This window comes from Nicotiana tomentosiformis, chromosome 4 (assembly GCF_000390325.3).
Source record: "Nicotiana tomentosiformis chromosome 4, ASM39032v3, whole genome shotgun sequence".
NCBI classification, from domain to species: Eukaryota; Viridiplantae; Streptophyta; class Magnoliopsida; order Solanales; family Solanaceae; genus Nicotiana; species Nicotiana tomentosiformis.
In genome coordinates, this window is record NC_090815.1 from 4,464,823 (window position 1) to 4,525,770 (window position 60,948).

Consider the following 60,948-nt stretch of genomic DNA (forward strand, 5'->3'; position numbering starts at 1 on the left):
GATTCCGGAAGAGTCGTGATGGTATAGATCATGACTTGAGGGTTGTATTTCCTGAGATTTGGGAATTCAGTTGTGTGTTGCATTGGTTATTCTGAAATAAGTTAGGTGATAGTTTTCTAGCCAATGAAGTGTTCATTCTACTAGTAGTTCAGGGGTTATGATGAATTCTTGTACTCTCGTATAGCGGCATAATGGGTGCAGTGCGCGGTGCGGGAATTGGAAGTTGAGGATCAATGTTGTGGTTCAGTGTTGATCAGATTGATTTATGACTCGTGTGCGCAATTTGAAGTCATTCCGGATTGATTTGATATGTTTACAAGATATAGAATTTGGAAATTTGAAAATTTATAAGTTTGATTCGAGGTGTGATTCATGATTTGATGTTGTTTGACGTGGTTTAAGGCTTCGACTAAGTTCGTATTGCATTTTGGGACGTGTTGGTATATTTGGTTAAGATCCCAAGGGCCTCGGGTGGATTCCGGATGGTTGACGGATTGTCTGGAAATTTTTGTAAGAGCTGGTTTGGGCAGCCACTGGTGTCATCGCATCTGCGATGAAATTGATCGCAGATGTGAAAGCGAATAAGCGAAGCAGCGTTCGTAGAAGCGAATTTTGGAAGGACTGGCAGTGGCTGCAGGTGCGAAGATTTTCTAGCATCTGCGTGACCACAAAAGTGGCCCAGTGGTCGCAGAAGCGGTAGGGAGTGAGGCAGGCTGGAGATGCAGGTGCGAGGTTTGTGTCGTACCTGCGAGACCGCAGAAGCGGATTCTTGGTCGCAGGTGTGACTCCGAAGAAGCGGAGTCTTGTCCGCAGATGCGACGGTAGGGGGCTGAAGGGGGGCCACAAAAGCGGTATTTTGGCCTCACCTGCGGAACCGCGGAAGCGGTCAAGGTACGAGAGGTCGCTGGGCAGTGTGTTCTTTTAAGAACGGGATTTGGCCCATTTGCTTCCATTTTCACTTGGTTGGGGGGATTTTGGAGAGTTTCAAGGGGGGATTTTCATAAAACAATATAAGGTACGTGACTCCCACCTATTACAAGTTAAACACATGGTTTGTATACAGATTTAAACATGAAAATTTGTAGAAACTTGGGATTTTGGTAGAAAACCTAGAATTTGATATTTTTGGATTTTGACCATGAAATTAGACATGGAATTTGGAATAAGTTATACATTTTAGTTCGTGGTGTTATGGGTAAAATTTATCTCCGAATATTTTCGAAATCTAGGCACATGGACCCGAGTGTTGATTTTATTGACTTTTGAGCGGAGTTGAAAATTTTTATAAATTGTTAAATGGTAAGCATTGGAGTATATTTTGATTGAATTACACGTGGTTTGACTAGTTTCGAGGCATTGGGCTTTGAGTTGGGATATTAGAGAGGCGTTGGAGCCGGTTATGGAACTTCAGAGCGAGGTAAGTCTCATGTCTAACCCTGTGAGGGGGAAACTACCCCCTATGTGATAATTATTTTTATGTGCAACTAGTTGTGGGTGCTACGTACGTACGAGGTGACGAGAGTCCGTACGTAGCTATAGCATGTTTATGTCCGGGTAGACTTAGGATCTTATTATGTAATATTTTAATAATTTAAACTCATTTTGCTGGCTTAATTAATTGAAGATATAATTTTAATTGATTACAAATAAATATATATACACTAGGCCAAGCCTTAACACTTTGAGTTGTGGGCGAGTTATTTGAGAAATGGTAATGATTATCTTTATCTTATGCATGTGTGATGTATTGTAAACGCGTGTCTCGTAGTTTAGTAACTTCCTTTTTTTTCTTGTAGAGCGGGACGAATGCCTCGGCGGTATATAATACATTTGTGGTTCGTACCGCTCGACCCTCGGCAGTGTACACATTATTCTAGATCGGGTCGAATAACCTTGGCAGAATCGTGTGTTATATCGCTAGTAGTCCAAATATTTACGAGCTAATCTTTCCATTGATACCGGACATTTTATATAGTATTCCTTATTTATTTGATATCGACCCTTGGCATGTTCTGAGCCGTTAAGGTAGAATACAATATTTAGAAATTTATACTTTGAAAGAAGGAATTTGAAGATTATGTAACTTACAGAATAACCCCATCATTTTTGTATGCCTCATATCTATTTATGTTTTATTATATTGCTTTATTGGACCTTTAGTAAGTGTCGATATCGACCCCTCGTCACTACTTCTCCGAGGTTGGACTAGATACTTACTAGGTATACGTTGATTTACGTACTCATGCTGCACTTCTGCACTAAATGTGCAGGATCTGACAGGTTCATTTGATGATCACCTTGGCACGTAGGCGCACCTTTTAAGGAGACTTTACGTGAGCTGCATTCCATGCTACGTATCGCAGTCTACCGAGTCTCCATTGTATTATTTATTTTATTCTATCTTATTACATTTGCGACAGACGTTGTATTATTATTGTACTCCTTTGAAATTGCTCATGCACTTGTGACACCGAATTTTGGAAATTTCTACTGGTTATTCGTTATTGTAGATCACGTAATTATAATCATTTTACCCCAGTAAATTCCATTTTATGCTATTTAAGTAATGGATATTATGATCTCAAAAGTAATTAAATGAGTAAATACATTGATAAATCAACGTTGGCATGCCTGACGGCAGCGTTAGGCGCCATCACGACCTATAGTGGATTTTGGGTCATGACATAAACCTTGGTGCCTTGAACATCATTCTCTGGTTGGAGTATCTTTGCAGGCTTATCATCACATCAATGAGCTTTTCATGCATGAGAATAATTCTCAAATTTCTATGCCAGTCATCAAAGTTTGGTCCTACCAACTTGTTGGTCTCAAGTATTTCACGTAGTGATTTAACAAACATATTGAGAAATCTAAAATATATAAAATAAAAAGTCTATAATATAAGAACATATTAACATATATCATAAAGACATGGACTTTTATCTAAATAATATTTTCACTAATTATTTTAAACTATTTACCCTCATTATAGTTTAAGAAATCATTATTTATGTTAGTAGAGTAAAACAGTCCTTTAACAATATGTATAAGCCCCTTGGAAGTCAAGTCGTTTCTCACATATATTTTAAATGTAGATACTCTTACCAATTGTATCCCCATATAATTTTCTTAAATATCTCTATGTCAAATAGTCCCCGTGTAGTCAGATTAATTAATATCTCATGAACTAATAACAATGAAAATAACAGTAGAATCTAATAACTTATTATAGATTACTGTCATATCTAATATAAAATTTTAAATTTAAGTTACGAACTATCTCAATAGTTTAACTTATATGTATACATATTTTATTCACAATAAAATATATCAATTCATGTGCATTAAAATAATTTTACTATTGCACAAGACACATGTATTATGTTTTGAACTCTTCAAATATATTCTTAAACTTTTAGACACAATAAACCACGGCTCTGATACCACTGAAGGATTGCATATAGATGTTCGTAACACGCAGCGGAAGACAACAACAATCTTAGGCAGAACTTTTCATGTGTAAAATTTATTCACATGTCAAAGATCGGATCTAAGACGTACCCGGTGAAGAGAGTCTCGTTTCAAAAATTTCTTCGATAGAGCGAAGACCCTATATGTATCCACACCGATACCGATCCTTGCTATCAACTCTTTGATCAATGAAGCCCGTGAACAAATTGAACAAAATATTGTGTTGAAACTTTTCTCAAAAATCTCAACTCAACGGTAGAAGAACAAGAAATACTTTTCTTGTAATTATATTTTTTCTCTTGGCTTTGCATTGCACTCTCCCTTTCACAAAGTGGGTTTTCTTCTCAAGATTTAATGATGCTGCAACTCTTTCTCCATCACCCTTTATATATCACCACCTATAAACCTTTTTCCTATTTGGTTGAGATAATGATTTACTTAGGATAAAAGTTTATTCCAAAAATAAACTTTAATGGAATTTTCAATGGACAGTTCGAAATCCAATCCAATGGGTCTCGTGACTGCCAATCTTCATGGACTTTCCAAAAAATCCAATTCCAATTTGGATTATAAAATCCTTATTAGTATTTTAATATAGAAAAATCAAATCCCATTCTCAATGGGTTAAATTAGCCGTTCGTCCTTTCTTGGACTTTATAAGTTAATTCAATTCAAAATTGAATTTAACAAATAATTTACTATTAATATTTTATATACATACTTTACATAAGTAAATATTAGTTATATATAGCACATATATATTTCAATCAAGAGATGTAATCTAATTATTTATTCCAAATAAAAAACTTCTATTCGTTCACAATATTAATTATATCCTCTATGCTAGCAAAGAATATAATAATATTTTATTTGGACTAATAACTAAATTTATAACGACCCGACCAGTCGTTTTGCGTTCTACAACCCTGTTCCCCTAAATAAGACTACATGTATGTGTTTTTACTGTTTGCGAGGATGGTTAGTTCGGGATTTGAAAGGGTTTGGGTGAAAATCAGAGCACATGGTTCCTTAAGGTTGGCAAAAGGGCTAGGTTCGACTTTGGTCAACATTTTTAGTAAACGACCTCGGAATCGGGATTTGACGGTCCCAATAGGTTTATATGGTTATTTCGAACTTGGGCGTATGTTCGAATAGGGTTTTGGATGGCCCGGGAGTGTTTCGGCGCTTAATATCGAAAGTTAGCACATTGAAGGTTTTAGAGTTCTTTAAATTTGGTTTGAAATAGGATTTGGTGTTATGGAGGTCCAATTGGGATTCCGAGCTTGTGAATAGTTCCGTATGGTAATTTAAGACTTGCACGCGAAATTTGGTGTCATTCCGAGTAGTCTAAGTATGTTTTGGCGTGTTCGGAGTAAGTTGGAAGAACTTGAAGTTCCTAAGTTGATTCAATTTGCTTTGGAGTGTGATTCTTAGTTTCGATGTTGTTTTCTGCATTTTGATGGTGAGAGCGAGTTCGTTTTATGATTTCGTACATGTTGGTATGTTTGGACAGGGCCTCGGGGGGCCGGATGCCATTCGGACGAGGCGCGGGAGTCATTTTTGACTTGGTTGATCAACCGAAGCTCTCAGCTTTTGGTGTGATCGCACCTGCGGAGGGCCAGCCGCAGGTGAGAGCTCGCATAAGCGAGCCTACAACCACAGAAGCAGCTCGATGTGGGTTGCACAATGACCACAAAAGCGGGGCAGGTACCGTACCTATGGAGGCACATGTGCGAAGAAGGCCATCGCAGAAGCGAATGGGGTCGCAGGTGCGATGCACGCACTGTAGAAGCGAGCCGTTGGTTGCAGAAGCGAGGGAGCTAGCTGAGGGGAGGACCGCATCTGCGAGGCCCTTTCCGCAGATGCAGCTATTGGGCCGTAGAAGCAAATATCGCTGGAGGCATAATGGTTATTTAATGCGGGACTTAGGCTATTTCGCTCATTTTTATTCATCTCGTGGGCGATTTTGGAGCTCTTGGAAGGGGGTTTTCATCTACCACTTTGAGGTAAGTAAATTCTACATAATGTGGGTTAAATACATAGATTATGGGTAGATTTAACATGTAAAATTTGTGAAATCATGGGTTTAGATGAAAAACTTAGGTTTTGATAAAAATGGGATTTAACCACGAAAATGGTTATGGAATTTAGTGAAAATTATTTATTTGAGTTCGTGAGGTTATGAGTAACAACTTTCTTCAAAACAATTCCGGTATGCGGGCACGTGGGCCCGGGAGTGAATTTTAGAAATTCTTCAATTGGGGTTGGATAATCACTTTAATAGTTAGGATATGAACTTTTGAACGTGTATTGATTATTTTATATAACATTTGACTAGTTTCGAGTCGTTTGCCACCGAGTTGAGGGTATAAAGCACATTTGTGGACCGGAAAGTAAGCTTTGAGACGAGGTAAGTCTCTTTTCTAACCTTGTAAGAGGGAATTAATCCAATATATGTGAATTGAATTAATATGTGCTTCTATTTGTGGGGGCTACGTACGCACGAGGTGATGAGAGTCCGTGCGTAGCTACTAATTATGCTTATGTCCGGGTAATTTAGGACCCAAATCAGGTTCATAATATTAATTATATCCTTTTTGCTAGCAAAGAACATAATAATATTTCATTTGAACTAATAACTAATTTATTTGATTAATTAAATTCTATAATTTAATTATCAAATAATAACGTAATTAATCCTTTAGCAAAGATCAGAACACTCGTTAGTGTGCGACTCCATAGGTCTAGCAACACTCCTTAACGATCGGATAAAATGAAGTATACAATTTACCCTCAAGAACCAGTAGAAGAATAAAGTAGTATTTTCTTCTATCCTTATAGCTCAGAGTCACCCTAGGATATGATTCAACTGTCAAATCCTAATAGGCGACCAACTATGCGTTCATGTCAAATATAATCGACCATTGAATGACCTAAGAAACTCTTTTCTTATTTCATTCAATTGCCTTGGCCAAGGTCTTAGTTTGGTCGTTTATAATTCATGACAACATGGAGCTTAAACTCATTACCAAGAGTTTATGGATTCCATCATGATCAATAACTAATTCTACAAGTATTTAATCGTACTCAATATCATTTCAACTATCGCCCTAAGGCCATAGGTATCTAGTATCAAAGCACAATAAATAACTTGTCAATTACAATGATAATCTCAGGTCAAATGAAACTCTTACATCACATTCTTCAAGGGAATATCCATTGACATTTTATATCCTATTTGATATCGAGGTCGGATTTTGATTCCGGAAACTAGAGTAGGTTTGTAATATCATTTGTGACTTGTGTGAAAAATTTAGGGTCAATCAGATGTGTTTTGATAGGATTTGGTTGTTTGTAGAAGTTTACCTTCTTCTCGAACCTCAACAAACCCTTCATGGGTGAAACCTTGAGAAGAACCTTCTCCCCAACCATGTAAGTAACATCACGGACCTTTTTGTCGGCATAACTCTTCTGTCTAGACTGCACCGTGCGAAGGCTCCTGAATCAATTTAACCTTGTCTAAAGCATCCTGAACCAAGTTAGTACCCAATAGCCTAGACTCAGTAGGCTCAAACCAACCCACCAGAGATATACACCGTCTCCCATACAAAGCCTCATACGGAGCCATATAAATGCTCGACCGGTAACTGTTATTGTAGGCAAACTCCACGAGTGGAAGAAACTGCTCACATTAACCCCCAAAATCAATGACACAAGCGCGTAGCCTGTCCTCCAATATCTGAATAGTATGCTCGGACTGTCCGTCCGTCTGAGGGTGAAACCTGGGTGCCCAACTTTCGTTGCACGGCTCTCCAAAATTGTGATGTTAACTGCATGTCCCGATCTGAAATGATGGACACTGGCACACCGTGAAGGCGAACAATCTCTCGGATGTAAATCTCAGCCAACCGCTCCAAGGAATAGGTAGTACCAATTGGAATGAAGTACGCGGACTTGGTCAGCCGATCCACAATCACCCAAATAGCATCGAACTTCCTCGAAGTCTGTGGGAGCCCAACTACAAAATCCATGGTGATCCGTTCCCATTTCTACTCTAGAATCTCTATCCTCTAAAGCAATCCACCTGGTCTCTGATGCTCATACTTTGGCCGCTGCTAGTTGAGGCACCGAGCTACAAACCCCACTATATCCTTTTTCATTCTTCTCCACCAATAATGATGCCTCAAGTCCTGATACATCTTCGCAGCACCTGGATGAATAGAATACCGTGAACTATAGGCCTCCTCAAGAATCAACTCACGTAGCCCATCCACATTAGGCACACAAATCTGACCCTGCATTCTCAATACTCCATTATCCCCAATAGTAGCATCTCTGGCATTACCATGCTGAACTATGTCCTTAAGGACAAGCAAATAGGGATCATCATACCGGCGCTCTCTAATGTGGTCATATAAGGAAGACTGAGAAACCACACAAGCTAGAACCCGACTGGGCTCCGAAACATTTAATCTCACAAACTGGTTGGCCAAGGCCTAAACATCAACTGCAAGAGGCCTCTCACCTACAAGAATGAATGCAAGGTTACCCATACTCACCGCATTTCTACTCAAGGTATCGGCCACCACATTGGCCTTCCCGTGATGATACAAAATAGTGATATCATAGTCCTTTAGCAGATCCAACCATCTCCGTTCCCTCAAATTTAGATCCTTCTATTTGAACAAGTGCTGGAGACTCCGATGATCTGTAAACACCTCACAAGACACACCGTAGAGATAATGCCTCCAAATCTTCAATGCATGAACGATGGCAGCCAACTCCAAATCATGAACATGTTAGTTCTTCTCATGGGGCTTCAACTGACGTGAAGCATAAGCAATCTCTCTACCCTCCTGCATCAAAACACATCCAATACCGATACGAGAAGCATCACAATACACTGTATAAGAACCAGAAGTTGAAGGTAGAACTAGAACTGGAGTTGTGGTCAAGGAAGTCTTGAGCTTCTGAAAGCTCACTTCACACTCATCCGACCCTTTGAAAATAGCACCCTTCTGGGTCAATTTGGTCAAAGACGATGGAATGGACGAGAATCCCTCCACGAAGTGACGATAATAGCTGACCAAGCCGAGAAAGCTCTGAATCTCCATAGTTGAGGATGGTCTGGGCCAACTCTGAGCTGCCTCTATCTTTTTTGGATCCACCTGAATCCCCTTACTGGACACCAGGAATGCCACCGAGCTAAGCCAAAACTCACATTTGGAGAACTTGGCCTAAGGCTTCTCCTCCCTCGACTGCTGAAACACAATCCTCAAATGTTGGGAATGCTCCTCCTGGCTACGGGAGTACACCAGGATGTCATCAATGAACACTATGACAAACGAGTCAAGATAAGGCTGAAATACACTGTTCATCAAATGCATGAAAGTTGTTGGTGCTTGGTCAGCCCAAAAGACATCACGAGGAACTCATAATGACCATAATAGGTCCTGGATGTTGTCTTTAGAATATCCGAGTCCCGAATCTTCAACTGGTGATACCCAGACCTCAAGTCTATCTTAGAGAACACCCTCGCTCCCTGAAGCTGGTCAAAGAGATCATCAATGAGCGGCAAAGGATACTTGTTCTTGATTATAACATTGTTCAACTGCATGTAATCAATGCACATCCGCATAGTACCATCCTTCTTTTTCACAAACAGGACCGGTGCACCCAAAGGCGACACAATAGGACTAATAAATCCCTTATTAAGAAGTTCCTGAAGTTGCTCCTTTAAATACTTCAACTCAACCGGTGCCATACGATACAGTGGAATATAAATGGGTTGAGTGCCCGGCACCAAGTCAATACCAAAGTCAATATCCCTGCCGGGCAGCATGCCGAGTAGGTCTGCAGGAAACGCATCCGAAAAATCTCGCACCACCAGAATAGAATCAATAGTAGGAGTATCAGCACCAACATCCCTCACAAAGTCCAAATAAGATAAACAACCCTTCCCAATCATCTGGTGGGCCTTCAAATATGAAATCACTCTGCTAGGAATGTAGTCCAGAGAACCTCTCCACTAAATCCTTGGCAATCCCGACATTGCCAATGTCATGGTCTTAGTGTGACAATTCAGAATAGTATGACATGGAGACAACCAATCCATACCCAAGATCATGTCGAAGTCCATCATACTAAGAAATAAGAGATCGACTCTCATCTCCAATCCCCCAATAGTCACTACACACGATTGATATACACGGTCCATAAAAATAGTGTCGCCCAGTGGCATAGATACATGAACAGATGAAACTAAGGACTCACGGGGAATATCCTAAAAATGAGCAAAATACGATGATACATACGAATAAGTGGAACCAGGGTCTAATAATACAGAGGCATCTCTGTGGCATACTGAGTCAATACCTATGATCACTGCATCTGAAGCAACAACATTCGGCCTCATAGGAATAGCATAGAATCAGGCCTGGCCTCCGCCTGATCGACCTCCCCCTCTCGGGTGACCCCAAGTTGATTAAGCCCCACCCCAAGATGGCTGGGGCAGGTGGCGAAGTAACTGGTGCGGAAGTCGTAGTGTGACTCCTCTACTGCACTGGACCTCCCTGACGACAAGGGAACTTTCTCCACATGTGCCCAAACTCTCCACAATCAAAGAAAATCCCTGGTGCTGATGGTTGTAGGGACTGAATCGGGCCCGAGAACCAGAATAACTACTAAAAGCACCCGGTGCAGATGAACCCTGAACTAAAGGAGCACAGGACAAACTCTGAGCTGGAAGGGCACTTAGAGATGATTGACCCTGATGAGAACTGTACGAACCATGGCTGGATGATGCACCATGGTGAACTGGACGAGCCATCTGAGCGTGCCTATAAGGACGACCCCTGCTGTGGTTGAACTGACCTCCAGAAGGAACACCGTTGAAACCACCCGATTCACGACGCCTCTTGGCCTCCCTCTATCTATGCTCCTGGCTGTGGTTCATCTCTATCTGTCGAGCAATGTCAACCACCTCGTCAAAAGTAGAACCAGATACCCTCCCCCGAGTCATAAACAACCGCAATTGATAACTGCTTAAATTTTTTACGCAGATCCTCCCTACAAAACTGCTGCACTAACTTCTCCAAAAAGAGAACGGATAACTCCTTCCATGTAAGTGGTGTTGCACTGACCGGCCTGCACCTCTCATAAGCCTCCCACCATCTGAAGGCAGCCCCAGTGAACTAAAACGTAGTGAACAAGACCCTGCTGGTCTCCAAAATACCAGTCGTGCGAAGCATCCGCAGGCACTTATTCGCTAAATGATGGAGCCTGAAGCCTCCCAAATCTCTCAAGTCTCCTCTGCTCATCTTCAGCAATAACGGGGACCACCTGGGCCTGAGCAGCTGCAACTGACTGGGCTGGTAGTAGACATGGTGTCTAGAATCCCTGGATTACCTACTTTGGAGTACAGGCGGCGGGGGTATGAGTACCTCCCCCAGTCTAAGAAGTGGCTGGTGCGGCCTGAGCCGAAACCACCTGAGCAAAGCCCGTGCAAACAGTCAATATCTGGGCCAAGGCCTCTTGAAGGCCTGGAATCACAATGGGCATAGTTGGTGCCTGAACTGGCCTCACTGGCTCCACTACTTTCGGGACCTTCTCCAGATCTGGAGCAGCTTGTGGGGTTGAAGGTGCTGCTCTAACTGTTGTACGAGTTGCACTTTTGCCTCTACCGTGGCCCCTTCCATGACCTCAGCCTCTCGTGGCCCTAATTGGTGGTATTGGTGGATGTCCATCCTGTACAGTAGCACGTGTCCTCATCATCTGTGATAGAATAGAATATAGAAGTTTAGTTACCGGAATCAACAAATCCGCGAGATAAGAAAAGAAGAATGTGAAATTTGCCAAGTGTTCGGCACCCTCTCGAAGATAAGTACAGACGTCTTTGTACCGATCCGCAAGACTCTACTAAACCTTCTCATGACTCGTGAGACCTATGTAACCTAGGCTCTTATACCAACTTGTCATGATCCAACACCCTAACCTGTCGTGATGGAGCCTATCGTGGTACTACGCAAGCCATCATTATGAAATAATCCCAACACTTTTAACAGAAAATGAATTAAAGCAGTTTAAATAACAAAAAATCTCATAAATAGGGATAGAAACCCAAAACTCAACGTGAAATTCCCAACTATCGGGGTGTCACATAGTACATGATCTTCTATACATCATAAGACTAGAAAACACGGTCTATAATAGTCTGAAACTAAATACAATAAGCAAGAAGATAGGGAAGGAAATACAAGGTCTGTGAAGCGCCATGCAGCTACCTTGGAATATCCAAAAGATCAACTGTGCGAAGAAATCAGCACCCACTATGTCCGGGAACACCTGGATCTGCACACGAAGTGCAGGGTGTAGCGTGAGTACAACCAACTCAGTAAGTAACAATACTAAATAAAGAACTGAAAGTAGTGACGAGCTTCACATCTAAGTTCAATTATAGTAATTCCAACATAAGAAGGTAGGCATCCTTTCAAGTTCGATAATTAAGGCCAAAACAGTAATTTCATGTCAAGTTCAACTGAAACAGAAGATAATATCTCTCAAATATTTCCCAAAACAGTGATATATGACAACTGAAGTACAACAATAATGAAATCAATGCATCCTCTTAGAGCAACAGTCACTCAGTCCTCCCATTTACCCCAACCTCACAATCACTCTTTCCTCATAGTCACGCATTCCTCTGAATCAATCAGCACTCGGCACTCGTACTCAATAGGTATCTGCACTCACTAAGGGTGTGTACAGACTTCAAAGGGGCTCCTTCAGCCCAAACGCTATAACAAGCCAATCATGGCATATAACAATGAAATATGCTGCGGCGTGCAGCCCGATCCCATAAATATCCTCACAATCAGGCCCTCAGCCGCACTCGGTCATCAACTTCTCCAGTCTCTCAGGCTCTCAAAAATAATGATAAGTAGCCCAAACAACAATGATATAATGCATCAATAATGAACAATAGAGACTGAGATGTCATATGCAAGTAAAAATTATGACTGAGTACAAGACATCAATGTAGTAGATAATTCAATATGTACACGCCATTTGTGGGTCCCTACAGTATCAACATATGGTCTAAACATAATATCTTAGAACATTTGCAGTTCGATTTCTCTAATACGTGGGAAATGTATGGATAACAATATATTATTCAACTACACAGTTTCATGGAATTGACCGAGTCATGATTCCTACGGTGCACACCCATACGCCCGTCACCTAGAATAAGCGTCACCTCAAAACCAATCACATGACACATAATCTGGGGTTTCATACCCTCAGGACCAAATTTAGAACTGTTACTTACCTCAATCCAAGCAAATCTCTACTCCAACATACCATTGCCTCGCGAAACGGCCTCTAAATACCTGGAAGCTAGCCAAAAATAATTCGATATAACCAATACGAGCTAAAGGAATCATCTCCATAAGAAAATGCTCAATTATTAATCAAAAGTCTAGAAATCGACCCCCGGGCCCATGTCTCAAAATTTTATAAAAGTTACAAAACCCGAAATCCCATTCATCCACGAGTCCAACATACCAAATTTATTAAAATCCGACACTAAATCATCACCCAAATCCCCAAATCAAACCATCCAAATCACTAGCCTCAAACTCCAAATTTACACCTTAAATACACACCAACTAGGTGGGAACATCAGTTGGGATGCAAGATTATTGATCAAAAATGACCACAAGAGACTTACCTCAAGAATCCCCTCGAAATCCCTCTCAAGACTCGCCCAAACCGTGCTAGAAATGTTTGAAATGAAGCCAAAATTGCAAACCCTTATTTTAATAATCTTCCCAGCACTTCCACTTCTGCGGGAACTTAACTGCTTCCGCGGCGTAGCAGAAGCGACATCACACACGCATTTGCGGCTCTTTTCGCTCCTGCGTTCCCTCACTTCGCTTCTGCGGACCCGCGTATGCGAGCAACCAAGCCTCTTTTGCGGTCACGAAAAGCTGCAAGCTCGCACCTGTGATTAACGCCCTGTAGATGTGGTTACATCAGCAAAGGCCAACTTCAGCAATCTCACAACTCCAACTTTTTGATCCGTTAACCATTTGGAATCAACCTGAGGCCACCGGGACCTCAACCAAACATACCAACAAGTCTTAAAATCCCATACGAACTTAGTCGAGCCCTCAAGTCACATCAAAAAACATCAAACACACGAATCGCACCTCAATTCAAGCCTATTGAAGTGTTAAGGTTCGAGAAAAGGGCAAGTTGAGCCCTCGGTATATTGGGTCATTTGAGGTACTTCAGAGGATTGGGGAGGTGGCTTACAAGCTTGCCTTGCCACCTAGTTTGTCGAGTATGCATCTAGTATTTCATGTTTCTATGCTCTGAAAGTATGTCGATGATCTGTCTCATGTTTTGGATTTCAGCACAGTTCAGTTGGATAGTGATATGACTTATGATGTGAAGCTGGTGGCCATTTTGGATCGGCAGGTTCGAAAGTTGAGGTCAAAGGACAGAGCTTCAGTGAAGGTGCAGTGGAGAGGTCGTCCAGTTGAGGAGGCTACTTTTGAAACCAAGCGGGAGATGCGGAGCATATATCCACACCTAATTGAGACTCCAGGCACGTTTCTAGACCCATTCGAGGATGAATGTTTATTTAAGAGGGAGAGAATATAATGACCCGACCGGTCATTTTGAGAGTTGTAGCCCCATTTCCCCATTTACTGCTCATTTTGTACTTTATATCTGTTGTATGACTTGCCGAGGGTAGTCGGTTCGAGTCTTGAGAGATTTCAGAGTAAATTGAGACATTTAGTCTCGTGGTTAAAAGCTTAAGTTGAAATAGTTTACTGGATGTTGACTTATGTGTAAACGACTCCAGAATAGAGTTTTTATGGTTCCCTTAGCTCCGTTGGGTGATTTTGGACTTAGGAGCGTGTACGGATTGTGATTTGGAGGTCCGTAGTGGAATTAGACTTGAAATGGGAAAGATGGATTTTTGAAAAGTTTGACCGGGAGTGGACTTTTTTGTATCGGGGTTGGATTCTGATTCCGGAAACTGGAGTAGGTCCGTAATGTCATTTGCGACTTGTGTGCAAAATCTGGGATCAATCGGACGTGTTTTGATAGGTTTCGGCGTCGTTTGTAGAAGTTTAATTTCCATAGTTTCAATAGGCTTGAATTGGGGTGTGATTCATGTTTTTAATGTTGTTTGATATGACTTGAGGGCTCGACTATGTTCATATGGGGTTTTAAGACTTGTTGGTATGTTTGGTTGAGCTCTCGAGGGCCTCGGGTTATTTCTGGATGGTTAACGGATCAAAAAGTTGGAGTTGTGAGATTGTTGAAGTTGGACCTCTGCTGGTGTAACTGCACCTACGGAGCTTTGATCGTAGGTGCGAGCTCACAGGTGCGGACTATGATGCACATATGCGGTTTTCGAGGAGGGTGTGCAGTGGTCGCAGGTGCAAAGGAACTATCGCACCTGCGTGACCGAAGATGCGGCAGGAGGACAGCAGAAGCGAAAATGGGCAGGTGTGTTGGGACCGTAGAAGCAGCTTGGTTTCTTGCAGACGCGGGTCCGCAGAAGTGGAGTGAGGGACCGCAGGAGCGGAAAAAACTGCATATGTGTGTGTGATGTCACTTCTGCGATGCCGCAGAAGTGGTTAAGTTCCCGCAGAAACGAAAGTGCTGGGTAGATTATTAAAAATAAGGGTTAGTGATTTTAGCTTTATTTCAAACATTTCAAGCACGGTTTGGGCGATTTTTTAGAGGGTGTTTTAGGGGATTCTTGAGGTAAGTCCCTTGTTCTCATTTTTTATCAATAATCTTGTTTTTCCATTGATTTTCCCACCTAGTTGGTGTGTATTTAAGGTGTAAATTTGCAGTTTGAGGCTACTGATTATGAGGGCTTAATTTGGGGATGTGGGTGACGATTTATTGTCGGATTTTGAAAATTTTGGTATGGTTGGACTCGTGGATAAATGAATTTTCAGGTTATGTGACTTTTATCGAATTTCAAGATGTGGGCCAGGAGGGCTGGCTTTTGAGTCGATTTCTCAACTTTTGATTAATAGCTTAGCATTTTCTTATGAAGATGATTCCTTTAGCCCGTATTGATTATATCGAATTTTTTTTGGCTAGATTCGAGGCATTCGAAGGCCGTTTCGCGAGGCAAGGGTGTGTTGGAGTAGAGATTTGCTCGGATTGAGGGAAGTAACAGTTCTAAATTTTGACCTAAGGGTATGAAACCTCGGATTATGTGTCATGTGATTGGTTTTGAGGTGACACACATACTAGGTGACGAGCGTGTTGGCGTGCACTGTAGGAATCATGACTTGTTCAATTCCATGGAACTGTGGTTGAATAATTTGTTGTTATCCGTATATTTTCCACGTATTAGAGAAATCGAACTGCAAATGTTCTAAGATATCATGTTTATACCATGTGTTGACACTGTAGGGACTCATAGAGGTCGTGTACATGTTGAATTATCTGCTACATTGATGTTTTGTACTCAGTCACAGTTTTTACTTGCATAATACATCTTTGTATCTATTGTTCATTATTGATACATTATATCATTGTTGTTTGGGCTGCTTATCATGATTTCTGAGAGCCCGAGAGACTGGAGAGGTTGATGACTGAGTGAGGCCGAGGGCCTGATTGTGAGGATATTTATGGTATCGGGTTGCACGTCGTAGCATGTTTCATTGTCATATGCCATGATTGGCTTGTTATAGCGCTTGGGCTGAAGGAGCCCCTCCGAAGTCTGTACAAACCCCCAGTGAGTTCAGGTACCTACTGAGTGTGAGTGCCGAGTGTTGAGTGAATGGGAGGAATGAGTGACTGTTGCTCTGAGAGGATGCATTGATTTCATTATTGTTGTACTTCAACTGTCATATATAACTATTTTGGAAACTTTTTGAGAGATATTATCTTCTGTTTCAATTGAACTTGACATGAAATTACTGTTTTAGCCTTATCTCGAACTTGAAAGCATGCCTACCTGCTTATGTTGTAATTACTATAATTGAACTTAGATGTGAAGCTCGTCACTACTTTCAATTTTTTATTTAGTATTGTTACTTACTGAGTTGATTGTACTCACGCTACACCCTGCACTTCATGTGAAGATCCAGGTGTTCCTGGACACAGTGGGTGTTGATTTCTTCGCACAGTTGATCTTTTGGAGATTCCAAGGTGTTGCCCGGTGCTTCGCAGACCTTGTCTCTCCTTCCCTATCTTCTTGCTTATTGTATTTAGTTTCATACCATTATAACCCGTGTTTTCCAGACTTGTGTTGTATAGATGCTCATGTACTCTGTGACACCCCGATAGTTGGGAATTCCACTTTTAGTTTTGGGTTTCTATCCCTGTTTAAGAGAATTTTTGTTATTTATACTTCTTAACTTCATTTTCTATTAAAAGTGTTGAGATTATTCCGTAATGTCGGCTTGCCTAGTACCACGATAGGCGCCATCACGACAGGTTAGGGTGTTGAGTCGTGACACGGTTCAATGATCATATCTTTATATGCATCATCTATTTATGTGATTTAATTAATGAGATCAACTAATCTTTATCCCAAAAGACGATCACAAAAATATTGATCTAGCCGGATTATTAATGTCCAAAATAATAATCCTATGATCAATAACAAATTTAGATTAAATTGTAAGAGACTTTACTCTCATTATCATGATCTCCATCACGATGACAAATCTCAAAATTTAATTAAGGACCTTATTAAATTAATCAAGCAATTAATAATAACTATGATAAAAGAATATCAAATGCCATATATTTTTTTATCAAATAACATTCACAAAATATGTTCAAATCATCAAATATGAGATTGGATCTAGGGCACATCCATTATATCCCTAACACAGTGAACCCCATCATAGATCTCACCATATCTAATAAGGTTCGATTTCTCCTTTCAGACATACCATTGTGTTGTGGTATTCCAGGAGGTATCCACTGTGAGAGAATCCCATTCTCTTGGAGATATTTAGTAAAATATTCATTAAGATATTCTCCACATCTATATGACCTTATTTCACCAGTCTGTTTTTCAACTTCACTACGGAACCTTTTGAACATTTCAAAAGATTCAAATTTATGTTTCATAAGATACACAAATCCATATCTTGACAAATCATCAGTGAAGGTGATGAAGTAAGAATATCCACCTCTAGCTTGAATTTTTATGGGCCAACAAACATCTGTATGAATTAGTACCAATAAAGCAGGAGCTCTTTCTCCACTTTCAGCAAATGGAGATTTGTTCATTTTTCCTTTGAGACAAGATTCACAAGTTGGATATGGTTCAAAATCATACTTATCAAGGCACCCTTCCTTATACAACTTGTTAATTCTTTTCTCTCCATTATGAGCAAGCCTACAATGCCAAAGGTATGTATGATTTGCTTGATCATCTCTTTTTCTCTTAAGACTAGAAACATGCATAATCAAATTACCATCCACATTAGGGAAGACATAAACATCATGTTGGAAATAGCCATTCACATATAAATCATCGCCATAATAAATAGAGAAAATATCATTGCCTATGTTAATGCGAAACCCACGCTTGTCCAACATGAAAACTGAAATTATGTTCGAAACAAATTTAGGAACATAATAACAATCATCTAGCATAAGTACTTTGCCCGAAGGAATTACTAAAGAAATTGATCATATAACTATGGCTGCAACGTTTGTACCATTCCCATCTTATAGATTAACTTCTCCTTTCTTCAGCCTCCTACTTATCTTGAACCCTTGCAATATATTGCAGATGTTATAACCACTGCCAGTATCTAATACCCACAGTGAAGAATTAGCAGTAGCTAAAGAAACCTTGAAAACATTTTCATCAATGTCTCACCTTGTTTCTTATCCTTTAGAGTTGCAAGATACTCCTTGCAGCTTCTCTTCCAATGCCTTTTCTTCTTACAGTGAAAACATTAAGCATCAAATACTGGCTGCAAGATCAAATCTATAGAAAGTTCTTTACTTGTAACAACCCGGCCGGTCGTTTTGAATATTATAACCTCGTTCCCCTATTTACTGCTCAATTTATGTCTTGCAATTGATTTATAACTTATCGGGTTAATTGGTTCGGGTCCGGAAGGAACTCGGAGTGAAATGAGACACTTAGTCTCATAATTAAAATTTTAAGTTAGAAAAGTGGATCGGATATGGACATATGTGTAAACGACCTCAAATTTTAATTTTGATGATTCCAACAGCTCCGTATGGTGATTTAGGGCTTATGATCGTGTCCGAATTATTATTTGGAAGTCTGTAGAGGAATTAGGCTTGAAATACCGAAAGTTTAATTTTTTGAGAAGTTTGACCGGGGGGTTGACTTTTTGATATGGGGGTCGGAATCTGATTCTTAAAATTGGAATACCTCTGTTATGTCATTTATGACTTGTGTGCAAAATTTGAGGTCAATCGAACGTGATTTGATAGGTTTCGGAGTCGTTTGTAGAAATTAGAAATTTCAAAGTTCATTAGGCTTGAATTGGGGTGTAATTCATGGTTTTAGCATTGTTTTAGGTGATTTGAGGGTTCGACTAAGTTCGTATGATATTTTAGGACTTGTTGGTATATTTGTTGAGGTCCCGAGGGGCTCGGATGAGTTTCAGATGGCTAATGGGTTGGATTTTGGACTTGGAACTCTGCTGGAATTTTTCTGATGCACCATCTGGTTTCCTTCATCGCGTTCGCGAGTGGAGCCTCGTGTTCGCGAAGAGGAACTGATAGGCTAGAAATACTTGCTCTTCGCATTCGCGAAGGGTGGACTGGGTGTGCATCGCGAACGCGAGAGGTGTTACGCGTTTACGAAGAAGAGAGGAAGCAGCTGAGGACCCCAGGCAATTGGTCTACGCATTCGCGTAGGGGGTGTCGCGTTCGCGTAGTGAAGGGGAACGAAGCATCGCGTTTGCGATGGGTTGAACGCGTTCACGTAGAAGGCATTCAGGCAGAGACATTTTGTGATTCGCGAACACGAGGGTGATGTCGCGTTCGCGAAGGAGGAATTTGGACGGGAGCTATTTTGTGCTTTGAGAACACGAGGCATTGACCGCGTTCGCGAAGAAGAAAAGCATGGGCAGTGAGTTTAAGTTCTGAAAATGAGACGTCGGTTTTTGACGATTTGGAGCTCGGATTAAGGCGATATTTGGGTGATTTTTAGAGAAAACAACGGGATAAGTGTTCTTAACTCAATATTGGTTAAATTACCCGAATCCATGGTTGTTTTTATCATTTAATTGGTGAATTGAGTTGGGAAAGTTTGAAAACCCTTTTGGTTTAAATTGAAGATTTGAGGGTCGAGTTGGGGTCGGATTTTGGTAAAATTGGTATGGTTAGACTCGTGGTTGAATGGGCTTCCAGATTTTGTAACTTTTGTCGAGTTCCGGGACGTGGGCCCCATGGGCGATATTTGAGCTAATTTTCGGATTTTTATGGAAAATCATTATTTTCTTATGGAATTAATTCCAATGAATTTTATTTACGGAAACAAATTATTTATGACCAGATTCGAGGCGTTTTGACACCAATTCACGAGGAAAGGACATTGCAGAATAAGAATTTTACGGCTTGATGTAAGTAACAGTTTTAAATCTGGTCCTGAGGGTATGAAACCCCGGATTTTTGGTATCATGCGATTATTTTGGAGGTGACGCACATGTTAGGTGACGGGCGTGTGGGCGTGCACCGAGGGAATTGTGACTTGGTCCGTCCCGGGAAACTGTAAAGTTGAATAATTTGTTGTTAGTTATATGCTCTCTATATGTTGATAAAATTTGACTGTAAATCATATTAGAAATCATGCTTAGGCTATGTGATAGTACTGTTGGGACCCACATAGGTCGCGTACTTGTTGAATTGCCTGCTAAATGTACTTAGTCTCAGTTTTTACTTGAACATTTTATCTCAGTCTCTGTTATTATTATTGATACATCATATCATTGTTGTTTGGGCTGATTTCATGATTATTGAGAGCCCGAGAGACTGGAGATATTTATGACTGAGTGAGGCCGAGGGCCTGATTTTGAGATATTGATACTATAGCACATGAGTTGTCCGTGCAGCACGTGAGTTGGCCGTGCAGATCATATTTTATTATACAATAGCACGTGAGTTGGCTGTGCGGATCCTTATATTATACTATAGCACGTGAGTTGGCCATGCGGATCCTTATATTATACTATAGCACGTGAGTTAGCCGTACGGATCCAGATATTTATATTATGGCACGTGAGTTGTCCGTGCAGCACGTGAGTTATCCGTGTAGATAATAGAGCTTGGGTAGTAGGAGCCCCTCTGGAGTCTGTACACCCCCAGTGAGTGCGGGTACCCATTAAGAGTGAGTGATGAGGGCTGGGAGCCCAGTGAGTGGTTGTTGTCCTAAGAGGTTGTACTTGATTTCCATTTGTTGTTGCACTTATTTGCTATCTGTATTTGTTGTGAAATCTCTGAAAGATTGTTGATATACGGATTACATGAACATGAACTGTATAAAAATTGATTTGACATTAAACTGCCAGATTTGATAGCATGTCTATTCTTTGCTGGAATTACTAGAAATGAACCATAATTATGTAGCTCGTTACTATCTTCAGTTCCTTATTTATTATTGTTACTTGATGAGTTGTTGTGCTCATACTACACCCTTCACTTCGTGTGCAGATCCAGGTATTCTCGGACATAGCGGGTGTTAATCCTTTCGCGCGGTTGATTTTCAGGAGATTTTGAGGTAGTTGCCGTGTTCCGCAGACTTTGTCTCTCCTTCTCTATTTCTTTGTTCACTGTATTTGGTCTCAGACTATTATAGACAATATTTTCCAAACTTGTATTCACATTAGATGCGCATGTACTTAGTGACACTAGGTTTTGGGGAGTGTTTGTACTGTATTTAAATATTATATTTTCAATCTTGAGAGAAATTGTGGTTTATTGAGATTTTCGGCTTGCCTAGTATTGAGATAGGCGCCATCACGACGAGTGAGATTTTGGGTCGTGACAAGTTGGTATCAGAGCCTAGGTTACATAGGTCTCACGAGTCATGAGCAGGTTTAGTAGAGTCTTGTGAATCGGTACGGAGACGTCTGTACTTATCTTCGAGAGGCTGCAGAACCCTTAGGAAAATTTCACTTTCTTGTATTCTGTCGTGCGAATTTGTTGATTCAGGAAACTATATTTTTGCTATTCTATTCTCTCACAGATGGTGAGAACACGTACTACCGGATCGGACAGTCAGCCACCAGTTAGGGCCGCGAGAGGGCAGGGTCATGGTAGAGACCGGGGCCGAGGTAGAGGTCGAGGTGTAGATCCTACCATAGTTGGAATAGCACCTATAGTACCACCAGTTGTTCCGGCATAGGAGAACATTCCATATATAGTTGAGCTGACAGGATCAGCTCACGCACCAGCTGTGCCCATTGAGATTGTAGGCATTCAGGAGACTTTGGCCCAGATATTGGCAGCCTGCACTAGCCTTGCTCGGGTGGTTTTGGATCGGGCCGCACCTGCCACTTCTCAGGCTGGGGGAGGTACACGTACCCCCATTGCCCGTACTCCAGACCAGGTAGTATAGGGACTTTAGATACCGGGGGCACTACCAGTCCAGCCGGTTGCAGCTGCTCAGGCCCCGGTAGTTCCTGTTATGGCAGATGATGATCAGAAGAGACTTGAGAGATTTGAGAGGCTTCGACCTCCACCATTTAGCGGTACTGAGTTAGAGGATTCTCAGACAGTGGGTATTCTGGAGACCAGTGGGGTCTCATTCACTACTTTTTAGTTTTCTGGGTCTGCACTCAGATGGTGGGAGACTTACGAGAGACGTAGGCCTGTTAACGCATCACCACTTGCTTGGCATCAGTTCTCCGTGGTCTTTTTGGAGAAGTTTGTACTTCAGTCCTGCAGAGAAAAGCTGCGCAGACAGTTTGAGCAGCTTCGCCAGGGTGATATGTACGTGATACGGTATACGATGAGATTTTTTGAGTTGGCTCGTCACGCAGTCTGGTTGGTTTTCACTGATAGGGAGAGGATTAGGAGGTTCATTGATGGCCTCACATATTATCTGCGATTACTTATGACTAGGGAGAGAGTATCCGATGCTACTTTTGATGAGGTAGTGGACATTGCTCGGCAAATAGAGATGGTTCGTAGCCAGAAACGTGGAGAAAGAGAGGCTGATAGGCCTCGTGGTCCAGGTGATTACAGCGGTATTCCTTCAGAGGGTCACTTTCACCGTGGTAGGGGTTGTTCTTATAGGCACCCTCATACGGATCGTTCAGTTCATCGTGGTGTATCAGCTAGTCGTGGTTCTTACAGTTCTCACTCAGGCCAGTCTTTATTCAGTGCACTACCAGCGCAGAGTTCTCATCATGCCTCATCCACACAGGCTTCTGCAGGTCATCCCTCGGGTTATCAAGAGCAGCAGTTTCGTCAGAGGAAGGGTTGTTTCGAGTGCGGAGAATTTGGTCATTTCAAGAAAGAGTGTTCTAGGCTATTGAGTGGGGTTTCACAGTAGATTTATCGACCGACGGCACCAGCACTAGCAGTTATCCCTCCCGCCCTGCCATCTCAGGCTGGGGATTAGGCAGCTAAGGGTCGCCCAAGTGGGGGAGGTCGATCAGGAGGCGAGAAGGCTCAATTCTATGCTTTTCCTACCAGGCCAGATATTGTTGCCTCTGAAGCAGTGATCACAGGTATTGTTTCAGTGTGCCACAGGGAGGCTTCTTTATTATTTGACTCTGGTTCCACCTATTCATATGTATCATCATAGTTTTCTCATTATATGGATATGCCTTGTGAGTCCTTAGTTTCACCTATTTGTGTATCTACACCGGTGTACAATATTATTATTGTGGATCATGTGTATCGGTCGTGTGTAGTAACTATTGGGGAACTGGAGACTAGAATTGATCTCTTATTACTCGGTATGGTTGATTTCGATGTAATCCTGGGTATGGATTCGTTGTCTCCATGTCATGCTATTCTGGACTGTCACGCAAAAATCGTGACGTTGACGATGCCGGGGTTTCCAAAGGTTGAATGGAGGGGTTCTCTAGATCTTGTTCCTAGCAGGGTAATTTCTTATTTGAAGGCCCAACGTATAGTTGGAAAGGGATGCTTGTCATATTTGGCCTTTGTGAGAGATGTTGATGCAGATGCTCCTATTATTAATTCAGTACCGGTCGTGCGAGACTTTCCGGATATATTTCCTGCAGACCTGCCGGGTATGCCACCCGACAGGGATATTGATTTTGGTATTGACTTGGTGCAGGGCACTCAGCCCATTTCTATTCTTCTGTATCGTATGGCACCATCTGAGTTAAAAGAATTGAAAGAGCAACTTCAGGAACTCCTTTAAAAGGGGTTTATTAGGCCTAGTGTGTCACCTTAGGGTGCACCGGTTCTGTTTGGGAAAACGAAAGATGGTACTATGCGGATGTGCATTGATTATAGGTAGTTGAACAAAGTTACAATCAAGAATAAATATCCATTATCGCGTATTGATGATTTATTTGACCAGCTTCAGGGAGCGAGGGTGTTCTCGAAAATTTATTTGAGGGTCTGGGTATCACCAATTAAAAATTTGAGATTCGGATATTCTAAAGACGGCATTCAGGACTCGTTATGGCCACTATGAATTTCTTGTGATGTCTTTTGGGCTAACCAATGCCTCATCAGCATTTATGCATTTGATGAATAGTGTATTTCAGCCATATCTTGATTTATTTGTCGTGGTATTCATTGATGATATTCTGGTGTACTCATGTAGCTAGGAGGAGTATGCACAACACTTGGGTATTGTATTACAGAGGTTGAGAGAGGAGAAACTTTATGCCAAATTCTCTAAGTGTGAGTTCTGGCTTAGTTCGGTGGCATTCTTGGGACATATAGTGTCCAGTGAAGGTATTAAGGTGGATCCAAATAAAATAGAGGCAGTTCAGAATTGGCCCAGACCATCCTCAGTTACTGAGATTCGGAGTTTTCTCGACTTGGCTAGTTATTATCATCATTTTGTGGAGGGTTTCTCGTCTATTGCACCGCCTATGACTAAATTGACTTAGAAAGGTGCTCCGTTCAAGTGGTCGAATGAATGTGAAGAGAGCTTTCAGAAGCTCAAGACAGCTTTGACTACAGCTCCAGTATTGGTGTTGCTTACGGGTTCAGAGTCTTATACTGTGTATTGTGATGCGTCGCGGATTGGTCTCGGCGCAGTACTTATGCAAGACGGTAGGGTGATTGCCTATGCGTCCAGAAAGTTAAAGGTACATGAGAAGAATTATCCAGTCCACGATCTTGAGTTAGCATCTATTGTTCATGCCTTAAAAATTTGGCGGCATTACTTGTACGGTGTCCAGTGTGAGGTATATACCGATCATTGGAGTCTACAACATTTTTCTAAACAGAAGGATCTTAACTTGCGGCAGTGAAGGTGGTTGGAGTTGCTTAAGGATTATGATATCACCATTCTCTATCATCCCAGAAAGGCCAATGTGGTGGCCGATGCCTTGAATCGTAAGGAAGAGATTTTGGGCAGCTTAGCATACTTACCGGTAGAAGAGAGGCCTTTAGCCTTGGAGGTTCAGTCCTTGGCTAATCAGTTTGTTAGATTGGATGTTTCCGAGCCGAATAGAGTTTTGGCCTGTGTGGTTTCTCGGTCTTTTTTATATGATTGCATCAAAGAGCACCACTATGATGATCCACATCTGTTTGTCCTTAAGGACACGGTTCAGCACGGTGATGCTAAGGAAGTCACTATTGGAGATGACGGTGTCTTACAGATGTAGGGCAAGCTATGTGTACCTAATGTAGATGGGTTGCGTGAGCTGATTCTCCGGGAAGCTCACAATTTGCGGTACTCTATTCATCCAGGCGCCGCGAAGATGTATAAGGATTTGAGATAGCACTATTGGTAGAGGCGAATGAAGAAATATATAGTTGGGTTTGTATCTCGGTGTTTAAATTGTCAATAGGTAAAGTACGAGCACCAGAGACCGAGCGGATTGCTACAGAGACTTGAAATTCCGGAGTGGAAGTGGGAGCGTATTACCATGGACTTCGTAGTTAGACTCTCATGGACTTTGAGAAAGTTTGATGTTGTTAGGGTGATAGTAGATCGGTTGACCAAGTCCACACATTTTATTCCAGTCGGTACTAATTATTATTCGAAGCGGTTGGTTGGGATTTATATTCGTGAGATTTTTCGCCTACACGATGTACCGGTGTCCATTATTTCAGATCGGGGTACGCAGTTTACCTCACAGTTTTGGAGGGCAGTGGAGCAAGAATTGGGCACACAGGTTCAGTTGAGTACAGCATTTCACCATCAGATGGACGAATAGTCCGAGCGCACTATTCAGATATTGGAGGATATGCTACGCACTTGTGTCATTGACTTTGGGGGTTCATGGGATCAATTTCTGCCACTCGTAGAGTTTGCTTACAATAATAACTACCAGTCAAGCATTCAGATGGCTCCGTATAAAGCTTTATATGGAGACGGTGTCGGTCTCCGGTGGGTTGGTTTGAGCTGGGTGAGGTTAGGCTATTGGGTACTAACTTGGTTCAGGATTCTTTAGAGAAGGTCAAAGTGATTTAGGAATGGCTTCGCACGGCACAGTCTAGACAGAAGAGTTATACCGACAGGAAGGTTCGTGATGTTGTTCACATGGTTGGGGAGAAGGTTCTGCTCAAGATTTCACCCATTAAAGGTGTGTTGAGGTTCGGGAAAAAGGTCAAGTTGAGCCCTCGATATATTAGGGCTTTTGAGATACTTAAGAAAATTGGGGAGGTGGCTTATGAACTTGCTTTGCCACCTAGTCTATCAGGTGTTCATCCAGTGTTCCATGTATCCATGCTCTGAAAGTATGTCGAGGATCCATCTCACATTCTGGATTTCAGTACAGTACAGTTGAACGGTAATTTGACTTATGATGTGGAGCCGGTGGCTATTTTAGACCGGCAGGTTCGAAAGCTGAGGTCAAAGAGCATAACATTAGTGAAGGTGCGGTAGAAAGGCCAGCCAGTCGAAGAAGCTACTTAGGAGACTGAGCAGGAGATGTGGAACAAATATCCACACTTATTTGAGACTCAGGGTATTATTCTAAACCCGTTCGAGGACAAACGTTTGTTTAAGAGGGGGAGAATGTAACGACCCGGCCGGTCATTTTGAATATTATAAACTCGTTCCCCCATTTACTGCTCAATTTAAGTCTTGCAATTAATTTATGACTTATCGGGTTAGTTGGTTCGACTCTGGAAGGAACTCGGAGTGAAATGAGATACTTAGTCTCATAATTAAAAATTTAAGTTAGAAAAGTAGACCGGATATGGACCTATGTGTAAATGACCTCGGATTTGAATTTTGATGATTCCAATAGCTCCGTATGGTAATTTTGGGCCTAGGAGCGTGTCCGGAATATTATTTGGAAGTCCGTAGAGGAATTAGGCTTGAAATGCCAAAAGTTTAATTTTTTTAAAAGCTTGACCGGGTGGTTGACTTTTTGATATCGGGGTAGGAATCCGATTCTGAAAATTGGAATACCTCTGTTATGTCATTTATGACTTGTATGCAAAATTTGAGGTCAATCAGACGTGATTTGATAGGTTCCGAAGTCGTTTATAGAAATTAGAAATTTCAAAGTTCACTAGGCTTGAATTGGGTGTAATTCATGGTTTTAGCGTTGTTTTAGGTTATTTGAGGGATCGACTAAGTTCGTATGATGTTTTAGAACTTATTGGTATATTTGGTTGAGGTCCCGAGGGGCTCGGGTGAGTTTCGGATGGTTAACGGGTTGGATTTTGGACTTGGAACTCTGCTGGAAATTTTCTGATGCATCATCTGGTTTCCTTCATCGCGTTCGCGAGTGGAGCCTCGCGTTCGCGAAGAGCAACTGAGAGGCTGGCAATATTTGCTCTTCACATTCGCGTAGTGAGGGGGTGTCGCGTTCGCGTAGGGAGGGGGAATGAAGCATCGCGTTCGCAATGGGTTGAACGCGTTCACGTAGAAGGCATTGAGGCAAAGGCATTTTGTGCTTCGCGAACGCGAGGGTGATGTCATGTTCGCGAAGGAGGAATTTGGACGGGAGCTATTTTGTGCTTCGCGAATGCGAGGCGCTGACCGCATTCACGAAGAAGAAAAGCCTGGGCAGTGAGTTTAAGTTATTTGGAGCTCGGATTGAGGCGATATTTGGGTGATTTTAAGAGGAAACAACGGGGTAAGTGTTCTTAACTCAATATTGGTTAAATTACCCAAATCCATGGTCGTTTTTATCATTTAATTGGTGAATTGAGTTGGGAAAGTTTGAAAACCCTCTTGGTTTAAATTGAAGATTTGAGGGTCGAGTTGGGGTCAGATTTTGGTAAAATTGGTATGGTTAGACTCGTGGTTGAATGAGCTTCCGGATTTTGTAACCTTTGTCGAGTTTTGAGACGTGGGCCCCACGGGCAATGTTTGAGCTAATTTTCGGATTTTGATGAAAAATCATTATTTTCTTATGGAATTAATTCCACTGAATTTTATTTACGGAAACAAATTATTTATGACCAGATTCGAGGCGTTTGGAGACCAATTCATGAGGAAAAGACATTGCAGAATAAGAATTTCACGGCTTGATGTAAGTAACAGTTTTAAATCTGGTCCTGAGGGTATGAAACCCCGGATTTTTGGTATCATGCGATTATTTTGGAGGTGACGCACATGTTAGGTGACGGGCGTGTAGGCGCGCACCGAGGGGATTGTGACTTGGTCCGTCCCGGGAAACTGTAAAGTTGAATAATTTGTTGTTAGCTATATGCTCTCTATGTGTTGATAAAATTTAACTGTAAATCATGTTAGAAATCATGCTTAGGCTATGTGATAGTACTGTTGGGACTCCCAGAGGTCGCGTACTCTTTGAATTGCCTGCTAAATGTACTTAGTCTCAGTTTTTACTTGCACATTTTATCTCAGTCTCTGTTATTATTATTGATACATCATATCATTGTTGTTTGGGCTGATTTCATGATTTTTGAGAGCCCGGGAGACTGGAGATATTTATGACTGAGTAAGGCCGAGGGCCTGATTTTGAGATATTGATACTATAACATGTGAGTTGTCCATGCAGCACGTGAGTTGGCCGTGCAGATCCTTATATTATACTATAGCACGTGAGTTGACTGTGCGGATCCTTATATTATACTATAGCACGTGAGTTGGCCGTGCGGATCCTTATATTATACTATAGCACGTGAGTTGTCCGTGCGGATCCAGATATTTATATTATGGCACGTGAGTTGTCCGTGCAACACGTGAGTTGTCCGTGCAGATTATAGCGCTTGGGTTGTAGTAGCCCCTCCGGAGTCTGTACACATCCAGTGAGCGTGGGTACCCATTGAGAGTGAGTGATGAGGGCTGGGAACCCAGTGAGTGGTTGTTGTCCTAAGAGGTTGTACTTGATTTCCATTTGTTATTGCACTTAGTTGTTATCTGTATTTGTTGTGAAATCTCTGAAAGATTGTTGATATACGGATTACATGAACACGAACTGTATAAAAATTGATTTGACATTAAACTGCCAGTTTTGATAGCATGTCTATTCTTTGCTGGAATTACTGGAAATGAACCATAACTGTGTAGCTCGTTACTATCTTCAGTTCCTTATTTATTATTGTTACTTGCTGAGTTGGTTGTGCTCACAGTACACCCTGCACTTCGTGTGTAGATCCAGGTGTTTCCGGACATAGCGGGTGTTGATCCTTTCACGGGGTTGATTTTCAGGAGATTTTGAGGTAGTTGCCATGTTTTGCAGACCTTGTCTCTCCTTCTTAATTTCTTTGTTCACTGTATTTGGTCTCAGACTATTATAGACTATATTTTCCAGACTTGTATTCATATTAGATGCTCATGTACTCAGTGACACTAGGTTTTGGGGAGTGTTTGTATTGTATTTAAATATTATATTTTCAATATTAAGAGAAATTGTGGTTTATTGAGATTTTCGGCTTGCCTAGTATTGAGATAGGCACCATCACGACGGGTGGGATTTTGGGTCGTGACAAGTTAGTATTAGAGCCTAGGTTACATAGGTCTCACGAGTCATGAGCAAGTTTAGTAGAGTCTTGCGGATCGGTACGGAGACGTTTTTACTTATCTTCGAGAGGCTGCAAAACCCTTAGGAAAATTTCACTTTCTTGTATTTTGTCGTGCGAATTTGTTGATTCTGGAAACTATATTTTTGCTATTCTATTCTCTCATAGATGGTGAGGACACGTACTACCGGATCGGACGGTCAGCCACCAGTTAGGGCCGCAATAGGTCGGGGCCATGGTAGAGGTCGGGGCCGAGGTAGAGGTGTAACTCGTACCATAGTTGGAATAGCAGTTGTAGTACCACATGTTGTTCCAGCATAGGAGAAGATTCCAAATGTAGTTAAGCCGACAGGATCAGCTCAGGCACCAGCTATGCCCATTGAGATTGCAGGCATTCAGGAGACTTTGGCCCAGATATTGGCAGCCTACACTTGCCTTGATCAGGTGGTTTCGGCTCAGGCCGCACCTGCCACTTCTCAGGTTGGGGGAGGTACTCATATCCCCGTTGCCCGTACTCCAGACCAGGTAGTACAGGGACTTCAGATACCGGGGGCACTACCAGCTCAGCCGGTTGTAGCTACTCAGGCCCCGGTAGTTCCTGTTATGGCAGATGATGAGCAGAGGAGACTTGAGAGATTTAAGAGGCTTCGACCTCCACCATTTAGTAGTACTGAGTCAGAGGATACTCAGGATTTTCTGGATAGGTGTCAACGGATGCTTCAGACAGCGGATATTCTGGAGACCAGTGGGGTCTCATTCACTACTTTTCAGTTTTCTGGGTCTGCACTCAGATGGTGGGAGACTTATGAGAGACGTAGGCCTGTTGGCGCAGCACCCCTTACTTGGCATCAGTTCTCCGTGGTCTTTTTGGAGAAGTTCGTACTTCAGTCCCGCAGAGAAGAGCTGCGCAGACAGTTTGAGCAGCTTCGCTAGGGTGATATGTCTGTGACGCGGTACGAGATGAGATTTTCTGAGTTGGCTCGTCACGCAGTCTGGTTGGTTCCCACTGATAGGGAGAGGATTAAGAGGTTCATTGATGGCCTCACATATCATCTGCGATTACTTATGACTAGGGAGAGAGTATCCGGTGCTACTTTTGATGAGGTAGTGGACATTGCTCGGCAGATAGAGATGGTTCGTAGCCAGGAACGTGGAGAGAGAGAGGCTGAGAGGCCTCGTGGTTCGGGTGATTACAGTGGTATTCCTTCAGAGGGTCAGTTTCACTGTGGTAGGGATCATTCTTACAGACATGCTCAGACGGGTTGTTCAGCTCATCGTAGTGCATCAGCTAGCCATGGTTCTTACAGTGCTCACTCAGGCCAATCTTCATTCAGTGCACTACCAGCGCAGAGTTCTCATCATGCCTCGTCCGCACAGGCTTCTGCAGGTCATCCCTCGGATTATCAGGAGCAGCAGTTCCGTTAGAGGAAGGGTTGTTTTGAGTGCAGAGAATTTGATCATTTAGAGAGAGTGTCCTAGGTTGTTGAGTGGGGTTTCACAATAGAGTTCTCGACCGACGGCGATAAAAGAATATCAAATTATATCAAATATGATAAAAGAATAATAATAACTATGATAAAAGAATATCAGATGCCATATATATTTATATTAAATAACGTTCACAAAAATATGTTCAAATTATCAAGTATGAGATTGGATCTAGAGCATATCTGCTATATCCCCGACATATGGAATGTCATCAGTTCAGTTGAGCCTCACCAAAATCTTGCAGACTTTCTTATATGGAAACTTTTGGTGAATTGTTGAAAATGAAAATGAAAGCAGAGAGAACATGTTTAGTAGCCTTCCTAACACTAATTTTATGGCGCAAATCGAACTGTATTGAAGGATTCGGATGAATGCTTCAAAAAGCACATGAATATGTAGTCTGGTGAGAAATTTCATGGGAGTATAGACAAGAGAAGTGACATTTTTGACATCTCCATCTTTATTAGTCAAACAGATTTAAGTAACCAGGATTGCAGTGTAATAAGAAGTTTGAAGAAACCAATAAAGATTAGCTATTTCTTGTTCCTAATAATTGTGTACTCCGTATTTCAAGCTACGTGTGCCTATTGTTTATTGGTCCAATGGCCTCAACGCTGGCTGTCCCTCTATTAAAATGTTGGGTAAGTGGCGGGGAATTACCCGTATTCAGTACGAGCAGAGTGGAAACTGCTCATACCTTTCGGACTTTGACATTCGCCTGTCCCCGTAATCCTAAAAGACCGCTAAGTTTGCACTGCATCGTCATATAGTAACAGTAACTGTAGTGGCACTCTGCCCACACACTAACTTCAAATTGTGAATCAGTAAAATGAAAATTCAAACTAGTAAAATTGCAGAGTATCTATGTTAGTAAAATTGCAGATAACTTTTATGAAAATTCTCTTTATAAAATACAAGGGTTTCAATTCCGTTTCCTCCCCACCCCCAAAAAAAAGATGCTCCTTTATTACACAAAAGAGTTGTGATCAACAATGTCCAGTTGTTTGTATTGTTGATTAAATAGTGAATGTATCATTCAATTAACTATGTATTAATATTTGCTGAAATAAACAAGGACTTAAAAGGATTGTTTGTGTTGGTATTTAAAAACTTTGTTTGAAATTTGAGATCATTTAGAACAGATTTAGGAAAACATTTGGGGGTTTTCCTGAACTTTATGTGGGATATTGATGTTTATGTCCATTATATATTTCCAGAGCATTTTGAGTCTGCTATTCAATTATATTCATCGAAGTCTACCCAATTGGCATATATTCAACTCTACAAACCCGATAGATAAATCTCTAAAGAGCAAAAGTATGACAATCGTCTATCGCTTCATAATCAAAAAGACCTTATTCTTTTAGTACCATATTTGGTAATCCAAAGGGGCCTAATACACTAGTAAAATAAGAAAATATAAGTAACAAAACAAACTAAAGTTTAATGCAGTTTATTCTTCCTATAAAAACCATGAATGAATATTTACCCTTTCAGGTTTCATACATGCCTCTTATTGTCTTCTAATACAACTTATTCAACAATCAAAATAGTATTAATGTTACAATGAGTACATTTACTTGTCCAAATCTCTAAGCAATCCATCATCAAATCAGTTGAGCAATTGACACAACTAAATATGAGAACTATTTTGCAGATCAACTGCTCTTTGATGGACTCGCTAACGCAACATATCAACTCCATTCGAGAGGCTTCTCTTGACCATATATAGCATCCAAAGCTGCTATGTTTACCCTCTTACAATCTCACATGACCAAAGCCTCCTTTAAATGAACCAAAAAGAGGTCGAGATCGTCTAAAGCTAAATATGTCTTCTATTTGAACTGCATTTGGTTCGATCTGCTCGTTCTTATGTTCTTGAAATTGAGAAGAATGTGAGCTCCCATAGACTCTGACACTTAAAGCCTTCTTCCGAGGTACACCAGCCCTTATATATTCGTCGAAGAAATCAGTCAGCTCCTTTTGCGTCAGTTGCTTTAGTGCTTCAATCTGTTTCACCAATATTACTAAAATGATTAGATAGATTTTTCCCTATGATTATCGGAATGTTCTCAATTTCTTTCAGCTCTCATGATATTGCAGAAGATATTTTTCAGCAACAAATAGGGTCGTATCATTTAGAACTTGGACAGGTTTGACCGTTTTCAGTTTCATTTTGTGCAAAAGCAAAATTAAGGAGATAGGAATATTATTACTTGGCTCATGAAATGAAAGTCGCTTGACGGACAATAATAATCATCATACCTCACGTTCTCTTCTATCAAACTTGAGGGTTGCATCTGAAATCTCCCTCCAGTAAAATCGAGATTCCTCCCGTAAATTCTTGTGTTTCTCAAGCTTCATATCAATAAGTGCATTCACGTTACTCTGTCATAAACGGATAAAAGTTAGGGACAAGAAAGCTATACTGGAAAATTACCGATGTATAATACAAAAAATATTAACGCAGTATGTACTGCAGACATGATACTTTGACAAAACCTACATTGTATTGTATTCTGTTGATTAATAAGCAACCGTAGCTAGCTAGGTACACAATCGGGAATGTTTTAGTTGAATGTCAAAACTAAAAAACAGTACAGAAAAAGATACGACTTGAAAGTTATATGACTTAACAGCTACGGACATATTTACTGACAATAAAAACAGGGAAAAAAGCGAGGTTCACTACATAGGTAAATTAAATAAGACTCCATAAAATTGAGAACTATGGTTTCGAACTTTCCCTGCTATGTCCAGAAACATCTCCTCTATCAGTAATTGTTGAACCAAAAAAAAAAAACTATGCGAGGATTTAGAGAAGAGAAATGATGTAACGATAACATGATGATTTGAAGAATACAAGTTACACTTATTTATAGGCATCAAACACATTACACATAAGATATTGTCAACATGGGACAATATCCAACTTAAAAGACACTTTGTAATAGAAGACATTTAAATTTGAATGGATTAAAATACAAAAGGAATTTGGATTATGTCCTAAATTCAAATCATATTAGTCCAAGTAAATATTGTTGGGTAATATAATTAGATTAATTATTTATGTCATTATATATTGATTTAAGACAGTCCTATTTCATAGGGTTAGCCCATTTAATTGGGCTATTAATCCAAGGTCTACTGGATGTCATCTTATCCAAAAGGCCCAAGTTAGTACCACGTGTCAAGCGACGTGGCGCCAAGTCAAATGAAGGAGCCAATGAAGTTGTCAACTTTGTGGATAAGGATTATCCTTAAGAACATAGTCTAAACGAGTGACAGACAGATTACTGGATCTTCCTGAGAATACTTGTACTGAATCAGTTGCTACAAGTTCTTTTCATTGGAAAAAAAAGTAAAAAGTGTTACTAAGCTCACCTTGAATTCATCACTAGTCATCTCATAAAGTTTGCTCTCAAACATCTTCAGAAATAACTCCACTCTTGAGTCAACGTATTTGGGATCCTGCCAAACAGCCAGTAGATTGATCATAAGCCATACTCAAGAGAAGCAAAATGCCTGATCTCATTTCATGCGACAGTATCTATAATAAAACCCCTTACCTTTGCAGTTGACTGAATGATAAACTGCACCCCATGAACACCAGAGTCACTCCTAGAAAGAGAGTTGTAGTTAAGTTTAGGTAAAATAGAACCTTTAAAGATGAACAGCAAACAACTTGCCGAACAGTATTCAGTAATAAAAACATTATATACCTCTGCATGAGGACGGTGATATAACCAAGTTGCTCAACTGATCTAAGCTGGTGGAAGGCTGGCTGCTTTGCTATGAGAGCAAAAAGCTGGAGTTTGACATTCAGTGTAAAATCATCCTGATGCACCTGGAAACTCAAGCAAAATTGTTTAAGAAGCAAAGAACCAGGAAAAGGTTGATAATACAATTCATTAATAATGCATTGGACATGGTTCTTTTCCATTTAGAAAAGAATAACCATTTGTACCAAAAATCTTGCAGAACAATTGGTAAAGTCTTTACGGGCTTATGTACATATGAGGAATAGCCTCTCATTCCATGCACATTGCATTAACCTAAGATGTACCTGAATATAATGAAGGAGGGAAGAATTTTCATCATTTGGATTTAGGCCCTCTGCAGCATAGAAGTAATTTACACCTCTTTCAAGATTAACCACTCTGTTTGTCAGATGCTGAGATGCAAATAGAGGCTTGGATATTGGCTGCGGACCTTTGAAGAACACATCCTCAACAAGTTGCGTCATGGACTCTGCTTCAGCTTGTCCAACATTTCCTGAGAAGAGCAGTGAAATTCACAAGTTAAGAGATACAGAATGAAAATAACTTAAACAGTCATTGAGAAAAGTTACCTGCTACATAGCACTCTAGAAAGGACCTTGCCAGCAAAAGTGGATAGAATTTAACCAGATCGTCCGCTTTAAGATGTGGAAGAACTTCAAGTTCATCAGTCCAAGGCCATGTGTTTGCTTGCAGCAGTAATGAGCAGTAATACATAGCCTGCTGATATGGCTGTTGGAACTTGTAATTCTGAAATTGCTTTGTCACTAATTCCTATAAATAAAAAAAGAGATCAACAAGAAGCAAATAATGTTGATGCTCTTGATTAGAAAATAGAAAGAGATTAAGGAGGAAGAAATAAAGACAAATAGTAAAATTCATGAGTAAATAAGGACCCTGAACAATAGAAAATCTGAAAGGCTGGCAACATCCTACCTATTATCAAATTATACAACCTAGAGAGAACAGAAAAACCAACATCGCAGGTAATGGTGACCAAAACTTCTCACATCTAGATGACCAAAAGCGAATTCACGTAAAAGGACCCAAAAATAGAAAAGTGACTCGTATAATCTCCTATTTGTTTCTTTTGAATTAACACTGCACGACATAATCACAAGAAAAAGTGAAGGTACAAAAAGAAAGAAAATACTGGCGTTACATCGAGCAATTTGTATGTTACTCCTTCAATCTCAAAAACAATGACCTACTTCCCTCTTTTGGCTCATCCAGGTAAAGATGAGCTCTTTCCTAAAATGGCAAAATTTTGTCTCTAACAATTATAAGAAATATAGATTACATTATTTCAAGCTTGAGGTAACACGTTTTTACTAATTGTTCCACCTTATTAAATTTCAAAGTATTATTTTGAACACTTGTCTAGCAAGTTCAACATAATAATCTATTCAAAACCCTCAGGGGTTGGTCTGGTGGCAATTGACTTGAGCCTTGGGGTTTGCTCCCTTTCAAGGTCTCAAGTTCGAAACCCACTGGGTGCAAACAATTTCTGAGGGCCATCGGACCGGGTAAAAACCTGAATTAACTGTGGTGCACTTGCGGGAAACTCCTTGCCGAGGGCCTGTGCACCCCCGGGATTAGTCGGGGCTCAAAGAGACTCGGACACCCGGTGCAAATCAAAAAAAAATAATCTATTCAAACAAGTTAACAGGTCAAAAGTACGTCATTCATTTCTGGGACAGAGATCTTAAAAATAAAAGGAGAATATTATAAGGTTTTCATTCAACTATTTATTATTAAATGAGACTCTTTTCATGATAAACTTTTTTTATTTGTACAGCTGATTTCTTATACTCCTTACTGATCCTTCAATCTCAAAAACAATGACCTACTTCCCTCTTTTGGCTCATCCAGGCAAAGATGAGCCCTTTCCTAAAATGGCAAAATTTTGTCTCTAACAATTATAAGAAATATAGATTACATTATTTCAAGCTTGAGGTGACACGTTTTTACTAATTGTTCCACCTTATTATATTTCAAAGTATTATTTTGAACACTTGTCTAGCAAGTTCAACATAATAATCTATTCAAACAAGTTAACAGGTCAAAAGTACGTCATTCATTTCTGGGACAGAGATCTTAAAAATAAAAGGAGAATATGATAAGGTTGCCATTCAACTATTTATTATTTAATGAGACTCTTTTCATGATAAACTTTTTTTTATTTGTGCAGCTGATTTCTTATACTCCTTACTGATCCATTTAGGCAATCTGACTTTAGTTTTGATCATGCTAGTATATGTGTGTGCGTGCATTCAAATATATACTAGTGCATACATGGAACAAGACAATTTACAAGTCCGCACGGTAGCAGGTGTTATGTCATTTATAACGTCGTGAGAACATATTAAGCAGCGGGATAAGAAGCCATTGATCATATAACACAACATTCTCTTGTATAAGGTGACTGAAAAACTTCAGAGTGATACGTCAAATATAAATAATCGCGATTCATTAGTATGTATGGTACAATGAAGACCAATTTAAATTGAAGGTAGAGATAACTGGCAGGCACGTTGATGCACCCAATAGTACCAAAAAGCAGACAAGATAGATGCAAATAAACCAATAATTTGACAATAAATTCTCTTTAAAAACACTGAATGAAGTGATAAGTGCCCGACTGCAACTCTAACAACACTTTGACACAAGAGAGAGGATTTGATAAGAGAAAAAGTAAGTGAAATGGGGAACTGGATATGAAGAACTTTGCTATTGATTACATGAGGAAATGATTCAGAATTTTTAGCTGTGAACGGCGGAAAAACTATGTTGACAAAATGGATCTTCAGAATTTTCTTACATTCTTCGCTTAAGTTATCATTGTTCATCTAGCCTAGACTACGGCATACTAGGATCCATTATGTTAAAGCCAACTGCCACAGAGTAATAATTTGGCTTGAAGAGTAATGCATTCTTGCAGATGATGTGGATAAGCAGAAAAAAATTGCTGACGCTCACCTTGATCACAGAGAACCTGTCCGGTTTTACTTCAAATTTTGCAATTTTTTCAACAACTGCTTCCAGTAAGACTCTTAACTTGTCGTTGTATCCAAATAATGTCAACTGCAGAAAAGAGAGGATGAGAGGGGGAACAAATGAAGCGAAAATAGATAGTATCATATTCAGGTCTAACTTTAAGAAGTAGTAAAACGCCACAGCAAATGCAAGAAGCTCAACAGACAATCAAGTAGCACTACCAGTTCACTTCGAGAAGACAAGATGAAGCAGATAGTTCATGTTTTCACGGCATCAAAAGATTAACTATCTTTGGGCCAGCACGAAAGAAGTTTAGGAAAGCAAAAAATATGGGTTTAATGGATGTAGCAAGCATTCAATTTATGCATGGAAGAACTAAACTTGAAAAAAGAAAAAGGTTAGACACCCACAAAACAATCAAGATAAACAACGGTCTTCAAAAGTTTGTACACATAGAGACAGGAAACAAGATGATCACCTGAAAACCATTGTTTGTTTTGTTTATACAATAATAAAGACCAGCGACTTGTGCATCATAAGCTGAAAGAAACAAAAGGAGAGATTTACAGAAGTGTTATACCTTACGGAGAAAAAGAGCAAAATTGACATTGCAAATAATATATTGATGACATGAAGAAGTTACTGAAAAATATATTAACACGAAAAGGTTAAGTACAGAGTAATAGTAGAAGAGTTGTCCTGCAGTGCATAACTAGTCAATAATCTTGCAGACATACCGTATTCATTCAAGTAATCCATCAATAGACGTGTAAAGATCTCAGTAAGAACCTCAGCTTCTGGAGAATGTCCACAGTACGGGCAACTAAAATCGATCATAACATAGGCTTTTGGAGATGAAAATGCTGTATCCGGCTTATACCATAACCTTGAATAAGGTGACTTCCGCAGCAGTACTGGAACTTTTGTCTGTTTGACAAGTAACATATAAGAAAAGCCAAGACATCAAAATTATACTCCCTATGTTCTACTTAACATGACGGTCTTTAATCGGGAATGGAGTTTAAAAAAGAAAAAAAAAACTTTTCCCCATATTTAAAGTACAGCTAGAACTTGTGGTTTTACCATGTCATGACATTTCTATAGCTATTAGAAAATGTTATTAAAGGTAAAATGGAAGGTTTAAAGTTAAAGAGTTGTCACATAAAAAGGTATCACTCTTTTGGAACAGACTGAAAAGGAAAGAATGTCATATAAAATGAAATGGATGGAGTAATAAATAAGTTCCAAGTTAGCACCTTCTCAAAGACAGGCTTAAGTGATAAATCAGTTGGTATGAACACATTGGGAGCAGGGAGATGCAGCTCTTCACTGGGGGCTTGCTCCATCCAGTGCTGCAAAAGTAATTGTCATATCAGCAAATGTTCACAGAGAACTATTTGTCTCTGTAATAAAAATATAGCAATCCAAGACTTATTTAATGTGAGAGTGCTGTCATCAAACCTGGATAGTGGCACCACTAACTTTCTCTATAGAATACGCAGTTCCATACCATGGCTCGGTCATGCTAGTATTACCCTCAAACTTTGTTGACTCCCAGAAGATTCTGTTCAGAACCAAATTTCAGTGAGGTCTTTATATACCTTCCACTCTCAGATTTTCCATAAAAAAACTGTGCAAACTGGGAACTTAAATTATATGCAGGCTAACTCTTTGGGCAACAGTAGCTAACCTGACATTGTCTGGATTGAGTTCATTCAAGAAAGACTGAATGATGCTAGGATTAAACTTTGAAGGCAAAGAGGATCCCACCAACCAATCTTCTGGAGGGTAGTGCTGGCAAGTAACGTCACAATTTATTAGGTTGTTCAGGTATTCATCTTTTAATGTCAGTATTCTACCAAAACTTCCCAAGTCAAAACTGAATAACTTAACAACCATTGATTACTGTTATCCAGGTATAATTTAAATGACACGTGTATATAAAGCTAAAAAACGTTTCAAAAAAATATTTTTCACTGCCCAACCAAAAACTGGAAAATAAGTGATTTTCACACTTATTGTCCAGGAAAATATTTTCCATGGAAAATTTCCTGCACACAAAACACATCTGGTAGTTGTCTCTAGATGACTTTAGAGTTCCTTTGCCAAACGTTTACCCATTATGATGGTCTGCCTTCAGCAACAAACTACTAATAACTCCAACAATCAAAGAGTAACTCTAACTGCCAATTCAATCCAAAATCTAATCCACATTAAATCAACCAATTCAAAGATAATAAAAGTATCTTAAAATAAATAAGGGACACTTTGAGGAGCTTGGGGTCGTCCTGCTCCAGGTGGTGCTTTCTCACTGGTCCACATGGTTTGTTGTAGCTTCCTTTATTAGCGTTTATATGTAATTTACTGTGCTGTCACTTTTATTTTACAGACAAACTGCCATGTGTGCAGGACTGTCAACACGTGTAATCTCCTTCTGATCAGATGGGGGACTTTGTATAAAAGCTACCTTATGATTTAATTTCCATTGGGCCCCCCATATTCAGGAGTACATGCTATCCATAGAACTTGTGTGCGGGTACTTGCAACACATTAATGACTTACGGAAAATTCTTAGCACCAACATAATTTTATTAATACAAACAAATTTTTAGTTTTGCTGAAGGTGTGTTTTGAAAAAAAAGCAAAAATTTATTTTATTTGATGTTTTAACCAAATTTTAAAATAAAAAACAAATTTCAAGATAGAATTCTTGAAGGAAAAAAAAAGTAGGAAAGAATAAGACATTGATTACATTGTTTCATTGAGACATAATTAGTTTTCAAAATGGTAGGATACTCCATATTCGGGTTATAGTTAGAAAACATTGAATGATACTAATGTACATAAAGCTCAATAGATTTTTCAATAATTTATCATAGTTACATTTTAAATGAAAGACAACAGATAACAAAATTAATTTTATTGTATTACACTGTATATTAGTATTACTTAGAGTGGACTTTTCACTTGCTTTTCGTATTTTCTACTTGGTAAAATCGCATGAATGATAATGTGATTGTATAAATAGATAGTAAATGGAGAAGCTAATTAAGTGCAAATACATCATGATCCTGTGCTCCATTGAATTACAGTTAGCATATTTAGAAATGTGCACGCATAAGGTGAATTCTTGACGAAACAGATTATGTATATATTGGGTTCTATGTATTTGTGGCTTTCATTCTTTTATCATTTGACGTTAGATGTCAGTTCCAAAGTACTCTGAATTGAGTTGTGATACATATTACTCCAAATGTCTGCTATGAAATTAATTAACTAGCTACAACATACATAAGTGACGATATATTAGCAACTGTATAAGAATCTGGGACTATAATAGGCATTAAATTTATCTTTTTTCCCTCTAATCACACTTCCGGGTAGTTGCCAAAAAGTTATTTGTATGCAAAGTATTAAGCTGTTACAAATTGCACTTGGGCCCATGCTCAGCATGGGCACATCACCGCTAGTCTTAAAATATATGGGAACTTTATCTGATCAAAAAATAAATATGGGAATTTAAACTGCATGTAGTTTTTTTCCCCTTTTGTCTCAATCGAATAAATATACTTGGTGTAGATAAATTAATTAAAATAAAAATAGGAACAGATGTTAAAAAATACCTGCATATTCATTGCAACATTAACCACGTAATCACTTGGTCGAATCTTGTCTTGATAATGGAAGGCGGTCTCACAAATAGCTGAAAGCTTAATAGACAAATTTTAACGCACAATTAATTAGAATAAATAATAACAGATTAAAAAAGACATAAGATCATTAAGAGCAATAATTACTAAGACACAACAAGAAAAAGAAGGCCAGGAAAAAACCTGGTCATATTAAGTGCCAAGACTAACAATGGAAATTTACAAAAGCAAGATTGGAGAAGAGATGAAGTGTTACTGTGTTAGAGAGCATAATCTCTAATTTTTCCGTCAATCATTGATTTATGCAATCTATCATGCTAAAATGGGTAAATGAACAAGAAGGACAATGCAGGATGATCTGATAGGGATCCTAACCACATAGATAACATGCGGAATAGTGTAGATGTAATGTAACAGTATTCCTTTTCGGGACCAACCCGTTACTAACCCTCCATTTTAGAATAAGAAACTCTTCCTTCTCTTTAGAAATCTAACTGAGACAATTCTGGTTCGTGAAATTTTAAGAACTTTGCATAAATTTAAAGACAGTAAGGATAGAGATGTGGTGGTGTGGCCTAAGCTCACTTTAGATGGCAGGTACAAAGTCGAAAGTACGAACTGGGAGTTCATCTTTTCTATTTCCATGCAAAAAAAATAAAGAGACAACGCATAATCTTAAGAACTTTGGTTTCACAAGCTTAAACCAACAAAGAAAAACATCTTCAAATTAAGGATTCATATACACTAAATTATGTAGATTAAACCTATTCATTAAATCATCTATAACAATGCACGTCATTGGCGTAATTGATGCAAATGACATATAATGCAGTCATGAAAACTTATAATGGCATTGACCGGCATGCACGAGGATGCAACTAACACTACCTCTTCAAATATCCATTTGCAGCCACCGGCCTGTTGTAGGAGATGAATATACTTGAATAGCAGACCCATAATGTCTTCAAAATGCTCTGGAAACAAATAATGGACATAAACATCAATATCCCGCATAAAGTTTAGGAAAAATTCCACCTTCAGCTTTACCCAATAAAAACTACTGTTAGTGGAGGGACAAATAGGGGTTTGGTAACATACTAAGGTTCAAGTTTCAACAAAAACAAGTACCTTGACCAGCATCAGTCAAATCAATACCCACTTTAAAGAAAGAGAACTCATCGGTCCAGTCTGATTCCCCAGCAGATAAACTTGTAGCCCAACCTGTGGCAACAACCAAATAAAAGTAGCTTTCTGAATATTAAAATGGTTTGAGAAGAGCACCTTCAGGTACTTGAAGAACTATAATAGCATTAACAAAGATAACATGTAATGAACGCCAGGGCAAGATCCACAAAATGAACTATAGTCACAAAATTGTATGGCGTTTTAGCATCTTAACAAACACACTGATTTCATTATTCAGGCATATGGGACACCACATCCTATCATTCATTGATCAGACAAAATGATCTCCCTGAACTGTTGTATGCATATTCTCTCACAATTGTCCTAAATTATATGGTTGGTTGTAATAGTAAATATGAAGGGCTTAACATCGACATAAGCATGTAGGCACAAATATAGCAACAACCATATCAGCAACTCAAGGATGAAACAAGTTATAAATGTACAGGTTGTCGTTATGTTTGCGGAGTGGCAGATGAACCTACATACTTATTAGAATATTAGGAATTCCTTTATTTTTTTTTTATAATGGTAACAAACTTTATAAAAGAGTAAAATATTTACAAGAGATTGTGTGAGCCACATTCAAACCCCAAAAGATCTGAGACTACGTAGCCTATTCTGTTCGATTACATTTCTTCTAGCAAATCTAGTAAAGAATGTACATCCTCCCTATAGCTCTCTTTGCACCAAAAATGAAATAACAAAAAATAATTAAGCTAGGCCTATCTTAAAAAACTCTGGGATTCCTTTCCTTCCATATGACCCACCAGATGCAAGCAGGAACTACTTTCCACCATTTTTTCTGTTTAATATTTGCACCTCCATTGTTCCAGCTACTTAGAAGAGATGCAGTGTTATTGGACATTGTCCATGAGATTCCAGCCAAATTAAGATAGAAATGCCAAAGTTGAGTAGTGACTGGACAGTGTATAAAGAGATGGGAAACTGACTCCCCATCTTTGCCACAAAGACTACACCTAGCTTGTAGCTGAATTCCTCTTCTTCCATTTCCAACCTTGATACTAGAATGATCAACAATGAACCTCCATTGTCCCCTAATTGTTTTCCATACACCGACTCCATATGGGGATGATACTGGTTTGGTGCACCAAGATACTCCATGGTCATACTTCTCTTGTATCACCCTTCTTCATAAAGTTGTTTCCTCCAAATTATACCTCCATAACCGGAGATTGTTGTTCTGCGCCTTTAGGTTTCTGATACCTAAACAACCTGCCTACTTAGAACACAAAAGAGTATCCCATTTGACTAGGTGAATAGCCTTTTTCTCACTATTTTCTTGCCATATAAAATTTCTTCTTAGGGAATCAATCTTTTTCCTCACCTTACTTGGTATTGGGAATAAGGACATCACATAGGAAGGCAGTGCATCTAAGACACTATTCATCAGTCACCCTGCCTCCAAGTGACAAATATTGACTCTTCCATCTTGAAAGTCTTTTTTCACTCCTTTCAATTACCCCTTGCCAGATTTCTTGCGACTTGTTTTTGGAGCCCAAAGGAAGGCCTAGATATTTAGTAGGTAGGTTCTCTATTCCACATTCCAAGATATTAGTCAAATTCTGTATGTTTGGAACTTCATTTACCTGATATAGCTTACTCTTTCCCCAGATAACATGTAAGCCTGCAGCAGCTTCAAAGGTTGTTAATATCAGTCTGAGATAAAGCATCTCTTCTGGTTGAGTTCCCATGAAAATGATAGAGTCGTCTGCATACAGGAGATGTGAAATCTCTAGGCTACAATTTTGTCTGTTAGACACCTTGAACCCCTTGATCCAGCCATTTGACTTTGCAGTGTTGATCATCTGATTCAGCCCTTCCATTGCCATCAGAAACAAAAGGGGGATAAAGGATCCCCTTGCCTTAACCCCCTTTCTTGCCTTAACCCCCTTTCTGAAGAAAAAAAACCTTGGGGTGAGCCATTAATCAAGATAGAGAATTTTACAGTGCTAAGACAGAAACGGATCCAGTTAATCCACTTAGTTCCAAAGCCCATATCATACATTAATCTCAGGAGGAACTTCCAGTTGACATGGTCGTAGGCCTTCTCTATATCCAGTTTGCATAAAACACCTAGGATTTTGCTTTTGAGTCTAGAGTCAACCACCTCATTAGCAATAAGAGAAGCATCCATGATTTGTCTTCCTTTTATGAAGGCCATTTGATGACCTCCAATGAGCTTGTTAATTACAGTCTTCAGCCTCTCAGTTAAGACTTTGGCTATAATCTTGTAAACACTTCCAATCAAGCTAATTGGCCTAAAATCTTAAAGTTCTCTAGCCTCATTCTTCTTTGGGATAAGAGCCACATAGGATGCATTTAAACTCTTCTCAAAGTATTCATTAGAGTGAAAATTCTTTAGGGTCAACATGACATCTTCCTTGACTGTTGGCCAGCATTTCTGGAAAAAACCCATGGTGAAGCCATCAGGTCCTGGTGCTTTGTCTGAAGCACAGGACTTGAGGCATTCCACCACTTCCTATTCTTCAAACTCTCTTTGTAACCATAAACGTTCCTACTCTGTTAGAAAGGTCCCCCTATCAAGATTGTAATTTGGCCTCCATATTTCAGGTCAAGAATATTAGGAATTCCTACAGTAAGCATTTCCTAGGACCGAAGAGATTCCCACTCAGGGGTAATGTTTCAGAGTCCTAATGATTAGAATATTTTTCCAGTCAAAAGAAAAGAACAGAACAAGTTTTTACCTATAATTTTTCGTTTCTCTTTCTAAATTTAAAGAAAGGGGAAGGGTGAGTTGAAGCCAAGAAATGAATGAGGTAAGGAATAGGATAGATAAAGCGGATAAACTTTTTTAGTTGAGAACTCACCTAACTTTTTCAAGATATAAAACAACGATCCTTCTCCTTCATGGCCAATCAAGTGGCCCAGGTACCTACTAGGCCCTTCTTTGTAGTGACGTATGCCTGGGGTTACTGGCCACACAATTTTCAACTTGTGACCTTGTTTTATTGGAACAGCTCGAACAAGAATCTGAGAAAAAGACGTAACAAAATAGAAATACTAAATGGACAATAAAACAGTAAATTCAGTTTGATAATCTGCAGAACATGGCACTCGCTAAATGCCCTTCAAATCTCTGAATTATTTAAGTTACTGAATTTTTAGTTATATTTTGAATGTTATCAAAAACCTTGTCTATTTCTATAAATGAATAGGAAATTAATATGTAAAACTTATTAAAGTATATATATATATATATATATAGAAACACACACACACACACACAAGGCATATGCAAAAGACAGAGGTACACAAATAAGACTCTACAAGGAGCACCCACGTGCTAATTAGAATCTCATAGTACTCCAAATATAGCAGAAAAAGAAAGTTTAGTTTTTAATCAGTAAAAGGCATTTCATTAATGCCAAAACAGCATTAAGGCCAATTTAGCTGAGGAAGAGCTTTGGTTTTGGCACTCCAGTTCAATAAAAATGAGTTATATCTTCTTTTTTTTTCTTTTTGATAGTAAAAAATGAGTTATATCTTAAAAACATTGAACAAGTAGATTCAGACAATAGACGTCATGAACAGATTACTTGTCGACTTCAAGAGCTCTATTGATAGAAGCCAGTTCAAAACCACCCCAGTAAAAAAAGGAAAAGAAAGGTAAACATCTGCGCGTAGTCACTTGGATACCTGGAGATGTTCCGTGGTGCAAGGCTGACCAGTAAAACGAATTTGATTACGATCAATGTTTGGGATATCCTGAAACTTGCTCCGTACTAGCTGCTCAGCTTTATCAAGACTATCTGAAGTATAATTATACAGACTTAGCAGCTGTTAATTTGGGCCACTGGTAATGTATTTGCAAATAATTATCCATACCTTTTGAATAGATGACCAAGTGCATGAGGTTGGCTGAATAATTTTCTGAATAAAATTTAAGAAGCTCCTGTCTTGTATCTATGCCTCTTTCTTTTGGCCTCACTTCTAATGTATCCCAGCTGCCTATGCACATGATGAGTGACGTGATCATTTCTTTTTCTTGGGATAAGTAAAACTATAATATGCCAATATGGTCATTTTTTTATGTTAGCGGAAAAATCTTCTGTGATATGAGCATATAAAAAACTCCAGTATGCTTAGCTCAAAAGTAATTTCAAGGAAATGATTTTATAAAAGAAAACTAAAAGGGCATCCACAGACTAAACTCTGAAATCTAGCAATTCAAGAAGTATAATTGAGACACTAAAAAATGTCCAAGGGTGAAGAGGAAACAACTTGAACAGAAAATCAGCTGATACTATTCGAAGTGTTCAAAAAGAAGGCAAAAGAACTTGCATGGCTGCACACTAAAGAAGAACACGTATGGAGCAGCGGCCTCCAAAGTGTTCCCAATAGAATGATGATGAGGATACAAAGGAAGGGTTACTGTTGCAGAGATTGCGCCAAAGGGATTGAAGGGTCTAGGTACCAAAATCATTGAAGCTGCGGACTATGAAAAACTTCGGGGATTGAAATCTCTTAGATGAGAAAAAATAACTTATTAGGGGGAAAATGAAGAATAGATATGAGGGGCCAAATACATCCACGAGGGACAAACTCAGAATATATGAAACAAAGAAAGCTCTAGAAAGATAGATTTAGTAGGATGGTTCAAAGTCTTCCGTGCGAAGTTGATTTTACTAATAGAAGAAATATATCACCTTCCAAAATTAGTCTGTTTTCTGTAACATTTGCTTTCAAGGGAACTCTAATGGTTGAAGATATATTTTATTCTTTTTTCAGCCAAAGCAAACTATATCTTGATTTTTCACTTTATTTAACAGTGTTTACTGTGATCAACTCCTTCTGTGGCATTATGATGTGCTTTTCTCCATCTTAGAGAGAACAACTGCAGTTTTATTTCATGAAGGAGAAACTTTCTGACAGGATTTTGTTCAATGTATAGTAAACTAGTCATATTTCTTCATGTATCATAGTAGACAATCACAAAGCAGACATTGAACAAGTAAACCCTGGTATAAATATAAAAATATAAAACTCATGACAAGGCCAAAACCATAAGTGAACCTCTTTTTTAATAAGAAAAGCCATAATAGAATCTAAGAATATGCATCATTGAAAGATGTGCAAACCTGTGCTGAACTTATGGTATGGATAATTTTCCGCACTTAGATGTTTTTGTAGCTGCACAAAATAGTATTTGAAAGTTAAAACCTCTTCACCAAAGAAGACAGTTGCAAAAGAAATAATCCCGACAACTTTGGCATTATGAGACTTCTAATCTCTAGATAATGAAAATTCTCGATATTGTTGTCAAAAGATGTAGTACTCCTTAAAGCTTTTCAATATCAAGGAGAGACTGTATTTACTTGAAAGAGTCGCCACTCTTACTATTTGCTTTAAAAAGATAAATGAAAGTCCAAACCACTACCTATCCTTAGTATAGGCCCATTGTAGTGGAGCTGTCAACCTCTCTTTTGCACTCTATGTATTTTGTTCTATATGCATTTTCTTGACGCCACTAATGACACTACGGACTTCATAAAGGGAAACTGAGTGATGGAACAAAGGTCAAACACATTGGTGAGGGAAACTAAGAAGTCTTCTTTTTTCTTTTTCTTTCTTTTTCAGGCCAAAGAAAACTAAGACTATTCATAACATATGCTCCTGGAATTTATGTAAAAGAATCTTGATTTAATCAGACAGTTTCATTTAGCGCAAAAGTTAGTGAATGATTTAGAATAAACTTCTTACTAAACATCTCACTGTATGCTCGTTGTCCTTATCCATCAAAAAAATAAACATATAAAACAATAAAAAAGAGAAAACTCCTCTCCTAATTACTATCTCTCTTGAATAACTTTCTTTTTCCTTTTATTTAGACGGTAAATGGGACAGGCCTTCTCCAAGAACGAAAGGAGATAAATTCAAATACATGGTTTATCCTAATCAAACAAAAAAGAAAGTCAAATACCTGGTTCATTCTCCAAGCATCAGAGAGTAGATTCTTCTGGTGTTCTGCATTGGCAAAAGAGTTATGTGATGATGAATTACTTAGAACACGTACAGCTAGCAAATCAATTAATATGCATAAAAACACATGTACTAACCAGAATCAACAGCTTTAATTTCTCGAGTGGTAGCATCTGATGACATCAATGGTTTGATAAAGAACTGGGCAAATCTGGAAAAGTAAACCGAATAAATCAGCCGTGGAGTCTTTATAAATACTAACATGATACACTTACGAAAAAAAATATTAACATGAGACATGACACTTAGCCATATATATTAAACAATTAACCTGTCCAATGCTTCTTCAAAACCATCAGCATTTACTTCAAAATAGTAGTTGGTGTCCTCAGAAGATGTAAAAGCATTTGTACTACCTCCATTCTAATCAAGAAACAAAAAAAAAGACTTGTAAAATACGACTATTTTGTTGAATGTGCAGAGGCAATGAAGGAACTTATGAAAGAAAGAATTACAGAGTTGTTTACCTCTGTGATGTACTTCGAATAACTGTCCTCTACAGGATACTTCTCACTTGCATAAAACAACATATGCTCTGGCATGTAACAGAAAAAAGGCCAAATGAAAAAGTAAAAGAAGACATATTAGACAACAAAATATTCAAGGAAAGCAACAGAAACCTCTAAGGAAAGAATTAGAGATAAGAGGTGCACAGTAGCACACGCTTAGCAGTTCCTAAAGCCAATAGAAAAAGGTTTTAGTGCTTCCTAGCAATCTACTAATACATATCCTCTATATAGATGATTCATTCTGCAAGTTCGCTTCAATTGCCACAATTCATCATCATTCACCATTTTCTTAAATGAAAAACTATTCTCAAGTCCATAGATATGCATATGTCTGCATGGAAGAGACAATTGAATAGACCCCCCTCCACCCCCCACCCCACCCCCCCAACCCTCACCCCCCAAAAAAAAGTTAGAGCAAGAATTAAGAAATATTTTTTTTAATGATAGAAATATTTACAATGATTTTTTTATAAGGTAAGATTTGATTAGAAAGGTACCAAGATGGTACAAGATACATCAGTCCAACATCAGCCGCTAACATGGCAACTACAAGATACATCAGTCCAATTGTCTCTGCATGGAAGAGACAATTGAATAGACCCCCCCCCCCCCCCCCCCAAAAAAAAAGTTAGAGCAAGAATTAAGAAATATTTTTTTTAACGATAGAAATATTTACAATGATTTTTTTTATAAGGTAAGATTTGATTAGAAAGGTACCAAGATGGTACAAGATACATCAGTCCAACATCTACCGCTAACTATTTTTGAACAACTACCTCGCACCAGCACACAATTATCTAAATATTTCATGATAGAAATGTTAACAATGATTAAGCACAATGAAACCAAATCGCCTGCAACTAAATTAATAAATTGGACCTTATCTAATCCATCCAACTACCTAGATGCCATCAGAAACTATCGTGGTTTACTTGACCACACTGGGTTCAAAGAACTGATCCTCCACATGTGACATGTGGCTAATCCACCAACAACCATCAGTATTCTGCAATAGCACTTCCTGGTACCATATATTTTCCTTCTTTTTAGTAACGGTGGTCTCCGAGCCAGCTTGTGCACCTCAGCTATTCCACTTGGTACTTGCTAACTTCCACTAGAACAAGTATCGGGTAACTCTACTCACCAAAGTTTAGGCAAATGGGAAGAAATCACCTTTCCACCGGGTACAACTACCTCGCACCAGCACACGTACCGGGTAACCCTGTCAGCAAAGCTTAAGCAAATGGGAAGAAATCAACTTATCACCTAGTTTTTTTTTTCTTCTGTTGAGATTTGAAACTAAGACCCCATGGTTCTCCTCCACTTACTGGTACCATTTCATTGTATCTCAACTATTTTTCATTGGGAACATAGTCTTCTACAACCTAAATTTAGCAGCTCAAAGATCCCCTACCCATTATTGAACAAAATACATACTCTAGTAATACTGAACCTTGAAACTGACACAGAAAATGAAATTGTGGCATTCAAAATCCGATTTCCATCCTCAAAGACCTCAACCACAGTGGCGGAGCTACCTTTGGTGAAGGGAGTTCAATTGAATCCCCTTCGCCGCCGGAAAATTGTACTGTGCAAAAAGGGTAAAAACATAATTTTGTATATATATAAACTATTGAATCCCCTTGACATAGGTTCATATCGCAGGTGTGATATTTTTTAAATTTTTTTTTTGGATATCCCCTTACTCAAATTCCTAGCTCCGCTACAACTCAACCAAGTCTAAGTCTATTGCTGTGAAGATTACAGTGCAGAATGGTATTTCAAAAATTAAATCAAATTACAGTACAACAACTTATTTACTCAATCCTAAGGCTAAAAATAAGGCAAAACAATAGACCCAATAAAGCACATAACGACTGAACCTTTTTGCAAAAACAAATAAATAAATCATACCAAGAAAATGGGCAAGGCCTTCAAGTCCCTCGGGATCGCTAAAAGCACCAACACACACATCCATTGAAGCTGCACACTGATAACAAATACCCCCAAAACAAATAAAAAATGAAATTAATTCGCTTTTAATGAAACCAAATAAATTCAAGCTAAACCCATATTTAAGAAACATAGAAAAATATAATATAAAATGAATAAAAGTAACATACTTTATCAGTTTCTGGGTCACTGATGAGAAGGATTTCAAGATTATTTTGAAGAACAATTCTTCTGTAATCCCTTTTGTCAGTTCGCGGTTTCACTATCTCCACTCCCATACTTTCTTCCTTTCTTCCAACTGCCATGATTTGCTCTGTGTGTGTGTGTGTGTGAGAGAGAGAGAGAGAGATTACCTTGGTATAGAGTTTTGGAATTTGGTTATTATAGGAAGGAGCATGTAAATTGCAGCCTTGGAATATCAGGGATGCTGCTAGTCTTATAGCGTGTTTGACCAATCATCTAAAATATCATTATTTTGAGAAGCCTTTTAAGAGCGGACATAACAAATTTTTCCCAATTTTTCAAAACATTTTCACTTTTTTCCGAAAAAACTTTTTTTCCAAATTTTCATTCAAATCACCCGCAAAACTTCAAAAACAACCCAAAATTATATTCATATTCAGACGCAATTCTAAATACCATTTTCACTTGAAAAAAAAATTTTCCCTTATTTTAGAATTTTACAATTCCTATATCCAAATGCCCACTAAAAGTAGGCTTTTTGAAAAAATACTTTCGACGAGAATCGATTTGTATTTGGCTTAACTTTTTGAAAACTACTTCTAAACGTACTTTTCTCAAAAATGGTTCTTAGAAAAGTATTTTTCGAGAGAAACTACATTTTTCTGCTTCTTAAAATCTGTTTCTGCTTCTTCTTAAAAGTACTTTTCTTTTATTTGTTTTTAACATATAAATGGAAAAGATAATTGTGTCATTGCCTTATTTCACTTTAAAATAAGTAATTTATTTATAACAATTACTTTATTATTAATTTTCTTATAAATAATTGCTATATTATAATCCCCGCATAACAAGTTAGTGAACTTAGGGGTCGTTTGGTTCATGGGATAAGATAGGATAAGGTGTTATAGAATTTGGGATAAAATTTATCCCATGTTTGGTTTAAGGTATTAATTAAGCCCAGTATAATAGTATACTATAAATTGGGATTAAAGTATCCCATCTCCTAGGTGGAATAACTTATACCAGGATAACTTATGTCTGCAATGGTCAAGCCAATTGCAGTCTTGCACTCCTTCAGAACCTGCAAAAGTTGTTCTACATGTACATCTAACAAAACAGATGAGATAATAACAGGTAATGTCGAGCTAGGTCCCAAGAAAGCAATAAGGTCAGACGGTGTCATGACCCAAAATCCGCATGTCGTGATGGCGCCTATCTCAATATTAGGCAAGCCGACAACCGCAACAAACCACAATTTATTTTAAGTTTGAAAATATAATATTAAGTTTTAATAGAAAAACCCACACATACAGATACGAATACACTCCCAAAAGCCGGTGTCACTCAGTACATGAGCATCTAAATGATAATATAGTCTGACTAATACAAACACTATCTCAAAATGTAGGGCAGTATAAATAACTAGAAGGGAAGAGAGTCAAGGTCTGCGGACGTCAAGCAACTACCTCGATAGTTTCCAACATATAATCTTCCAAAAATTAGCAACCGCCGTGTCCGGAAGTACCTGGATCTGCACACGAAGTACAAAGTATAGTATGGGTACAACCAACCCTTTGTACTCAATAAGTAACAAGACTAACCTTTTGGTTGAAAGTAGTGTTGAGCTCCATAGGTACAGTCCAATATAGAAATAACACTACAGAAATGTAGGTATGCTTTCAAGTTCAACAGTTAACTCAGTATAAATAAACTAGATCAATTCTGAATGATATGAGGAATGTGACATCTCTATATCTACATATCAATGTACATGTTGTGTGTGATGTACCTCTGTGGAAAACCTCGTGCACTCACAAATCTCAAAATACTTAATTACTCACTACTGTATATGGACAATCCAACCCAGGAAAGATCCATACTGTATATATACACATCAAATAAAGCTAAAACCACGAATCATACCCCAATTCAAACTTAATTAAACTAAGAAATTCCAACTTTTACATTCGATGCCGAAACCTATCAAATCAAGTATGATTGACCTCAAATTTTGCACACAAGTAATAAATGACATAATGGACCTATAAAAATTTTCAGAACTGGATTCGACCCCGATATCAAAAAGTCAACTCTCCGGTCAAACTTCCAAACATAAACTTCCTATTTTATCCATTGCAAGCCTAATTTAACTACGGACTTCCAAATAATTTTTTCGGACACACTCTTAAGTACAAAATCACCATACGGAGCTATTGGAATCATCAAAATTCTATTTCGGGGTCGTTTACATATAAGTCAACATTCGGTCAAAGTTTTCAACTTAAGTTTGCATCTTTGACACTAAGTGTCTCAATTCATTCTGAAACCTCACCGGACCCGAACCAATTACCTTGACAAGTCACATAATAGTTGTAAAGCACGAAATGAGTAGTAAATGGAGGAACGAGGCTGTAATACTCAAAACGACCGGCCAGATCGTTACATTCTCCCCCTCTTAAACAAACGTTCGTCCTCGAACGGTTTTAGAATCATACCTGGAGTCTCAAATAGGTATGGATATTTTCTCCGCACCTCCCACTCACTCTCCCAAGTAGCTTCTCGGACTGGCTGGCCTCTCTACTACACTTTCACTGAAGCTATGTTCTTTGACCTTAACTTTCGAACTTGCCGGTCCAAAATGGCTATCGGCTCCACATCATAAGTCAAATTACCATCCAATTGTATTGTACTGAAATCCAAAACATGAGACGGATCTCTGACATACTTTCGGAGCATAGATACATGAAACACTGGATGAACACCCGATAGACTAGGCGGCAATGCAAGTTCATAAGCCACCTCTCCAATCTTCTTAAGTATTTCAAAAGGCCCAATATACCTAAGACTCAACTTGCTTTTCTTCTCGAATCTCATAACACCCTTCATACGCGAAACTCGGAGTAGTACCTTCTCTCCTACCATGTAAGCAACATCGCGAACCTTCCGGTCGGTATAACTCTAATGTCTAGACTGCGCCGTGCGAAGTCGTTCCTGAATCAATTTAACCTTTTCCAAAGTATCCTGAACTAAATCAGTACCCAATAACCTAGCCTTAGCCCGCTCAAACCAACCCACCGGAGACCGACATCGTCTCGCATATAAAGCCTCATACGGAGCCATTCGAATGCTCGATTAATAGCTATTATTATAAACAAACTCTGCAAGTGGCAAAACGTTAGTGAACTTAGGGGTCGTTTGGTTCATGAGATAAGGTGGGATAAGGTGGTATAGAATTTGGGATAAAATTTATCCCATGTTTCGTTTGAGGTATTAATTAAACCCAGTATAATATTATACCACAAATTGGGATTAAATTATCCCATCTCCTAGATGGAATAACTTATTCCAGGATAACTTATCATGGGATAAAGTTATGAAATTGCCAAATTGGTGTTGTTTTATCCGTCATTTGGACTATTTGAAGCTCAATTGAGTAGCGCAACTTTTCAAATTTTTGGCATGGCTGAATTACGATTTTTGCCTAATTAACTTTTTCGCGAAAAGATCAAAACGTTCAACACACCATTAGTTGGGATTCTAGTGGCAACTGCTATTTTGTTGGTTATTACGTTCCTTACTTGGATTTCGTCTTTAAATTTCTTGTACATATTATTTTTAGTTTAAGGCTGGAGCTTTGCCTCCTTAATTAGGACAATGCTCTTTATTTTCAAAGAATCGAATGAAAAATCTCATTTATGATGCTCTCTGTAAATTAGCATAGATGCGTGCTAATTGTCTCATTTACCGACTAATAGAGTAGAAATTAGCATAAGAGCAGGTGAACGATAGTGATTAGAGCCGACATTAATGCTGAGAACAACAACAACAACCCAATATAATCCCACTAGTGGGGTCTGAGGAGGGTAGTGTGTACGCAGACCTTACCCCTATTATGGGGCAGAGAGACTGTTTCCAATAGACCCTCGGCTCCTTCCCTCCAAGAACTACCCACCTTGCTCTTGGGGTGACTCGAACTCACAACTTCTTGGTTGGAAGTGGAGGGTGTTCACCACTAGAGCAACTCACTCATGTCTAAATGATGAGAACATAATGGTGAAATTGCAAACAATATTTCCTTGTTGTTATGGCAGTTTTTCTAAGCCGGTGGAATATCAAAGGTTAAAATTGGAAACAAACAATTATCCCAACTTTAAACAAAACACATATTTTGCACTATACATTGCATATCCCACTTTTAATCCAATGTACCAAACGAAGCATATAGCACTAAATAATTCCGTGATTATTAATCCTAGAATTATATATAATCTTGTCTGTGAACCAAACGGCTCCTTAGAGGTCAACAACAATAACAATAACAATAATATAGTGAAATCCCATGAGTGGGTTTATGGAGGGTAATGTGGATGTAAATATTACCCCTATCCTGGGGAGGTAGAGAGATTGTTTTTTAGAAACCCTCCGCTAGAGAGCAGGAATAGAAACAAGTAAATATCAACACTAAGCCAATAAAATGATATCAATAATGTATGAACCGGAAAAAATAGTTGAAAGAAAGCAATAGCAATAGTAAGATACTAGAAAATCGAAGCAGAAGATAGTAATAAAAATAACCCTAAACTTACACTCTAATTATAAGTCGCATTTAGTAAATGCAATTTATAAATCCCATCAAGCGAATGATGCGACTAATAATCATATTCGTATAATGTGACTTATAAATCGCATTCGTCTAATGCGACTTATAATTGTATTTTGGAATCTTGTTCAAATGGATTGGTAGTGCTCAAAAACGACTTATAAATCGCATTTGTCGAACACGACTTATATATATATATATATATATATATATATATATATATATATATATATATATATATATATATATATGACTCACGCTTGTGCCCACAGTTATTTGGTTTAAAATCACATTTTAAGTGCTAGAGTTGAATTTATAAATAACTAATTATATGCTTAAACTGAAAATAACTATACTCCAATAACTTTTCTTTTAGTGCCCAGTGTTTAAGATATATCGTACAAAAAGTATGCTCCAGAAAAATTATGTTGATCTCTAAAAGTCAAAAATAATGTTTTATTAACCAAAAACTTATCCAAGTTTGAAGAGCCTAACGTACGGTTTATAATATCAGGTTTGAGCTTCAAACGTAATATTCAAGTCTTATTAGCATTTTCTTGATTGACATGGTAATCATCAATCCAAGTTAAACATACGGAAATGTTAATTTTGTTCTTAAATGATTTCATTCATTCAAATAGAATGTCCACACTCACTAGTTATCCATGATAAAATTATGTTTTTAATAAAATACTCAATCTCAAAAGCTAGTTTATAAGGTGATGAATGCTCAAAATTATATAAAGAGATAATGATCATGCCCAACTATCGCTCGTAAGAGGTCCAGCGGTCGTTGCAAATATAATCCGATTTGCAAGTTCGGAGTCGAATCCCACAGGGAATTAACCTACTAATTACAACCACTAGTTTCGCACGAACTAAAGTAATCAATCTTTAGAAATATTAAATAACGATTTGAATGTTTACTAACTAAGAGCAAAGTAATTAAAATATAGTAATTTATAACTAACAGAGCAAAAATTGTAGACAAGATTTGAAAAAGTCTAGGGTTATGATTTTTCTTATTGTCGGAATCTCTCCCGCCACGTTTCCTATAAATTCACCTAAGTATTCTCTACCGATGGTGAGTACTTTGGGTGTCGCAGCTCTCTCTCTCGTAACTACCACAATTTACTAGACGTATTCTCTCGAATTACGCTAGCTGACACTAATTCACCACTCACTACAATCGTACCAAGGTTTTGTTATCTCTAATCCTGCCTTTAAACCCTCTGTATTGATCTCTCAAATACTTTAGGAATGGTATGTGTACTCTTTCACGAGTAATATACACACTAAATAGGCACGGTTAATTGAGATCTCTTCAATCAACAACAACGGAAATATAGTTGAACAAGTAAGGAAAGATCAACGGCAAATTTATATTAAATGTAGTGAAAGATCATCCATTAATAGGTTCCATCAAACCCTAGATGAGAGAGTTTATCTACTCATAAATGTATCAACAATCATCATGGTGTTCAAAGACATTAAACTATAAAGTAAAGAGATAAATGAAGGGAAATCTCGTTTGATTCTTGATCCACCGTGCTCTGTAACCTTTTTCTTCTCCGAAATAGTGTCCAACCCTTTCTCAACTCGTTTGGGGAGTATTTATATGTAAGGGCCGAAATCCCTCAGTTCAAATCCGGATCAGAGTCTTTTATCCCACAACTTTTAATTACCGGGCTATAGACCTCGCGAGGCCAGGCTTATATATCGGTCATCCTGGCTACAGAGCTGGCTACGCCTGGCCTGCAGCGCGGTCAAGATGGCTATACTTGGTCTGTAGCACGGTAAAGCAGGCTATAGAGCTGGCTATGCCTGGCATGTAACACGGCTTGGGTACTTGGTAATTTTGTGCTCTTTTCTTGCATTTTCATCCTCTTTTTGTGCAACTTTCATTTGACTATTTATTCTGACGCTCATACACATAAAACAATATAATTTAGCTCAAATATCGCACAATTAATCACTAAACTAACAAAATATAGGGCAAATAATATACAAAAAGTATATCATTTTGGCCGAACATCACCATCCCATACTTAAACGTTGCTAGTCCTCGAGTCAACCACCAATTCACGGTAACCTAAAGCACTTTATTTTCATTTAGTACATCCGAAGCACACCATACCTATGACTATGGTTGATAACAACAATTAAATTTTGACATATGCCTTCAACGCAAACTTCCCTTTACTTTATGCCATACTTCCAAAAAGTTAATCAACACAAGGCAACATGCTTATAGCAATCCTAGCCTCACAAACTGACTCAGTATCACAATGCATCCATGGCTTGAACACTTAATATCACAGAGATATCTAATAACGTCACGTATCCCTTGCGAAATCATGTGCCCTCGCAACAAGAACAACAGAGTAAGTCGAATCCATACACTTGAATCAAATGTTCAGATATATTTTAAGGACTCAGATAAATTAAAGAAATTCTTCATTCTCACAAAGAAGTCGCATGCATGCACAAGGTACCATAGGCTTGCCCATTATGTAAACCTCTACTAATGTAGGCTTGCTCAATCTAAAATTAATTAGGACTTTTTCATGGTTGCAATGTGGGCTAAGGTCGGGTAGGATAAATTTAGGAATAGTCACTAACCCTCCTAAGTACTTTAACACATCACAAAATTAACTTTAAGCACATTTTTCTTCAACACCACTTCAATTTCACAAACAATATTACCCCCAAAAATATTTTCTTTTTCTTTTAGCACTACTTCAATTCATACCCACTAGCAAGGACAAGATTTTTTTTTTCTTTTGCTACATTTCTTTTTCTTTTCAACAATACTTTTCTCTTTTTGTTTTCTACTATTTCTGCTAGTGGTGTATTCCTTACAATACAATTGCACATTTATTTTTATACGCTCAAAAGGGTTGACTAGGGATAATTTTTTTGTGATAGGCATTAAACTCAAAAGATCAAAAAAGCTTAAAATCATTTTTCAAACCGAGCAAATCCTAAAATTTCGCTTCAACTGACATGCTGGGCAAGTTCAAAACTCTAATGCAATGACACGGACTATAAAATTTCTCACCACACATGGCACATGACTCACTAAGGACGGTTCCATTTCGATTCTCAAACAATTACAAGTATTCACAGAGCTACAAAATATTAAGCATCAAGCACAATGTGACACAAGCCAAAAAAAGAGATATAGGTGTCAATAAACATATTATTTACTCAACAAGGCATCATAAGCATTTTCAAACTATAGGGAAGGTACTATACATGCTGAGCCTAAATATCCTACTATCAAACTAGTCAAAGGTGCCAAGCAAATCTCATTTTACCCATCCTTTTATTCACTTAATCCTACTCTACTCTAAAGATTTAAAAAAAAAAAAAATACCACTACCCTGTTCAACTACATCCCGCGGAAAAGAACTAAGGCACAAAGAAAAATCACGAGAGATTATTACTACCTAAAATAATAAAAAGACATATTTCTGGATTTTTTCTGTTTTTCAATTTGTTTTTGTGTTTTTTGTTAGACTTTAGTCCCTCAAGAAAACTGCCTAGGAGATCCATCGTTGGGAAAAGTCCAATCATTTCTAATCTTATATATATATATATATATATTGTATTTTTTAAGATATTAACTACTAAAGCAATACTAGAAAGTAAAGACTAAAGCTAGAATACTATACTAACTTTTTTTTAATGCTAAAATAGAAAAGACGAAGCTAAAAAAATAAAAAATAATTAGTTTATCTAATATTTACAATTCATAGAGAATATATAACCTCCTACCCCACACTTAATTCATGCAATGTCTTCAGTGCATATATAAATCCATAATAAAACAAGTAAGGTGGTAGGAAAAATTCCCTGATCAGTCATCATCATCGCCTTCATCTGCGAAGTTCCCATCTACAGTTGTCCACTCTTCATCCTCTGCTCCCTCATCAGCATCCTCCTCCTCCTCCTCGGACTGCTCGGCCTCGGAACACTCCGGCGTGTCTTACGACCCTACACTTAAGAGTTCATCACATGATGTTCATAATTTTGAGGCTATTCAGACTTCACCTCCTAATTATTTTTGCATGAGATCAATCAATGCCACAACGATGTCTACTACAATTAGTATGCATATAGCTACCATCTGGGCTCCGGCGAACCACCCCACACTTATTATTTTAAGGGGTGCAAGATGACATAGCACTAGTATGACAGCCATGCTACGCGTGGTAGTCAGAGAGGTCTAGGGCGCTTTAGAGCGCGCGACGCCAGCTATTTCGCATGATTCTTGCCTCGCTTGGCTCGGTCCGGAGCATATTCAGGTGCTTTTCATTCCGTTTGATGCACTACCCCAAGCGTTATGACCTCCGAACGTGCTCCAATACCTGTTCAAAACCCAAAACTTTACTAAAAACTTGTTAGTACCTAAAAACAAAAACAAAAGTCTAATTAAGCTAAAATAAACTATGAATTGGGTTGCCTCCCAACAAGGGCCTTATTTAACATCACGACATGACGAATACAACATTATAATGGGTTGCCTCCCATGAAGCGCCAGATTTAACGTCACGGTATGACGCAGTCAATCGAACTCATGGTTCACTAAACACTTGAGGCTCCTTCAAATGAATCACCGATACGACCTTTTCCTCATCCATGCCGAGGTAATATTTCAACCTTTGCCCACTGACTTTAAACCTGTTCGTTCCATCATCAGATTCAATTTCTACAGCTCCACTTGAGAATACTTGCACAACTCTAAATGGTCCCGACCATCTAGATTTTAGCTTACCCAGAAATAATTTCAATCTTGAGTTATATTTCAACACGATATCTGCGGGTTTGTATATTTTATCATATCATCTTCATCCTTTCTTTGTACATCTTGGTTGTCACGTCCTTAGTCTTGAACTAAGCGCACGTGCGATACTTGACAACTTGCTTACAATCTTACACAACTCGGTCACGATCTTGCTGTGCCAAGTCAGCCTAAAATACTACACTTAATATCGCTAAGGGAATGT

The 60,948-nt window shown here is 38.8% G+C and overlaps 1 protein-coding gene across 1 annotated transcript; it reads right to left on the reverse strand.

Moving 5' to 3' along the window:
• Positions 1 to 32,493: 32,493 nt before the first annotated feature.
• On the reverse strand, positions 32,494 to 51,576 carry LOC104115258 (insulin-degrading enzyme-like 1, peroxisomal). Its single transcript, XM_009625846.4, has 26 exons — positions 51,324 to 51,576; positions 51,115 to 51,190; positions 49,159 to 49,226; positions 48,963 to 49,054; positions 48,769 to 48,842; positions 48,633 to 48,676; positions 47,791 to 47,842; positions 46,538 to 46,660; positions 46,349 to 46,461; positions 45,520 to 45,682; positions 42,611 to 42,703; positions 42,371 to 42,456; positions 41,456 to 41,542; positions 39,523 to 39,626; positions 39,294 to 39,396; positions 39,089 to 39,184; positions 38,570 to 38,759; positions 38,311 to 38,372; positions 37,815 to 37,919; positions 35,408 to 35,609; positions 35,123 to 35,331; positions 34,779 to 34,903; positions 34,626 to 34,677; positions 34,441 to 34,527; positions 33,322 to 33,444; positions 32,494 to 33,066 (listed from the first exon to the last, which is right to left on the reverse strand). The coding sequence occupies exons 1-26, from the start codon at positions 51,456 to 51,458 to the stop codon at positions 32,815 to 32,817; spliced, it is 2,916 nt and encodes a 971-aa protein (XP_009624141.1). The 5' UTR covers positions 51,459 to 51,576; the 3' UTR covers positions 32,494 to 32,814.
• Positions 51,577 to 60,948: the final 9,372 nt, after the last annotated feature.

Excerpts from the sequence above, each read along its gene's own strand:
- LOC104115258 (XM_009625846.4), bottom strand. The coding sequence starts at position 51,458 with ATGGCAGTTGGAAGAAAGGAAGAAAGTATGGGAGTGGAGATAGTGAAA. Across the intron at positions 39,397-39,522 it reads CTCAATCCAGACAATGTCAG|AATCTTCTGGGAGTCAACAA; the intron begins GTTAGCTACTGT and ends GGTTCTGAACAG. Across the intron at positions 33,067-33,321 it reads TTGATAGAAGAGAACGTGAG|ATTGAAGCACTAAAGCAACT; the intron begins GTATGATGATTA and ends TTGGTGAAACAG.